Genomic DNA, 72,089 nt, shown 5'->3' on the forward strand with positions numbered 1-72,089 from the left:
CAGGAGGCAGAAATTTCAGGGACTAAAGTGCAAAATACTGGATTTTTAGCCCAAAACCCTATTTTAAACACTAGACTCCGCCCAAGAGAGGCATGTATTGTTTTAGAGAGTATTTTTGGCAAGAAGAACAAGTGTGAGAGATCACCCAAAACATCTTGGTTTCTTCTTCTCTTCATTTTTCTTGCAAGTTTTATGATGAATATTGTTTTAGTTTGTTTACCTATAGTTATGAATAGCTAAATCCTTTGTCTAAGGTTTTGATGGAACCTATTTGGGGATGAACTTCTTGTTTATGTTAATGCAAATTGCTAGTCTCAATCTTTATTTGTTCAACTTTATGTATGTTGTAGTTAATTGACAGGATTCAATTAGCTGTGCCTATTTAGTGTGCATAACTCGGGAGATAGTGCATAGTTAGGTTATTGTTGAGCAACACCACTCCCAAAGTATAAGAGGGATATATAACTGCGGGTTTAAAGGCGGGATTAGGGATAACGAAGCCTTGGGTGCAATCTTAAGTGAACTGTGTTAATTAAAGCTAGCTAGTGTATCTCGGGAGAGTGCAATAGTATATTACTGTGATTACTCAGGAGAGATTTATGGTAAGAAAAGTGTTCGTGATTGATAGAGGTATGCTGGTCAATTTGTATGAAGCATAAACAGAAGGGATTTCATCAATAGGGGAAGTCATTACCTTAGCATTTTCTCATTATTGTTTACAACCTTAGCATTTTAGTTTACAGCTTGTTATTTACTTGCAATCTTAGTTAGTAAAGAAACCATCAACTGTGATTCAAATGTTTGGGGAAATTGGTTCTCAAGAGTTTAGTAGTTCTAAAGATTGTGATTGATAGGTTGATTCTCTGTGGATTCGACCCTGCAGAATACTCAGGTTATATTTGCAACGTCTGCATTATCCTTTTTATAAGGCATAGTTGGGCGTGATCAACGACGAAAAGAATCTGAATTATTTAGGCCCGAAAACAAATAGAAAACAACAAATGAAAAAAAAAAGTAACACTTTATGTCATACATTAAGTAAATTGATTTTTATGCCCTTTAAAAGCTAAATTATATATTTCTTCTAGAAAATAATTTTTCGTTGGATGGATCATAATATATAAAACTTTAGCCACTACGGAATTCAATCAAAAATCACAACTCACTAATAATATAATAAAATAGTTTACAAGTAAAAAAAAACTATTCAAATATGATGCAAATAATGAATAATCACATTGATTATTTTGAGGAAAACAAATAATAACACGAGGTACATGAGTGATAAACAATATTTGGATATACTAAACTATTTCAGGCACGAGCATGTATACTTATGGATGAGACACATGATTGAAGTTTAATCAATCAAAATTAAAGTTGAATTTAGAGATTAGATTATTACCTAATGACTTTTTATCTTGTATTCTTCGTTATTAATATATCTTAATCTAAAGAAATATGACTTCTATGTACCTAAATTATTAAGGTTTAATTAAAATAAAGTAAATCCTCCAATCACAAAAATAATATTAGGTATTGTTGCATTCTTTAAGCGATTTACAATGATAATTGTATAATTATGTCATTTTAGAATGTTTATTATATTTGAAAAGTGTTTGGTAATAGTTGACATAAGATATTCGTGCATCGCACGAACGTGAGACTAGTATATAAAAGACACATGTATAGGGTAAAAGTGAGATTAGAAAATTTGTGTGTAATTAATGGAGGGTAAGTTTGAGGTTTGAAATAATAAGCACGTGATTAGATATGTCTCATTGACCTGTACTTAATAATTAAATATGACATCTTATTCTATTACATTTCATATCATATACATTAAGTTCAAAATCAAGATATGTTAGGAAAAGAACCAAGATATGTTACATTCATTGTCCCAATTACTATGACTTCCGCTTTATATTTGGCTAACGTTTGGCCGTAGATTTTCAAATTTATAATAAAAATTTTAATTTGGGTGTAGTTTAGTTTGTAGATGAAAATTTGTTTGGACATAATTTTTTATAACATATTTTACTTTTTTTTTTAAACATGAAATGTGACTTATACCCATAAGTTTTAAAAACTATCAAAAATACCCAACAACACTAAAACAAATTCATACAAAACAAGGGAAACAAATGTGAAGAAAAATTATACAAATATTAGCAGATTTTAGCAAATTACCGTCAAATTTTGTCTTTGCGGTGGATTGCCACAGATTGCACAACAACTTTTGGCGAAGGTTTTCTTCTATTTATGGAGAAGACCAAAACCGCGTGAGTTTAATGAGAGAAAACTGGGTAGATATGGATTAGTTGGGTCATAATAACAGGAAGTGGACTTTTTTATAAAATACAAAAGTTTGGGAAAAAAATTTTAAAAAAAATTGAAAACCAAACGTAATATTTTGAGCTAAAAACAGTTCTTTAGCTGGTTTTGGAATTTGAGTTTTGGGATTTGAAAATTTGCCAAAATATGGATAAAATCTATAAACAAACAGTTATTTGCCAAAAAAAATTGAAAACAAATTGGCAAAATCTATGGGCAAACGGGGGCTTGATGTTGTTACAGTCAAACCTCTCTATAACAACCTCATTGTTCCGATATTTTTTGGTTGTTATAGTGAAGTATTGTTATAGATGATACTATTTATTATAACATAACATAAAAATCGGTTCCGAGAAAAACTTGGCATTTATCGTAAATGGTTGTTATATATAGAGATGTTTTTATAGAGAAATCTGATCAGGGGCGGACCTAGAGCATATAATACGGGTTCCCGGGAACCCAGTAACTTTTGCGTAGACCTTGTATTTATATTAAGAAATTTACTAAATATTTGTAAATATCTAACTGTGAACCCAGTTATTATTGCATATTAATATAAAATTACGGTAGGAACTCATAAGCCTCAAATCCTGGATCTGCCTCTGAATCTGATTGTATATGTTTATAAAAATTTCTCAAATATCAAAAACTCAACTTCATTTAACTAAATATTTTAAAATTAAACACATAGTCAATAATTTTTTTGAGAAAAAGAAATAATAATACAATTTTGAGACAAGATGATAAAGGCAATAGAACAAAACATGGGTGAGTGGACCAACAGACTTATGGCATCTTTCACAGCATAGTCAAATTTCCAAGTTGCACCCGTGACCCTCATTTGGATCATGTGAATATTTTGTAAGCTCATTTCTTTGTTTTCCATTTAATTAAAAATTAATTTATTAATAAAAACTCGTATACCAAAAGTATAGGATATATTTTACTTAATAATTTAGAAAAGGCATCTAAATAGTTCATTTATACACGTTTTTATTTAGGAAAATGATAGAGAGAGATGGGGTTTTTCAAATTAAAGAAAGTTTGAGTAATATTTTTCTACGTTAAAAACATTAGGAGTATAAATTGCCGAGATAAATAGAATAAAAGTCTAAAAGTGATTTTAAAGATGAACTAACCCAAACAGCCGTCAATCTAATTTCTTAAACTAAAAATAGTCTCATATAAAATATATGTATAATTATGTATAATCTATATATAGGGCTAGAAAAAGTAGACATTGAATCTGGTCGGCTATTTGTATAACAATATATAAATGATATATGTCTTTTGCAAATTTATTAATTTAAAGTTATTTTCCACTTGAAACAAATAGACGTCTAAAATATTAACGACAAAATGCATGTTATATAATCTTTTTTTTCAAAAATAAGAAAAATATTGAAGGACGTGAGATGAGAAAGAGTAAAATTGTTTATTTCATCGAAATATGCACTAAAAAGTGGAAGTAAATGATATTCAAAAAAATATTCTTGGAAGTGAAACACAACAAAGGAAATGGTTTTGGATTTTCCTTATATTTGAAAAATTATTGACAGAAAAATTGAAAGGACAAAGCAATAGATGGTGAAACAAAGGACACATGATTGAGAAGACCTAAAGAATAATCCAAAAAGTCAAAAAAAAAAATGCAAAAAAGAAAGAAAAAAAAAATTAAGTTGCAAAAAAAAAAAAAAAAATTACTAGGCTTTGGGAATTGGTGGTAATGTGTCAGATGGACTTATCTTTTGGACCATTTTGTTGATTGTCTCATCATTTTTTTTACAGTTTGGTGTCTTTTTTTGTTCAAACAACCACAACATTCTCCTTGCAGCTTGTTTGGATGGTTGTTACGCAACGTTTCATAATGCATCGTATCGTAGTGTATTGTATTATACTGTATCGTTTGATAAATATAATATTTGGATAGATTGTGTCGTTTGTATCGTTTCATGATATCACGCACCAACAATATGAAGAATAAACTTGCAATATTATAAAGAAAAATTATGATACAATGTAAAATTACTATATAAAAAGGTAGGATAAATGATAAAATAAAATAATTTAATAATAATAGAGGGTGAGATTGAGAGAAAAAAACAAGGTAACGACGCGACCACACCAAATCGGTCGTTACATAAAGTGGCACATTTCGTCGTTATGTAACGACGAATTTAACGATACGATACAATAAAATTTAAGTAACAATCAAAACAAACATTATATTTAAAATAATAATACGATACGATACAATGGGTAACAACCATCCAAACAAGCTGTTTGATTCCCTTTCATCTTTCTACTTTTATTTCAAATTCTACTTTCTTAAAATAATTTTTGGCCAATTACATTGGTACTCTTTTAATTCACCCTTATATTGTCGGTCCCAAATTCGAATAAAAAATAACTTTAATAGGCTAACGCTTGGCAGTCAGCATAAACCTAGAGCCCGTTTGGACATAATAATTTTTTTACTTTTTTCCGAAATCAGTGTTTGATTATAAAATTTTCAATTTTCACTTGAAGATGAATTTTGAAATTTTTTGAAAATTTGTAAAACTCCAAAAAACTGTTTTTCAAAATTTTCACTCAGATCACTCATAAAATTTCAAAAACAACCCAAAATTATATTCATGTCCAAACTCAACTCTAATTTTCAAATATCATTTTCACTTGAAAAAAAAAATCACTTTTTTTTTAAAATTTTACAATTCTTATGTCCAAATGCCCACCTAGTCAATTTTCGATAACTTTTCATAATATAAATGATATTGAGACTTGCTAGAAATGAATTTAAATAGAGAATTATGATTAATAAGAATTATAAACATGATCCTAATTTATTTGGAATTGAGACGTAGTTGTTGACGTACATTTATAATTCTTTCTTAAACTGTCCTCATGTCCAACGAAAATACAAAACTTAGATGCATGGTTTATGCAATCCATGTTAATGTTTGTTTTTTCTCTTGACGTGATATGTTTCATAATCTGAGGATGTAGAAAAGAATAAATAAATTACTAATGTATACAGTACTACTTAACTTAATAAATGGTTTATTGAGTTAACTAAAAAGAAGTAATTTAAACTATGATTTGAAACTTATATACATTAATAGTCTACATATTTTTCACACCACTAGTGTATTTTAAATTGTTATAGCAGTGTATTTTAAATTATTATGGCATATTTTATTTGTTTTATTTTCTAAATTACCAAATTAATTAAGCTTATTATGAAAGTTAATCCAGTGTTCCAGCTTTGCTTTAGCCTAGTAGTGTAAAAAAAAATTACACCGTCAGTGCACAAAAATTAAACTTCATAATAATAGTATCCAACTCAAAATTAACTCATATATACAAATAGTATAACGATTGTTTTACATTATCAATATAATTTAACATGTTATAGCATGTTGCATGCTTTATTTTACTAGGTACTAGTTTCACTCACTACAAAAATAGAAACAAAAATTAACGACAGATACAAGTTCCGTCGTTAAATAATAAAAATTCATTGTTAATCCTATTTAGCGACGTATAAATACAGTGTTAATATATAGAAATTTAACTCATCCAACTCTTAGTCTCCCCAACCCTTTCCCTACTCTCACTCTTCTCCCTCTCCAAGACTCCAACAATGGGTTTGGGGGTGTGGGGGACTAGCAGAGGCGAATCTAAAATTTGAATTTTATGCTTTCAACTTCTGAAAAATTTAATATTGAAAATATTATATTGTTAAAATTATGGGTTTATATCTACTATTTATTTATTTTTAGATGATTTTCACACATAAATTTATATTCCGTACCAAAAGTACTAAGTTCGGATGAACCCGACACTGCTACGTTGGATCCGCCCTAGGGACTAGAAGCCAAAAAAGGAAAGAGGAAAGAAAACTTTTTATCACTCCCTAAAACACAAGGACCACCAGAAAACTCCTAAGCCCACTAAATAATATCCAACTCAGAATTAACTCATATATATAGATAGTATAACGATTATATTCAGAATTAACTCTTGAGCCGACGGTCTCCTGGAAATAGCCTCTTTATCCTTCGGGGTAGGGGTAAGGTGTGCGTACATATTACCCTCCCTAGACCCCATTTGTGGAATTATACTGGGTCGTTGTTGTTGTTGTTGTTGATTCTTTTACACTATCAATATAATGTAACATGTTAGAGCATGTTGGATATCTTATTTTGCAAGTTGCTAGTTTCACTCACTCAAAAACAAAAATAAAAATTATCGGCAAATAAGTTCCGTCGTCAAAATAATAAAAATTCATCGCTAATCCTGTTGAGTGACATATTAATAGAATGTTAATATATAAAAATTAATATATAACCTTTACCCTACTCTCACTCCTCTCTCTCTCCAAGAATCCAACTATGGGTTTGGGGGTTGGGTGGGGGGGGGGACTAGAAACCAAAAAGGAAAGAGAGCTTTTTATCACACCCTAAAACACAAGGACCACCACAAAACTAGCTATCTTAGTCTTTCTTTTTCTCTCTCTCGTGAATATAGTTATTTCATTTTCCATCCACCTTGTAACACATGAATATCTAACAATAATCCCAAAAACTCAAGATTCATTCATGAAAACCTGTACTCTACTACCTAAAATTCACACCCTTTCTCTAACTATTCTCAACTAAACATTTGTTTTCTTCTCTTGTTGTAGGAACTGAAAAAAAACATATGAAAATGTGGTTTTTTTCTTGTCCTTCTTGTTTTCTTATCTTCATATTTCATGTTGGTTTATTGTATGGATCTTTAGCTGGTGAAACTTTACAACTTAATGATGATGTTTTAGGCCTCATTGTATTCAAATCAACTCTTCTTGATCCTAACTCAAAACTCTTATCTTGGAATGAAGATGATAACTCTCCTTGTGCATGGGAATTCATCAAATGCAATCCAATGAATGGTAGAGTTTCTGAACTTAACTTAAATGGTTTAAGTTTATCAGGAAAGATCGGTAGGGGGCTCGAGAAGTTGCAGTCACTACAGGTATTATCTTTATCAAACAACAACTTCACTGGTCCTATTAGCCCTGAGTTAGCTTTGTTAACAAATCTTGAAAATCTTAACCTTAGTCAAAATGGACTTTCAGGAAATATTCCTCCATCTATTTCAAAAATAACCTCCTTACAATTTCTTGATCTCTCTCAAAATTCGTTATCTGGACCTGTCTCTGATACCATGTTTGATAACTGTGGTAATTCGCTACGTTATCTTTCTTTATCTGGAAATTTTCTTGAAGGTGCATTTCCTACCACAGTTTCCAAATGTAACAATTTGAATCATCTCAATGTTTCAAGAAACCATTTATCTGGCGACCCGGGATTTTCGGGGGGACTCTGGGGATTGACAAGGCTAAGAACATTAGATCTTTCACATAATGAACTCTCTGAATTAGTACCTGTTGGTATTTCAGTATTACATCAGTTGAAAGAGTTGTTGTTACAAGGAAATCAATTTAGTGGAAAGTTACCTTCTGATATTGGATATTGTCCACACTTGAATAAATTAGATTTGAGTGAAAATCTATTCACAGGAGCAATCCCAGAGTCAGTACAAAAGCTCAATGCTCTTTCTTTTCTAAGTTTATCAAACAATATGATAAATGGAGATTTCCCTCAATGGATAAGTAACATGAGCAGCTTGGAATACTTAGATTTTTCGGGCAATAGTATAGAAGGGACATTGCCTGATTCAATAGGGGACTTGAAAATGTTGAAATACTTGAGTTTATCTGGTAATAAGTTAAGTGGAAAGATTCCAAAATCCATGGTTTATTGTACTAGTTTATCGACGATTCGGCTAAAAGAAAATGCATTGACTGGTAGCATTCCTGAGGGACTGTTTGGTATAGGATTAGAAGAAGCAGATTTTTCAAGAAATGAGTTAAGTGGTTCAATCCCTCCTGGTTCTGGCAAATTCTTTGAATCACTTCAAGTTCTTGATTTATCAGGAAACAATCTTACTGGAAATATTCCAGCTGAAGTTGGACTTTTCTCCAAGTTGAGATATTTGAATCTTTCTTGGAATAATTTTCAATCAAGATTGCCTCCTGAAGTTGGATATTTTCAGAATTTAACGGTGTTAGATCTTCGATACAGTGCTTTAGTTGGATCAATTCCTGGTGATATATGTGATTCTGGTAGCTTAGGAATTCTTCAGCTTGATGGAAATTCATTTACTGGACCTATTCCTGATGAGATTGGAAATTGTTCATCCCTTTACTTATTGTAAGTACAATTTTCTGATTTCTCTTATTATATTATTCAGTATTGTCAAATGAAGGGGAGCCTTGGCGTAACTGGTAAAGTTGCTACGACGTGACCAAGAGGTCATTGGTTCGAGCCGTGGAAATAGCCTCTTGCAAAAATGCAGGGTAAGGCTACGTACGATAGACCCTTGTGGTCCAGTCCTTCCCCGGACCCCGCGCATAGCAGGAGCTTAGTACACTGGGATCCCCTTTTAGTACTGTCAAATGAATGTCATAGTAATTTATTCATCAAAACTCATTTGATCAATTTCATAAAAGAGGATGTCCTTAGCCTTTGTAGTTTCACTTTGCTTTCTTTATTTTACTATAGTCTTGAACTGAATGCCAAAATTTGCTAAATTGCAGGAGTTTGTCTCATAATAACTTAAGTGGCTCAATACCAAGGTCTCTTTCAATGTTGAGGAAGCTCAAGATTTTGAAGCTAGAGTATAACCAATTGAGTGGAGAAATACCACAAGATCTTGGCAAATTGGAAAATCTTCTGGCTGTTAATATATCCTACAACAGGCTCGTTGGACGGCTTCCATTAGGTAATATATTCCAGAATCTAGACCAGAGTTCATTGGAAGGGAATTTGGGCATTTGTTCACCTTTGTTGAAAGGTCCTTGTAAGATGAATGTGCCAAAGCCTTTGGTTCTTGATCCTTATGCTTATGGAAACCAAATGGGAGGTCAAAACCGGGGCGATGAAACTTCAAGAAGCAATAGCAAAAGGTTCAAACACCATAGATTCCTTAGTATTTCATCCATTGTTGCAATCTCTGCTGCAGCTTTGATCGCGGTTGGAGTAATGGTGATAGCCTTACTAAATGCTTCTGTTCGAAGGAAGATTGCGTTTGTTGACAACGCCTTGGAAAGTATGTGCTCAAGTTCTTCTAAATCCGGGAGCCTAGCCACAGGAAAGCTAGTGTTGTTGGACTCTAAATCATCCCCGGATTGGACTAATACCAGTCTTGAATCAGTCCTAAACAAGGCATGTGAAATCGGTGAAGGTGTTTTCGGGACAGTTTACAAGGCTCCATTGGGAGGGGAAGGAAGATTAGTAGCTATCAAGAAGCTTGTGACATCAAAGATACTCCAATATCCTGAGGACTTCGATAGAGAAGTCCGAGTTTTAGCAAAAGCAAGGCATCAAAATCTGATATCCTTAAGAGGGTATTACTGGACTCCTCAACTTCAGCTTTTAGTATCAGATTATGCACCAGAAGGAAGTTTACAAGCCAAACTACACGAAAGGCCATCGTCTTCACCTCCACTGTCTTGGTCCACTCGATTCAAGATTGTGCTCGGGACAGCCAAGGGACTAGCACATTTGCACCACGCGTTTAGGCCAGCAATCATTCACTACAACATAAAGCCTAGCAACATCCTCCTTGACGAGAATCTCAACCCGAAAATATCAGATTTCGGGCTAGCAAGGCTCGTGACAAAGCTCGATAAACACATGATAAGCAACAGGTTCCAGTCTGCACTAGGCTATGTAGCACCTGAATTGGCATGCCAGAGCTTAAGGGTGAACGAAAAGTGCGACGTTTATGGTTTTGGGATGTTGATTCTTGAAATTGTGACAGGGAGGAGACCAATTGAGTATTGTGAAGACAATGTGTTGATACTCAATGATCATGTTAGAGTGTTGCTTGAACAAGGGAATGTGTTAGATTGTGTTGATCCAACATTGGATACATATCCTGAAGAGGAAGTTTTGCCTGTTCTGAAATTGGCTTTGGTATGCACTTCTCAAATACCATCAAGTAGGCCTTCAATGGCTGAAGTGGTTCAAATCTTGCAGGTCATCAAAACACCTGTTCCTCAAAGAATGGAAGCATACTAAACATGTCACAAACTTCATTGTCTTTTTATTTTGTCTCCTATAAATCCTATTATTATTATTATCTTAAGCTCCTAATTTGTTTTTTTTGTTTTTTTGTTACTAGATAGTGATAAGAGAGTTTGGTACTTCTCTGTCATTTGTATGAAAAATATGGGAGGGTGCAGTCACTTCAATCTTGCTTGTTCCTTTTTCTTGAACTTATCCTGATGAAGTTTATTTATTTTCACTTATCTGAAAATCATTTGGAAGTAAACTTACTGGTTTATTGCTCATACAAAAAGGTAACCATTTTAGTGAAAGTGGATATAACGTTGCAAGTAACTTGTTATGTTTGTATTTGTTCTATTGTACCTAAAGCATTGCCAGAAATCACTTTACAGAATGGAATCTGTGTTTGAAACTATTTTTATCATGCCACTTCCTTTCACCTTTTTTTTGTGGTAGCATCAGAGGAAATTTGAATTTCTTGTTCTTTGGCTGTTAGTCGTGTAAACACAAACAATAAATAAGCTTGATTTTCTTTATTCTAAAAATTCAAGAATCAATATTCCAACAACTTTTATGATTTTCATAGACGAGTAGGAACATTTTTAGGAACGTGTCTATCAGCTATCACCTATTTTTACTTTAAGATAGGTAACAAAGGGGAGTGTCATGGGAAAAAATCATCTTAATTTTGTGTCGAAAAGCCAAATCAAACTATGCCGTTATGAGAAAAAAAATTCCTGTGCTGCGCCTGTTTGGCATTTTTCAGTCACAAAGTCTCATGTTTCTGGAAAATTTCCATCAATACTTTTCCATAGCCAAATCGCAGAACTCCAGAGTAGTTCTAATTCAGGAACAAACAACTAAATCATATGAGGTGAAGCACTTTGTTCTTGCTCACTGCAGCAATGAGGGTATCCAAAACCATTGATCTTACTCCTTTACATACTAGATGTAGTTGCTCACATTTATAAGTCCGACAACAAGATCGTAAGATATTTGCCTTCAATTTCATCTAATCGGTTTATAGGCTACACCTGATTGTTCATGACAAAAAATCTGAAAGTAATAAGCTAAAGGAAGAACAGAACCTACACAGGAAAGACCATTCTCTTTCCATGCCAACTCAGTTTGAGAAAATCACGGCACAAAACTTTTAAGTTACAAATTGTTCACTCAAAACTGCTTCAATTCTCGTGTAGAGCCTTCATCAGATATAGTCTACTGAAGCTTTGTCCCGCAACACTGCAAACCACATACAAACATGTTCATAATCAGAAGAACGAAAAATTACAGGAGAATGAAACCACGAAGAACAAGAAATTATAAATGGAAGTCCTAAATCTTGGTTGTCAAATGAGAAGCATTGGTAGCAAAAGTGACCAACAGAATTGAAAGCACACCACTTATTTTATCTAATCAATAATTCTTTATAGTACTCTGATCTGACCAACAACCTCTACGTAATTTGGCAGCTGCCAATCAAAGTAATGGTTGCACAATCAATAAATTGGTCTAGTTCCTTGGAGAGCTAATTTCCATTGCACCAAAAAGGACACCAAACGTCTCAAAAGATTTGAAAATGTTAAACACATCCATCAGGTAAAAGTTTCTGGCCTCACATTCCGATACTCGTGTATTTCTTTTACAAGAGTTGTCTATTTCTGTTTTTCTTTTTTATATTTTTTAATCTTCTTTTGGAGGGGGTGAGTGGATTTTGGCAGAAATATATAGAGAACTCTCAGATGTGCATACCCATACCAAAAATCCACGTAATATAGGGGACAGGTGACATCTTAGTTTATCCTCAGTGGTCATGGATAATGCAACAAAATTCCATATACTAATGCCCAAACCCACATTTGTAATGCCACACCACAAGACAGGCAGCCTTAATCTACTAAAATACATCCAGAGAAAACGCTCTCTCTATACATGTGTGTGATGTGTGAGGGCAAAATTTTAAAAACATGAAGCACTTGCCCCAGTAGAAAAGAGATCAGCTAAGGGTCAGCAAAATTCAGCGATCATGTGTCAAACTCACATATAACGGCAAACAATAAGCACTGAAGAAGGTAACTTACCCATTAATCTGGTTGCAGTAGTTTGCTATTTGATTAGTTATGAGAAAGCTATCCAACCGCGAGGGCTCTGGAAGTGGCTTAAAGATGGGATTAGAGGGATCCTCCTCTGGCAGAGGTTCTTCTCCTGCAGCTTTGCGTGCATTGTTATCAGACCTGTAAAGGACAGAAGCCAGAATTAGATGGATATAATTAGATATAAACAAGGACCTCTGATTAGACATCATGATTTGCAAACTTTACCAGAGCATAGCTCGGCAAAAGATTCAACCTTGACTACAAGTTAGATTACAAGCATTTAAGGATCTAAACAGCATGTTCCATTATCAATTTGTGGCAATTGCTCAAGACCTTTCTCCTTCCTATCCCTAAAATATAATTGTCTGCTAAAGTTGTCCAATATATTTCCTGAATAGCCAAATATATTCCATCTCAGGAAGTGTCAGACTCTAACTTCTTAACCTTTTACTTCTTATGAATTAAGGCAGGAGCTGTCTTGTTGAGGCCCAGATCATCAAGTCATACTAAGCTTACCCCAAAACTGTTGTAATCCTTCTTTCAAAATGCCCTAAAAAGTGACAACTACCTTTTTTAAAAACAAGGTTAATGAAGTACGTCAAAAATGACAACTACTTGAGTATGCCCAAAAAAAAAAGATACCTCCTCTTTTGAAGCCAAGCTTGCTGCTGAGCTTGTTGACGAGAAAGATTCCGGTAATAGAATTGGAACTGCAAATTAAGTGTTAATCTTAGTGAACCATCACACGTACGTGAATACAAGAAAGGGAAAGATTGAACTAAGAATAGGAAAGACAAACCTTCTGCTGTTCCATTGACAAGTCATCCATGCATTCAATCAAAAATTCCACATTTCTCTCCAAATATGGATTAGTTGACAATTGTAGCCGTTCATAATCACACTGACACACACACACACATACCAAAAAAAAATCCAGGTTACAGTTTGCCAACATATACAGACATTCGAGTATTCTGCCAAATTTCAGTTACATTACCTGAGTTACAGGTGTATCAGGCTCCAGTTCAGTCATAAAGGCACTAATGAGTGCGGAATTTGAAACTTTTATCTGTCAAAACAATAGGAAATTAATTTCAGCAATGAAACAGAAGACTTTTACTGGATCACTGCATGGAGTTGCTCAAAATAATGTATAATTCCAAGAAATAGCATAGCAAAGCATCGCATGTATATATCAAATCTAATCTTAAAAGGAAGAAGAATCTTTTTCAAAAATCAGATAAAAGGAAAAAAGGCTACTAAATCAGAACTATATCTCAAACAACTTATCTTCAAATCAATACAAGTATACAACTGTCTTTTACATGCAAAATGGTAACAGGCTATGAAGCAGTGAACAATATAGTATCTATGAAAAATCTAGCATAGAAATATAGTATCTACATATGATGACATAAGTGCCAAAACTAAACAGGATAAGGAAGCATTAGAAGCATACTGGTATCTCTTCAAAGATGTCAACCCATGAAAGATTCTTTTCTCTCAACCTAGAACAGTAAAACAATATCAGCAATTACAATTTGTTTACTTTTACTTCAATGGTACCATAAACATACTTCTCTTGAGAGGGAAAGGTAAAAAGGAGCAACTCAAGAATAAACATACTTTTCTCCAGTAAAGTTGTTACTCTTATAGAGTTCCATGAAAGAGTCCGAAAGCTTCAAGGCTTTCAAAGCCAAGACACCTTGGTTGGATCTTGAAGGATCATAAATTATGCAGACACAACGTTTTATATTCTCCTGCAATCACAAACATCATAGAGTCTTAAGTACAATAAATTGTTCAGATTTATAGCTACTAATTAAAAATAAATAACGCAAGTAACCAAGCCAAAATACATATACAATTAATATTTAGGAGAATATCAGTAAGAGAAGTTTTTGTTTACAGTATAAAGTGTTTCATCTTCAAAAAATCAACAAATGGGGAAATGCTAGTAGTTTTTCCATGTGAAAATAATACATAACTTAAGCTTGGAAGAATAAACTAAAGCTTGTGACATTTGACTTTGAAATCTTTTTTACAGATGTTTAACTCAAGCAGTTGGTCAGAAGTTGACTTTTTGAGAAGCGTTTTGGTTCCCTCAAATTCCTAAATGGGATACATTTCTCATGTTGCTTTAAATAGGGCCGCATAATCTTAGTGGGTTGGGTTTTCCCTGCTAGAGAACCAGCAGGAGATTACTACTGAAATGCATAGCAATGAAAGCTCATTTATAAAGCTAGAGTTGAGGCGAGAGCGAGCCCCAGAGTTTTTACTCCAGCAGACGTTGGAGTCGCCATAAAGCAGCTATCTCATTTTGGTTATGGATGATTACTTTCTATTTCTTTCTTTTTTTTGGATAACTGTGACGTCCGGGCTAGCTTGCGCACACCTCGACTAATTCCACGGGATACCTGCCACCTCCCACCAGCAAGAGGTACTAGGTAACTCTATCCAGCTTGGTCCATCTTTATTCCATTTCATATATGTCGGAGGATCCGCATAGCCCTCGATTTATGTGTTATTTATCCATTCCTACTTTTTTTATGCCAAAGTTGATGACCGGAGATAACAATTATTCCTGGGATGGAAGGGAGTAGGTCTTGCTTCATATTTGTTAATTCATTTCTGGTTTACACGACGTCAAGCCGATAAAGCAGCTATAAAAGCTATGCTTGTCAACCAAGGCTTGGATAGATGGAAAAAATCGCCTAGTGTTTTTTGCCTACGCTGGGATTTGAACCCGAGACCTCATGGTTCTCGCCCACTTCATTGACCACTAGGCCACACCCTTGGCTGCTCACTTTCTTCCAATTCACATTTGCTAAACTTTGAAATTCAAACTTGACTCTTTTTTTAGTCCAATTCCATGAGCTTTTCCTCATCCTTCCCTATCAAAAAGGTCGCTCCCTTCATAGGTAAATATCTTTACATGTTCCTTATTTCATTAAAGGCTAACAAAAAATAACCAATTTCCATCTGCTCTTTGACCAGAGCAAACAGTTACTAGTTATACTAAAATATGTTATCAGTGTGATTCACTCACTAAATTTTGAGCCTTAAGCTGCAAAGGCACTTCAGGGCATTAGTCTTGCAAATCTGCAGATCATTAACAGGATACAGTGGTCTTTCAGGCATAGAGCCCTAGTGTTTAAACTTTAAACCAAAAGGGTATAACAGTTTTTGCAAATCTTTCTGGGATGCCTTGGAGTCTTGGACTTATTTAGGGCCAGCAGTATATGAAAAAAAAATCCCGACTCACAAAACTGCAACACTTTTTCAAGTGTAATGCATGTCCTATAATTTCAAATTCCAAGTGTAATGCATGTCCAATAATTTCAAATTCCAAATACTATTTTTTAACTTAACTTCAAATATTACTTTTTTTTTCAAAAATTACAATTTTTATGTCCATACGCCTACTACGACTTTTCAAGTGAAATGTACTAGCATATTCGAAAAGCTCCATCAGTAGTTCAACAAAACTTAATTTGGGGTGGGTATAATTTACAAAGATCTCATGACAGAAAAAGAAAGCATCAAAAGCTGCACCTTGCAAAATTCTGAACTGGACAAAGGTATACTAATAAACATGCCAAGAGAAATTATAAAAAAAAAAAGATATTCTGTAGTAGCAACCGAATATCCATACCCCAGTTATCAGCACAGAAACAGAACCAAAGAAAGAATAGCTTCACCGCTGAAAAAAACCGGTTCAGAATCCAACAAAGAGATGGAGAAGGATACCTGGTAATTCATGAAGGTCTCTATCAGTTCCACAGTCTGGAAAGAACCAAATAAAGTTGATTGATACCTGGAAAATACCCCCGGATGAGATTCATATTTGGATTAATGAGGTAAAAGTTAATATGCCAATTTGTTGGAAGAAGGGACATGGCAAAAGCATTCCTTGTTACCTCATGAATTTAAAGCTAGGAACGGAAGTACTAGAATATCTTGCCCAAAAACAAACATATCTTATTACTTAGGAAGAAGAACCAAATGTCCTACCAAGATTAAATAATGTCTAACAGTCGGAAAGTATCTTACCAACCAACGGTGTTGTTGTCAACATTAACCTCCCTCAGGCATCTCATCATCTCAAGCTGATAATTAGCACCCTCAGCTTCTATCTCCTCATCTTCCTCACGAACCTGAGCAAGACAGACGTGAAGAAAGCATTTGGTGACATAAATTCAAAAGGCATTTTTCTGTATAAATAAGAAGCGTGAAAGACTAGTTCAGCATACCGGAAAGGGAAAACAGTTAGTGACTTCAAGAACGCTCCCAACATCCAATCCAAGAAGTTGCCCAGTGACTAAAGCTGGTGAAAACTCCTGGCAGTGCTTTATTATTTTCAAAATAACCTGTAGAACACAGTTTACTTCAGGAAAGCACACACGAACAGGCAGTCCAAGATGCACTTATACTACAAGAAGAAAGAACAAATCTTTTTCCCACCCATATTCCCCAGTGCTATGTTGCATCACTAAAAACATAGTAATACAACATTAAGGGTATAGACAAATATTTCTCAAGGGCTCAGCTCAAGTGGCAAAGGGTTGAGGAGATTGTGACTTAAGCCGCGGGTTCGAGCCCTGTGCCAACTGAATCTGGTATTTACGTGGAGAAAGGTAAAGGGACGGGCCTATTATCGCCGAGCTTCGAGGCCTGTGGTTGTTCCCAAGGTTGTCCCTGGACGGATTTCTCGGTCATAAAAAAAGTAGACATAAATATTACTCCCTCTATACTATTTTACATGCCCTACTATCCCTTGTCATTGTTCTCGTCCTTTCTCAATAGGTATAAGACTCTTTATTTAAGAATACCCTAAATACATATACCAATGGAACTACCAGAGTAGAGAAATATTCAAGACGTGCAAGCTAGTACGATGGCAATTTAAATAAGAGACCACTCAGTTTTCTTTTCTTTCTTTTTTTTCTATTTTGTTTGGGTACCTACTAACTCCCGCTAATGCACATACACGTGTAACTTTACTCGAAAGTGGAGCTAAATGGAAGCAAGGAGGTTCAAATGAATCCCCTTCGTCGAAAAAATATACTGCACAAATAGGGCAAAAACAAATTTAATCGGTTAAATATGAACTATTGAATCCCTTTGATAGAAAGGTAGATTCTTGTAGTGGCAAAGTTCAAAATTCTCTTTAGATCACAGGAATCCTAAGTGTGACACTTTAAATTTTTTTGAATCCCCTTGTATGAATTTATGGCTCCACCCCTAACTCCAGCCAACAAAGTATAGGATGATAGAAACATTTCACCTAGTGTTCTCCATCCTAGGATCTGAAACTTGATTCGCAAGGGGGCTGCAAGGCCACCCCCTTTGGGGCAAAAGATCACTCAAATTGTTTTTCCCTCAAGTATTCCACGGGGCACATGCTATCTCCCACCATGCATTACCTGTAACTATGTCCACTAAGGCTTGGACATAGGGAAGAAATCACCTAGTGTTTTTTGCCTCTGTTCAGTTTTGAACATGAAACCTCATGGTTCTAAACTCACTTCATTGACCCCTAGACTAGACACTTGGGTGCTGCTACTTCCAACTTATACGTACCTCAAATATTTCATGGGGCACCTGCTCCCACCAGCACATGTAGCATTAATAACATTGTCCACCAAAACTTGGACATATGGAAAGCAATTTTTGCCTCCGAATTGAAGCTGAAGACCCCATGGCTCTTAACCCACTTCATTGACCACTAGGTCACACCCTTGGGTGTTACTATTTTAGAGTTGGATTTTGAGGATTGTCACTGAACCAACTAGGAACTCTTCCAATTGAGCTATATACTACTTTATCTATGATTTTATTGGCTAATTACAACAAAACAGAAAGAAAAAAGGGAAAGAGATAGCAGGTCGTAATACCAGTCCTTCAATCTGAACAACCCTGAGTGGCGGCGCCACAGCCTCCTCTGTAGCTGCCACTTGCAAAAACGACCGCCCTGCTGCTGCATCAAATCAAATTGAAAGGGCTTAATTGCTAAACTACACATATACCACACAAAAAAGGTACTCGTTTAGAAGTGGAAGCAAAATTGTACGTACGATTTGCCATTGACGAAATCGGGGAGAGAAATTAGGCAGAGAATTTGACTGAATGAGAAATCTTACTCTCTGAGAGAAAAAGTTCGAAAACCAAAGCCCTAATTGATGGAGGGGTTTGTTCTTTATTTGTTGAGATGAGACGGGAGAGGAATTGTTATTAATGGGCCGGCCCATTACTGTCTACACAAGGATTGGGCCAGCTTAAAAGCTTGAAGAAGATCTTGTAAAAATTGCACTTGCGCCTTGTTTGGTTGAAATTCGGCAGTATACTCATTTTTTTAAAACTTTTAACTTGTACTCACTTTTTAAGTAACTTCAACCCCCTTTCTCCTCCTCCTTCTCCTCCTTTGTTTTCTTTTTCTTTCTTCTGCTGTTGTTGATGCCGATTATTTCTTCTTCGTTTTGTCTCAATTAATATTCTTTTACGTAAGCATAGTTATGAATTTAACTTAACTGTTTGTTTAGATTTTTCATGAAGTGGAACGAGTCATCTATTGAGCTCAAAAACGGCAACCTGTGATGAAGTAGAATGGAGTAACATGAAGGGAATATATACTACACAAACACAACTATGACAAGTAGGCCAAGTAATTTGTAGCAACTTTTCGCCTAAACAAAGAACCACCATAATTAAGGATAAACGACAGATTAACTACTCTCATCTTGGCTACAAAAAGTACAAAGAGTTATCCATATGAAATCACCAGTGATTATAGCTGTCTTTGCTAAGTACAGGAAACTCAGTTAAGTGATTAGAAAAATTTCAGACTCCAGAAGAGGAGAGCCAAGTAAAATATTAGTACAAACAAAAATTTCAGCTCTAGAGCTGAAACTTACAAACAAAAACTTCGCCAGTTACAAACAAAAACTTCGGCTCTAGAGCTAAAGTTTGACAGTTACAAAACAAAAACTTTAGCTCTAGAGCTGAAGCTTACAAACAAAAACTTCGTCAGTTACAAACAAAAACTTCAACTCTAGAGCTGAAGTTCGACAGTTACAAAACAAAAACTTCAGTTCTAGAGCTGAACTTCAGACCCGGCTACTAGAATGCTGAAGTTTTGCGTGATTGTCTTTACTACTTCAGCCCAGTATGCTGAAGTTATACGAAAAAGCGGGTACGCTTGCAATTTTTTTTGCAAAGCGGGCACAAGTTAAAACGTGACACAAAAAGCAGGTATAGATGCAACTGCCCCAAGATCTTTACACAAATAGTCTATCGGATTCACTATTTATTTTTCCTAACCGACATATATAGATTATAAACAGATCATACACGATTATACTCATTATATATGTATTATACATATGTTATACATCCGCGGGCTATTTTTAGTTTAAGTAGTTAGGTGGACGGCTATTTGAGCTAATTCGTCGAGAACATTTAACCTATATACTTCCAGTACAGCACGACAATACACAACACACAAAAGATACTTCCAGTACAGCACGACAATACAAAACACACAGAATAACCAAAATCCACAATGATTTCACCAGCTTTCAGTCAAACATTTTCAGATTCTATGTAATATGTAAGCAACCCCCACTTCCAACCGAGAGGTTGTGAGTTCGAGTCTCCCCAAGAGCAAGGTGGGAAGTTCTTGGAGGGAAGGATGTCGGGGGTCTATTTGGAAACAGTCTCTCTACCCTAGGGTAGGGGTAAGGTCTGCGTACACACTACCCTCCCCAGACCCCACTAAGTGGGATTATACTGGGTTGTTGTTGTTGTTGTTGGTCGGCTATATATGTAAAGATTTAAAAACATCTTCTTACATTAATTTAATTTTGTTTCTTTTTCTTTTTGGTTTTAATGAGATACTGTAATAAAGTACATGTAAAATACCTAATGTTAAAGGAAGCAACGAAGTTAGATTAGATTTAATTATTGAGACTAATTGGATAGCAGAGAGTATTGTTGAATGAAACTAGTTAAAAATAACAAGTAATTTAAATTGCATAAAAACTGAGATTTGACTACACATAAAAAGAAAATAAACAACAAATGACCATTATAAAACTTCTCATTCAATATATTTGGATATAAAACATAATTACAATAAGTGGAAATAATACATAAAGTTTCTCTAGGAAAGATAAATCAAGTGTAAATTTATATAGATACATTTCAAAGGCATCCCTTGTAAAATGATTTAGTTAGCTTGTATCTTAGCTAGATATCTCAGAATCTGAGATTACACAAATGAATATTTCAATGAATACTTACTATACTATATATTACTATACTATATGCTTTGTAATCAAAATATCTGCTTCAATAATAGTGTTGAATTGTAGATAAAAGGAAGCCAAATCATAGCTCAGTGTGAACATTGTATTCTTCAATTTTCTGCTCAATTTTCTTATCAGATGAGTTGAGACACTCTGCTTCTGGATGAACATAACCGGCTATAATGCCTGTTGCAGAGTTGCAGTATACTTCAGCTGTGCCATCTCTACCCTCTAAGTTGACATTGTCCAGGGTAATGTGGCTGCAGGGGACGGTGTCACTACACGCGAATTTCATCGCCTTTTGGCTTTTTGACGTTCCACTAACGTTGCGATACATTACTTCACTTATCTCAACTGCAGATGTCTACAATGTCAAATTAAACACACTGTGTCATACTTCGCGTAGGACTTGTACGTTCAGCCAAATCCAGTAACTTTGGTCCAAACTATGTATTTGTATTTAAAAAATCACTAAATATGTATAAATTGTTAAGTTGAAACCTAGTAACATAAAAGAACTAGAATCCCCGTACCCACAAGATTCAAATCCTGACTCCGCCTCTGCCGAAGCACACAAAAGTTAACTTAAGAACTATGCCTATGTTGTACCTGATTATGGCAAGGTTTTTGTGAGTCGCAATAGAATTGATCGATGATGATTGGATTTGAAACATCTTCCATCCTTACATTTTGGAAGCGCACTGTGCGAACATAACCTGATCCTCCCTATGAAAATTAAGGACTTCACATCAGTCTCCCTATAGAAACTAAATTCAATTATGAACAAGGAAAAGGAAACAGCCTCTTGCAGAAATGCAAGGTAAGGCTGCGCGCGTACAATAGACCCTCGTGGTCCGGTCTTTCCCCGAACCCAGCACATAGCGGGAGTTTCGTACACCGGGCTGCCCTTTAACTAAGGTTATAACAAGAACTTGTACCTGCCATGTCTTGATCCTGAGGCCGTTTGTGGTACCTTTGAGGAATGCAGTATCCAGTACTACCCTTGTCACTATGCCGACAGAGTCGTCCTTACCAAGGCTCCCAATGCTGGGCAAAGATCAATCATGTAACAGAATCAATTGAGGGAACATAGGTTAGAATGATACAACAAGAACAACAACTACGCCTCGACCCCAAGCCTGGATAAAGGAGGAGTGTTTCGGTAGGTTAACTACCAGCTTAAAACTAGTCATTTTATGAGGAATTCTCACAATAAGTTAGAACAATACTTCAGCTAATTCTTACATACTAGTTCAGCACTGATTCAACTTATGTGGAATAAATTACCTGATTCCATGGCCAGGACCACAGTGGATTGTCTTCATCCTGATATTGGAACTAGCATTGACGATTGATATGCAGTCATCGCCTACATATCAAAAACAAGTTAACCATATTCATTCTTTGACCACAAAACACACATTATGTATGAAATTTGCTGAAAAAGGCACATTCCATAGTTTTGCATATACATTATATCGTGCAAGCAGATCGGTCTTTTAAATTGTGAAACTAATGATGTTGCAATATTTTTGTGAATTGACGAGTCTCACTACCTCCACGAGGTAGGAGTAAGGTCTGCGTACACACTATCCTCCCCAGACCCCACTTGTGGGATTATACTGGGTATGTTGTTGTTGTTGTTGTCAGAGAAATAAGGAGAACGGAAAGTAGATAACATGACATATAGAGGGATAGTGTGGAAACCTGTCCCGATTTTGCAGTCCTGGAGTACAACATTTGTTGATTCACTTATATGGATTCCATCGGTATTAGGACTATCTCCAGGAGAAGAAATCATAATGCCATTTACACGTACAGAATCCGATCGAGAAATGACAAAATGCATCTGTTGGCTATTTTGGAATGTAAGGCCCTTCACCCTTATTCCTGAGCTTGAGTCTATAGTTAATGCCTGCAATTCGAAGTTTCTCGTCAGTTTATCAAGCTAAGAAGATAAGAGTAATAAAACAAAGAGTCAAGACTACAAGAATTAAGTCCTTACCCTTGGTGCTGCTTTACAAGGCTGTTATCAACACACAAAAAAACCAAAGAAAAGAAATAGTTAGAACATCACCCAAAAATAGTTGTCCGTCAACAGAGGCGCGAATCTAGGATTAGCAGTTAGTTGGTTCAAAATGAGTGTGATCTCAACATATATACACTCTTTTTTTTGCATATGTATACATAGTCGAGCAGAAATCATTGAGTTCAGTTGAACCACCAGAACCGCACTAGATCCGTCTCTGTCTGACAAAAAGTTAAACGAAAAAAGTGTGATATATAGCTTTTTGTGTATGTTACATTGGTCTTGTTCTTCTTGCATGATGCTGCCCACCATTTGCTGCCTGATCCATCAATTACTCCATGCCCTTGGAATGTAGTTCCTGTCAAATTGTTGAACACAAGCCAAGCTTTTGGACTCTTTGGATCCCAGTCCTCAGGATCGCTTGGTGCCATTATGGTTCCATCGACCTGGTATAGAAAAAACATTTTCAAACCATAAATTTGAGCCCATTTGGCTTAGCTGATTTAGAGTAACTGATAAGCATTAGGTGCTGAAACTGATTTAAAAAATAAACAGTTATGTGTTTGGATAAAAGTGTTGAAATTAATAATATGCAACTGAAGAACTGGGTATATGAAGAGTTTTGTTTGGATAGAATAGTAAATATTTTGGTCAAACTTAAAGTGCTTATAAGCTGAAATTTGATAAGTTGGGGGAGACCAACTTATGACTTTTGGCTTATTTTTGGCTTATAAGCACTTTTAATTTTACCAAACGCGTATATAAGCCAAAAAATGCTTATAAGCCAGTTTGACCAGCTTATAAGCTTAGCCAAACACCCTCTTTGTCCTTTCGATCGTTTCTACTTTTAAGCAATTCACACATAGTTGGGTTACTTTACTGTGATCGAAATAGTTTTATAACTTTATAATTATAATGGATAAAATTCAGCAACATTATATGAAAATTAACCACAGGATTTAAGTAATCACCTGGATGATTAATCTGTTGGCACAAGGCCCGTTGAATCTGGTTGCATTCACTAGATAAGTGCGTCCTGAAGGGACCAAGAAGACTGATCTTCGTTTCGAACAAGCTTGGTTCCATGCATCTACAAATGCCTGAAATTTACAGCAATTTTAGAGGCCATTAGAAAAATTTTATTTTTTCCCGAAATCAACTTTTGCTCATAAAATTTTCAATTTCCGGTTGAAGATGCATTTTGGAAATTTTCGAAAATTTAAAAAATCCAAAAAGGTGTTTTTTAAAATTTTCACTCAAATCACTGACAGAACTTCAAAAACAACCCAAAATTATATTCATGTCCAAACACAACTCTGAACTCAAATACCATTTTCACTTGAAAAAAAATTTCCCTCTATTTTGGAATTTTACAATTCTTATGTCCAAACGCCCACTTAGAAAGTGGAAGAATGTAACTTTAACTATGGATAATCGTCCATAAAGAGTGAGATAAGTAACCTTAAAAACAATGCACGCTACCTCCCTATACATAACATGTTAAAATAAAAAATCTACAATGTTAGTACATATAAGATCGTAAACAGCCTCTCTGCTCTCCCAACACAAGGGCAAAGTCTGCGTACACACTACCCTCCCCAGACCCCACTTGTGAGAATTCGCTGGGTTTGTTGTTGTTGTTATCATCGTACTGTCAGTACATATAAGCTAAATCGTTTACGAAAAACTAAAAGCATAATCTTTACCTTGGTGTCATCAGAAGTTCCATCACCAACTGCACCAAAACTATCAACATTGACAAGAACTTTATTCCCCCTTCCATTTTTCTGTAGTTCAAATACTTCTTCTTCATCTTCATTAATGTCATCAAAATCTTCAAACTCTGAAAAAATTTCTTCTTCAAGATTCTTCTCAAGTGCATTTCCAAGAGACTCAACTAACAAAACAAGAAATAAAATGAAGAGTATCTTTGTCTTAGCCATGATATATGATTTAGTGTTTGTTTTTTGTTGGCCTATATATGATTTTGGATAAATCAAGTGAAAACCATAGTATTAATATTTATATGTAGTGTATTTAGTGGTGAAAATTGGATGATTTAGTGGGATTACATAGCTTGGCTTGAAAGTAGATAAAAGTTGTTGCAATTTTTTTTACATATCCGTACTTTAAGTGTAAGATTAAACATTATTTAGAGATGTTTGCTTTACTTCTCAGACATGATCCACTTCGTTGTTCATTGTTCATTAGTCAAAGTGCTTTCCATAATTTCTATTTTTTATGGAATTTCAAGAACTTGTTCATGGTTCAAATGAGTCGACTTTCGAAAAGTACTCTTATATACATGAGTAACTAGGGCCTACGTATGTATTAATATTTAAAAAATAGAACGGTATAGCCATTTTTCGGACTGGTCATTCAAAAATAGCCACCGTTTACGAAGTCAATGAAAAATAGCTACTATTTTGCTGCAACAGAGACCGGTCCCGCATAATATACGGGAGTTCGGTGCATCTGTGTACGAACTCCAGCATATTATGTTGGACCGGTATACTTTGCTGACTCCTGTATAATATACGGGAGACTGGAGCACCGATGTTCCAAACTCCAGTACATTATACTGGACATTTATACTTGCTGGAACTCCAGTATATTATGCTGGAGTTCTAGTGTACTTATGCTAGAACTCCAACATATTATGCGGGAGTTCGAGCATAGTTATCCTGGAACTCCCATATAATACGCTGGAGTTCCAGCATACCAGTATAATATACGGGCGTATTTTCCGGGTTTTGAACAGTGTTTTCGCTCAGATTTATCTTTACATGAAAAGTGGCTAAATTTCGATTACTTTTGAAACTGAGCTATTTTTGAATGACCAGTTGTAAATCTGGCTATTTTTATATTTCTCCCTATTTAAAATGAACAAATGAATAAATCATTATAATAATAAGTAGTGTAATTTTTTTTATATTTATACTCAATATATTTGTCGTGCTTGTTATCTATATATACATATTAAGTAAAATATTTTGAAGCGGTAACACGTGACACCGCTTGTTTCAGGGTATATTTGTCCAGAGTTTAACTTGTATACATTGATAATGTGAAAATGCATATTTATCATATCAAGTAACTAGAAGATAACTGCATGTAACAATCCATTAATGATGGAATTTCTAGTAACTGAAATATATAAGTCGTATTATTTGCTATAATATGTAATATTTGCACTGGCAATGTAATATAAAATTCTTTATACTATTAGTGTGTATAAGTTCAATCATATATATATATAAGAATGTGAGAGTACATAAGTCTAAAGCTGGAACAATTGAACAAACTCCATAATGAAACAGAAGAAGCAAGAATTGGCACAAACTTAAACGTGAAGAGAAAGATAGATCGAGTGTTTTGTGTCGCTTTCTCTTTTCATTTAGTCGGTGTATTTTCATGCAAATTTATATATTCCGTTACAACATGTTATTAATGAAAGTTTCTGCCTAGTCCACACTTTTTTATTTTTTTTATTTTTTTATAAAGCCAACAAAAGTTAACTCACAGTCAGCACCGCGAGCCAATTCTTGATTTTTACTTTCTAAAGGGCTCGTTTGGTATAAGGGATAATGAATAATTAATTCCGGATTAAATTCAAAATATGTTTATTGTGAGCACGTGATTTTTGTTTCGCACGACAATCGCTCCAAAAGAAATAAAAAATAATAATTGGCCCTGCTGTACAATTTTCGGATTTCTGTGCGGCACTTTGTTGATTTATTTGTGACTTTTGCCCATTTTTATTTTTTCTTATTCATTTATTTAAAATACAAAATGTGTGTGTCAGGCATAATTCGAACCGTAATCCGGTCGTTAAAAAAAAGAAAATCATAAATAGGCATCTTCGTCCGTGATTTTGATTTGTTTGATTTTACCTGTTTTGAAATATTTTAGTGTGTGTGAATAATTGTATTGAGTGTGTATTTAATTTTTTTTAATTTGATTTTTTGCTTAGTTTTGTTTTTAAATAAAAAAAAAAGAGAAAGAAAAGAAAAAGAAAAGACCCCTTCCGGACTTGGGCCAATTTTGACAAAATTGGCCCAAACAAACAGCCCAAAACCCAGGCCTGCCCGGTCCAGACCACCTGATACCCAGGGCGTCCAAACGACGCCGTTTTAGTCCAGTGTGATCTGGGCCGTTGATCTCAGATTGATCAACGGCCAAGATCACTTCCCCACAACCCACTGAGGAACCCGACCCGTTTTCACCCGGACCAACCCAAAACCCTTTACCCTCAAAACGACACCGTTCCACTTAAGACCATCAGATCCAAACCGTAGATCTAGATTGATCTAACGGTTGAGATCAACCCACCCACTAACTATATAAGCCCAGAACCTTTACCCTGCCCCCCCCTATCCGAACCCCAGCCTTCGTCTCCACGAACCCTTCCCCTCAAACCCTAGCCGCCCCTGCACACCTTCACCAGAAACCCGGCGGCCTGAACGCCGGTGACCTCCACCTGAACACCATAGAACCCCCATGCCATCCTGAACCCAAATCTACCAACCACACACTTCGAATCTTGTCCCACCTTCTCGAATCTTCATTTGAAGATTCGAGTCGGAACCTAATCTACACCGATCTGCCTTAAATTCATACTAGGCACTCCCCATACCCCCCTCGTGACCAAACCATACTTGGTTTGTTGTAAGGGTCTGTTCGTTTTCTGTTTATGTCCTTGACTTCTATCAACTGTGCTTCAATCACTTTGCCTGAACCTCTGTTGTTTGTCTAAATTCCCCCTCCTATTCTGATAAGGCATTATGTATTTGTTTGTGCAAGTAGCTGATTTTCGAGTTTGGATTGACTAGTTGACTCCTCGAGTGCATTTCTGTTTAGTCAGTATAATTCGAACCATGATCGATACTGTTTAAATGTCTGATTTTTGGCTACGATTGTGTATGTTAATGCTAATATAGTCGAGTCGACATGTGTCGTCAATTAGTTTTCAACTGTCCGAACAATAACAAATCGACTTACTTCTGCTAAGCATTTGTTGAGTCATTTAAGAACCAGTTTTGTTTACTTATAGCTGTTGATTTGGATCAGTAATGTAAAAGGGATGTTTGGTTTAAATGCTGCATTGGAGGGCATGTGCACTCTTGCACAGCATGTGCATTGGTGCACCTCATGTGCTTTGTGCACAACCTGTGGCCTGCATAAAGGTCTTTGTTAAGTTTTAAATAATTTGACAGCATATGCTGTCAGATATATTCTACTGCCCATGTTTGTTTTTAGTTAATAAAATAGGAAAGATAAGTCTGCCAGGGAATATTGATGGGTTTAATACTTAATTAGCTAAAGTGGAACTGAAAATGGAAGGGCACATGGGAGGGGTACTGTGATATTAAAAAGAGGCTGTTAAAAGGAGTAGTTTTTAGGCTTATAAAGGGGGCACATTGAGAGATATAAGGAGGAGATAGACATACAGAAGGAGAGGAGGATACACACTGGACCTGGAGAGCTGAAAAAGAAAAACACACACACAGAGAAGAGAAGAGAGCAAAAAGAGAAAAGGATACCACCTGGTATTAAGGAGAGGACATACACTGTGAGGATAGAAGGGAAAAGATAGAGCTGGTTTTAGGAAAACACAGATAGAGAGATGTTAAGAGATAGAAGGTGTACAATCAACAATCAGAAACTGTTTCCTCCTATTATTATTTGGGTTTCAGTTGTTCAACTTGTTCAAATCAATTCTGATTCTTTGAAGTTCCAGTTGTGTCTATTAGTCGAGTGTTTTCATTGGTTTACTACTGGTTTGGTCTGTCTGGAGTTCTGATTCTACTCCACTGGGTGTTGCTGTCATTTGGTTATTGCTTCTTATTGGCCATAGTTGTATTTCTGCACTCGAGCCTGTTCTTGCTGTATTGCTTTGCCTGCTGCTATTCTGCCCTGCTGCTACTGATAGTGCTGTGATTGCTGTTTTGTTGTCATTGTATTCTGCTGACTCCCTTTTTCTTCAATTATCAAATATTTCCAGGTACACAACCTCTGAAACCTTGTATTGTTGAAAGTTTGAAGTTAAAGCAGAAATAAAAGAAACGAACAGCTGTTTATGTTATAACATTGGTGTTAAAAAATAGGTCGAATGTTAGTTGGGCTCATATTTTTACTGCAAACTGCAAATATTTTGTATAAACTGGCATACATTCTGTTTGAGATGAACTGTTAGATAGCATTGTTCAATAGTAATGACAGTATGACATAGACAGCATGTTTGATTTAGTATACATTCAGTTCAGTATAACACTCTATTTGGTTTAGTTATGACTGTATAACATAGAGTCATGTCAAGCACTTGTATGTATTTTTGTCTAGACCACTGAATTGACAAATCTGTGGTACTAGGTCTGGGATAAATGTATCCCAAACAAACTCTCATGAAGTCACATTAAGAGTTTGGCTATGAATGCCAGCTCTCCTGTCAGATTATTTGTTCCAATATAGGTTCGATATCGGGTCTCGGTATAGATTCCTTGTTTCAAAATAATGTGATGATTGTTGAGAGAAACAAATAGTCATTTTGAGTTCAATTAGTAGTAATTTTCCTAATAAACAGCCGATTTCGTTATCAATTTCAAATAGGTTAGAGTTTAAAAATAGGACTTGGAGGTCGTTAAACATAACTCAATATATGTTGTTAGTTTGCTTGCAATCTCACTTACCAAAATTAATAAGTGTATCCACTCGATGAAGACGAAGCATGAGGTAACTCTCACCTCATAAACAATCAATCAGGTAATCAAACAAATTTGGGCTCGGCAAACATCGCGGGTCCCCGGTACGTAGCCCCCTCCTCGACTCGAGTTGTCCGCTCGGGTACACAGTCTAGAACAAATGCCCAGGTTACGAACCTAGAATAACTTGACTTCATGCCGGATCCCTAGTAGGAACGCTTATCTGCATCATGTTGCATTTGACTTAGGAGACTCAACACAGGGGTTGGGTCCGTCTAGGACAGGCAACCTAAATGAAAAGACCACCCTGCTGCATCCTATTTGTTTTGCGCATTTATTTGCTTCGGTTCCTCATGCTGACCGGTTTCTAAAAAAGGAGAGGGAAAATAGCAGCGTAGGGAGATAATTACTTATTTTGGAAAAATAAAACCAATGTCCAAGTAGTGTCAAAACCTCGCCGGAATTTCTCTAAAAAAAAAAGAATAAAAACAAAATTTGTCTTCTTAGTTTGAATTAAAAAAAAAATACAAATTTTCTTTTTTATCATTTCCAAAATCAAAAAGAAAAAAGGGTATTTATTTAAAAGTAAAAAAAAAAAACGGAAATTCATAATTCAAAAAAATGTTGTTTCTTTTGTAGTACCCCTTTTATAAATTCAGACTAATAGTCCAAATATTTCCCAAAAAATAATTAGTAATAAATATTTTCTTTAATCTTTATCTCTTTTCAAAAAAAATAATAAAAATACGTATTCTTGATTTTTAGGTTTATTTGGTTTTCTCTATTCACGATAGCCCGAACTACGCCGGTTTGATTCTCACCGGATGTGAGATACGTAGGCAACCCTCGTCGGGTTCAACCCCATTTTGCTAAAATAGCCAAAATAAAAAAAAAATGCGTTTCAAATTTTTAAAGAGTCATAAATAAGTCAGGTGACGTTGTTTTGTCATAAATAGCCGAATGTTCCCGAAAGGGACGCCGGAAGGCTGACTTTGCATAAACAGCCACCTTTGGGTCTTGTTTAGCATTTTTAGACCCACACAGCCTTAAAATCTTCGTCCCCGAAGTGTTTAAAGGCCGTGTTCAAAACTTGATCCCCTCTGTAAAAATATTTTTGAGTCAGTCATTTTTGTTAAAATCACCTTAATAAATGTGCAGGATGAGCACGATGCAAAATGAATATTTTTCAATAATGACCAAAATCCCTGTCAAGTTACGGCTATGGTGGAATGATCTAGGTGTTGAAGGACAAAATGAGGTTAAGAAATATCTGAAAGGTCTTGTGGGTCTGTTGGAAATCCAACCTCGGGGAGATATCATAAGGGCTTTGATCACCTATTGGGACCCGGCGCACAACGTTTTCCATTTCTCTGATTTTGAACTCACCCCGACTTTGGAAGAAATGGCTGGGTACATCGGGAATGCTGAACTTCCGTTAAGACAGAAATACTTGGTTGCCCCAAGAGTCGTCACGGTACATCGGTTCCTAGATTCATTGAAGATACCTAGAACAGTCCACAACCCGGATCTAGCAGCCGGATTTTGTACTCCATGCTTCATATATGATAGGTACGGTCATGAGGGGGGATTCAATAATCCAATCAACAAACTGTGCAGCAAAGGAGTTCGTCAGAAGTGGGACGAGCACAGACAGGTAGCGTTCATGATAATGTTCCTGGGCCTCCTGGTATTTCCAAGGAAAGATGGAAACATCGATTTGAAGATATCTGGGGTCGTCAGCACTTTACTCACGCAAAGTGACAGTACTCTCGCGCCAATGGTGGTATCTGACATCTTTCGGGCTCTTACAGTTTGTAAAGCTGGGGAAAGTTTCTTCGAAGGTTGTAACTTGCTCCTACAGATATGGATGACCGAGCACCTCTACCATCATTCCGAGATTTTAAGCCATGGTTCCCCGGAAAAGACCCGCATAGAAGAATCTTACACGAGAACCAAAGAGATCATTTTGCCCAAAGGAGTCCTGGCATGGACCTCGTTCTTTCAAGCTCTTACTGCCAGCCAAATACAATGGACGCTAGGATGGTTGCCCGTCGATGAGATCTTATATATGTCGGCAGCCAAAACTCATTTCTTGCTGATGGGGCTTAAGAGCATTCAACCTTACGCACCCGGCCAAGTTTTGAGATAGTTCGGAAGATGCCAGACAGTACCTCATGAGGAAGATCTTAGCGCTCAAGCAGTTGAGATAAGTCCTAACGGACAGTTCCCAGAAGCAAAGATTTGCCAAATCTGGAATGAGAGTCAACATTTGAAATCAGATACTTGCGTGCGGGATCGAGCCAAAGGGGAAACGACGCCAGGTTACCTTGCATGGTATAGAAGGGAACTCGAGCATGAAAGGCCAGCTAAGAGACCCCACATCCGGAATTTCACCGAGTCATCGCAAAGGCATTGGGATTGGTTAGCAAAGGAAAGAGGCTATTGTGCCGAAATCAGCAGGTTAAAGCAACAAGTAGAAGGCATGAAATACGAGCACAACGTGCAAATTGCCACCGATCTGGGAGAGCGGAACAGGTTAATTCAAGAAAATGAAAGGCTCAGAGCCCAGATCAAACAGATAAGGTTGGATGCAGATAAACAACCAAGGCGTCGATTAGACGAGCACCTGATAAAAAGGCTAAAAAGCGAGATCAGAGAATGGCAAGATGGTTTGGAGAAGTCTGAAAACATCATAGCAGAGCTCAAAGCGCAGTGGGATACGAGGGCAGATAAGCATCGCAGATACCTGAACCAATTGGAAGGCGACCACGAGAAAACCGTTGCTAAGATAAAGAGAGAGATGGCTGCACTTGAGATCAAAGTAGTTAATCAGGCCAAGGATTTCCAAATTGAGAGCAGATACTGGCACGACTCAATAGCCCAGATGAAGTTGGAAATACGGCGACTGAAGCATCAGCATGTACAAGATACTCAAGTCTTCAAGATATGCAGCGATCAGATAAAACGCCTGCTCGTAGAGAAGAAGCAAGCCAGAGATAGGGTCAAGGCCATTGCCCATGCCATCACCAGACGATGCCTACGATGTGAGAACATGTCCAGCGTTACCGTCCTCTCGGCAGTAATGGGTTATGTCAAGCAGACTATGCATGAGCTGGAGCAACTTGAGAGGGATCTCACACCTAGGGCCGCGGCAAGGCCGAACGATGCCCCGCGGACACCAATTTTCAAAACCATAATGCACTCATAATTCAAGCCTGTATCTTAGCATCTTCTGCCTGTTTTTCCATCAGGGTGATTTTTAGTCTATTTTTGAGTCTAGGTTTATTTTCAAAGTTTGCTTTTTCTTTTGCAGAATGTAGTTTGTAATAGACTACTTCAACAATAAAGAGTTTGTTTCTTTTACGCTCATTTATGTATTTCGAACTACGTAATGATCTGATTCACGTAGGCATCGTGATACGTAGGCAATCCTCATCGGATCCGGTCGCATTTCTTTTACTGCAAAATAGAAAAAACATAAGAGAAAAACAAAAGAGAAAAAGAAAAAAAACTAATAAAAAACGCCGGAATGACGCATGCTCTCATAGCAAACATATAGTAATCCACTTAACTGTATAGGTGCATCATGCCCAACGTGAGATTAACTATCTGTTATTTGCTACAAATTAACCGTGCGTTTGTCATTGAGCATCCCCAGGGTTTTTTGAAAAGACGGTTGGTTTGGTGAAAGTCTGGCCTCACACTCATATTTCACGAGGTCAAGGAGAAGTGTTCAACTACCTGTTGTTAGGGCCAGAAGCAGCACTCACACTTACTTCACCAGGTCAAAAGGAAGTGTGGAAATGTCTTCAGAAATCCCATTACAAACGATCCCTATTTCTGAGGAGAGCTCAATCTCAGCCGTCCTCACACCTGAATCCGCAACTGCGGAGGAAAATAGAATCCTACGGCTCCGCATGTTGGAAATGCTGGACGACTGGAATAATGGGAAAGAGCCGCCAAGTGTCGTCCCCGGATTCCCTGAATTATTCTCCAGGTCAAGTGGGACTTCTAATGTCCCCATAAATTATCCTGCTACCCCATTCAGGTACCCAGCCACCTCAGCTTTCTCTGCTGGATCGCCTTCTGAGCCTCATCCCCGAATGTCATCCACTGATGCAAGCATGAACATCTTTACTGCATCGCCTTGCCCGGTTACGGCACAGCCTACCACGTACAAGCCGAGCTTTGACTCATCCTCTTTTACATTCCAAGCACCATCGCTCTCAATGGAACCAACTAGGCTCGCTACCATTACTAATCCTCTACCACCTCAGTGCGAGCTCGCACCAGGGCAGGATCAGAACCCCAGATTTGTAGAACAAAATGAGATTGCCAAAAGGATGAGAAGCCTTGAACAAAGTCTGAAGAATATGCAAGGATTGAGCGGACAAAAGAGCGTCTCTTACGCCGACCTGTGCATGTTCCCTCACGTGCACCTGCCAACGGGTTTCAAGACCCCTAAGTTCGAGAAATACGATGGGCACGGTGACCCCATTGCGCATCTTAAGAAATACTGCAACCAATTGCGGGAGCCGGCGGAAAAGAAGAACTGCTAATGGCATATTTTGGGGAAAGCCTAGTAGGGATAGCTTCGGAATGGTATATGGATCAGGAAATGTCCCGATGGCATATATGGGATGATCTCGCCAGAGATTTTGTAAAACAATTCCAGTATAACATCGATATTGCGCCAGACCGAAACTCTCTGTCGAATTTGAAGAAGAAGCCTTCGGAAAGCTTTAGAGAGTATGCTATTAAGTGGCGTGAACAGGCGTCGAGAGTGAAGCCTCCCATGGATGAAGTGGAAATGGTCACTACCTTTCTCCAGGCTCAAGAGTCTGACTATTTCCAAAACATGATGTCGGCCATGGGTAAGCCATTCGCGGAAGCGATCAAGATTAGAGAGATGGTGGAGAATGGTTTGAAAACGGGTAGGATTCTGAGTCAAGCAGCCATAAGGGCAACTTCCCAGGCCGTCCAAAGCGGGTCTGGAGGAACGACAAGGGGGAAGAAGAAAGAAGAAACGACTATGGCAGCCTCTGAAGCAAGGGAGTATCGTCATCCCAGGCCCCATTTTCCGGAAAGAGCCCCACGCCACTACTACCCCCACTCAAATTTGGCATATGCTCATCAACCTTATATGGTCATGAATGCCCAACCTTATAACCATCCACCACAACAAGCCAACCGAGGCCCAACTCCACCTCCCAGAAATCAGCCTCCTTACCGCAACCACTATAACCCACAACCCCCGCAGAATAACTACCGCCCCCAGGAGCCACCTCGACGGCGGACTTTCACGCCCATCGGTGAACAATACTCTACTTTGTTCCCTAAGCTAGTCCAGTTGGGTTTCTTGCAACCAATTCCCCAAACGAGGCAAAACCCAACATCGCCTTCTTACAAAGCTTGAGTCAGATGCGCCTATCATTCAGGGGCCGAGGGACATGATACAAATGACTGCTGGTCGTTGAAAAGAGTGGTCGAAAATTTGATAGAGCAAGGGAAAATAGTGCTAAGGGACGAGGAAATCCCGAACGTAACTAACAATCCATTACCTGCTCACAATAATGGGCCGCTGATCGGAATGATTTGTGAAGACAAAGAGTTCGATCCTGCTCTGAAAGCTATAATTGCCATTGTCGACACGGGGAAGAGGCCCGAAATGGACCAGAAACCAGAAAAGGAGGAAGAGGTCAAGGCTATAAAGAACAATCCTGAAAAGAAGGTAGAGAAGAAAGTGGTACCTGTAAAAAATGAAGTTCTTTACATACCACGAGGTCGAGCTGAAAAGGCACAGAACTTCGGGATCAAAAAGACAAAACCTATGTACGTGCCAAAAGGAGCCTATGTGGTCCGGGGGACGATTCAACCACCTCGGCTGAATGAGCCAGTGGTTATCGGACGCGTGCCACAAAAGCCAATGACCAACCCGTCCACAGTACCGTGGAATTATCAAAAGACTTTGGTAATGTACAAAGGTAAAGAGGTCACGGGAGAACTTCCAGAAAATACTTTCATTGGAGGGTACTCAAATACCCAAGAACTGAACAACGCCACACAAAGGCGCTTCCCTCCAAAGAAACCCGTGAGTGTTGAAGAAGCGGAAACGTTCTTCCAACAAATGAAGATGCCGGATTACGAAGTGATAGATCAGCTGCGCAAGCACCCTGAGCAAGTATCCATGCTATCATTATTAATAAGGTCAACCGAGCATCAAAAGATCCTGCTGAAAACCCTGAATGAAGCATATGTACCAGTTGAAACCTCGGTGGAGCAACTAGAGCGGATGGCAGAAAGATTCTTCGCCGTCAACCAAATCTCTTTCAGCAAGAATGATTTACCCCCGGAAGGAGCGGCACACAACAAGACTTTACATCTAACAGTTAAATGCGAAGACTATTATGTCAAGCGGGTAATGTTGGATGGAGGCTCAGGTGTTGACATTTGCCCGCTCTCCACGCTACAAAGGATGGAAATTGGGACCGGAAGAATCCGACCCAACAATGTCTGCATAAGAGCTTTCGACGGCATCAAGAGAGACACCATGGGAGAAATAGACCTGTTGTTGGTCATAGGACCAGTCGAATTTCAAGTAACCTTCCAGGTGATCGACATGGATACATCCTACAATTTTCTCCTTGGCAGACCTTGGATCCATGCGGCAGGAGCCGTGCCTTCCACTCTTCACCAGATGGTGAAGTTCGAGTACGAAGACCAAGAGATCGTGGTCCATGGGGAAGACGAACATGCCATTTATCGGGATCCATCCATCCCGTATCTTGAACCGAGAGAAGGGGGCGAACATACGGTCTATCAAGCTTTCGAGGTTGTACTGGCAGAGCAGCACAAAGAGGGAATACCTTGCCCCCAGCCTTTCTTGTCTAACGCCTCGGTCATGGTGGCCAAAGAGATGATCCGGCACGGATTTAGGCCAGGGAAGGGACTTGGACGAACCCTTCAGGGAATAACAGAACCCATTACTTTGACAGTCATCAAGAAACCTTTTGGACTAGGTTTCAAACCTACTCCAGCAGACGAAGAATGGGCAAAGAAGAGGAGAAACGAGGGTTGGAAGTTACCTCAACCCCTGCCGGATTTATATGCGACTTTCATCAGGCCAAGGTATGTTGAAGAAGATGATGAGGTCTTCACAGCTGAGGAAATCGAGGAGATATGTGGGGCAATGAGGGAGATGCTCTACGAGATTCACATGGTTCAGCCAGGTGAAGGAACGAGCACTGCTGAGATGCTGTACATGGGGCCGACCGCCCAACTCCAAAACTGGGAGGCTACGCCATTCCCGACTAGACGGAAGTCCGGGTAGAACTGTCCTGCCACCTTTCCTGTGTCACAAGTTATCTCCAGAACATAACTTGAACGTTTTCTCTTTTTCAATTGTTGTTTTGAATTCCTGAGTTGTAAACATTGTTGTCTTCCAACTTTCCAAAGAAAAATTTAAAAAAAATCATCTTTTGCTTTCCCATTATTCCTTTTGTTCTAATTTTTTGTTATTTTTCCTTTTTATCTTTCTTTTCAGTCTTAATAATGCGGCTTTAAATATGACATGCTTGCGGACTTCACGCCCAGATCACAATGAGCTATTTAACTGCGAATTAATGAACCCAGAACCAGAATATGATGCGGAAGAGGCTTTTAGGGAAATAAACCGAGAGTTGGAATATTTCGAGAATAAACCTAAGCCAAATCTGAATGACACTGAACCGGTAAATTTGGGAACCCCGGAAGAAATCCGGGAGACCAAAATAAGCATTCACACGGACAAGAAAACGCGAGAGGCGATAATTCAACTTCTTTTCGAATTTAAAGACGTGTTTGCTTGGTCATATGATGACATGCCGGGGCTAGGTATTGATCTAGTGGTTCATAAATTGCCGATTCATCCTGACTGTCCCCCAGTTCAACAAAAGCAACGAAAGTTCAAAACTGAGATCAGCGACAAGATTAAAGAGGAGATCACCAAACAACTGAAAACGGGAGTGATTCGGGTAGTCCAATATACAACATGGTTGGCGAATGTGGTTCCAGTACCAAAGAAGGACGGGAAAACTCGAGTATGTGTAGATTACCGAGATTTGAACAGAGCAAGTCCTAAGGATAATTTCCCGCTGCCCAACATCCACATCCTCGTTGATAATTGTGCCAAACACGAGATACAGTCTTTTGTAGATTGTTACGCTGGGTATCATCAGGTACTGATGGATGAAGAGGACGCCGAGAAAACTGCCTTCACCACGCCTTGGGGCACCTACTGTTACCGGGTCATGCCATTTGGTCTGAAGAATGCTGGGGCTACTTACATGAGGGCCATGACTGCCATTTTCCATGACATGATGCACCAGGAAATAGAGGTGTACGTGGACGATGTGATAGTCAAGTCCAGGACGCAGGATAATCACATCCAAGACTTGAGGAAATTCTTCGAGAGATTAAGGAAGTATGACTTGAAGCTAAACCCAGCCAAATGCGCTTTCGGAGTTCCGTCGGGCAAACTTCTGGGCTTCATCGTAAGCAGGAGAGGTATCGAGCTAGATCCAACTAAGATAAAATCCATCAGAGATCTGCCTCCCCCAAAAACGAAGAAAGACGTGATGAGTCTTTTGGGCAGGTTGAACTACATCAGTCGGTTTATTGCCCAGCTGACAAGCACGTGTGAGCCCATATTCAAGCTGTTAAGGAAAGATGCGGCGATCAGATGGACACCTGAGTGTCAAGAAGCCTTTGATAAAGTCAAAGAATACCTTTCGAATCCCCCGGTCTTGGTCCCTCCAGAACCGGGAAGGCCACTTTTCTTGTATCTGACAGTCTTGGAGAACTCTTTCGGCTGCGTCCTCGGGCAACACGATGTAACCGGAAAGAAGGAACAAGCAATCTACTACTTGAGCAAGAAATTCACCGGCTACGAGGCCAAATACACTCTGCTGGAAAGGACATGCTGCGCTCTCACATGGGTTGCTCAAAAGCTGAGACATTATCTCCAAGCCCACACTACGTTCCTCATAAGCAGGTTGGATCCTTTGAAGTATATATTTCAGAAACCAATGCCTACTGGGAGATTGGCTAAATGGCAAATCTTGCTTACGGAATTCGACATAGTTTATGTCACTCACACGACAATGAAAGCCCAGGCATTAGCAGATCATTTGGCCGAAAATCCGGTCGATGAGGAATACCAGCCATTGGATACCTACTTTCCAGATGAAGAAGTAAACACCGTAGAAGTAATCTCGGAGGAAGCTCATGTTTGGAAGATGTTCTTTGACGGAGCCGTGAACGCCAAGGGTGTAGGGATTGGGGCAATTTTGATCTCGCCTTCTGGTCAGCATTATCCCGCCACAGCTAGACTTCGTTTCTTTTGCACAAATAATACAGCTGAGTATGAAGCCTGCATCATGGGCATGCATATGGCAATCGATCAGGATGTTGAAGACTTACTGATTATGGGAGATTCTGACCTGATCATCCGGTAAGCTCAAGGCGAATGGGAAACTCGGGATGTCAAACTTATCCCGTACCGACAACATGTGGAGGACCTCAGCAAGCGCTTTACATCAATAGAATTCAGGTACATTCCGAGGTGTCATAATGAACTGGCAGATGCACTTGCTACTTTGGCTTCAATGCTACCCTACCCGGGCAACGCCCATGTCGATCCTTTGGAAATCCAAATCAAGGAAAGACACGGTTACTGCAGTGTAATCGAGGCAGGATCAAATATGCAGCCTTGGTACCATGACATCAAGAGGTTCCTAAAGACACAAGAATACCCCGAGCACGCTACTGGAGATCAAAAAAGGACCATTAGGCGACATGCAAGTGGTTTCTTTCTGAGCGGCAAAGTGTTGTATAAGAGTACCCCGGACCTCAATCTCCTAAGATGTGTCGATATCGAGGAAGCGAGAAAGATCATGCACGAAGTACACGCAGGTGTGTGCGGACCTCACATGAATGGGTATGTCTTAACGAAGAAAATCCTTAGAGCAGGTTATTACTGGATGACCATGGAAAAGGATTGCTTCAGCTTCGTTCGGAAATGTCATCAGTGTCAGGTGCACAGTGATTTGATTCATGCACCCCCCACGGAACTGCATCCCATGTCCGCACCTTGGCCATTTGTCGCTTGGGGCATGGACGTCATTGGACCAATCGAACCAAAGGCTTCGAATGGATACAGGTTTATACTGGTTGCCATCGATTACTTCACAAAATGGGTAGAAGCTGTCACTCTCAAGTCGGTCACTAAGAAAGCTGTGGTGGATTTTGTACACTCAAATCTTATCTGTCGCTTCGGTATTCCTGCGACTATCATTACAGATAACGCAGCGAACTTGAACAGTCACTTGATGGGAGATGTATGTGAGCAATTCAAGATAACGCATAGGAATTCCACTCCTTATCGGCCGAAAGCCAATGGTGCTGTGGAAGCTGCAAACAAAAACATCAAGAAGATTTTGAGGAAAACGATCCAAAGTTCCCGACAGTGGCATGAGCAGTTACCTTTTGCATTATTGGGGTACCGAACTACGGTACGCACATCGGTGGGAGCGACTCCTTATCTTTTGGTTTATGGGACCGAGGCTGTAATACCGGCAGAGGTAGAGATTCCTTCGCTTCGAATCATTGTCGAAGCAGAAATCGAAGACAGCGAGTGGGTCAAGGCTCGACTGGAGCAATTGACGTTGATTGATGAAAAGCGAATGGCCGCAGTTTGTCACGGACAGTTATACCAACGAAAGATGGCCCGTGCTTACAACAAGAAAGTCCGACCCCGGAATTTCGAAGTAGGTCAGCTGGTACTAAGGCGTATTCTGCCGCATCATGAAGAAGCAAAAGGAAAGTTTGCCCCAAATTGGAAAGGCCCATACATCGTAAGGAAGATATTGCCGAGAGGAGCTTTGTATTTAGGAGATATCGAAGGAAATGACCCCGACACAGCAGTAAATGCAGATGCAGTCAAGAGGTACTACGTCTAAATCATACTCCAGTGGTCCCGACACGTTTGAAAATGGCGAAGGTTTTATTCCCCACTATTCCCCAAACACTACCCAATTCTCTCCACCAATTTTTGAGCCACTTACAAAACAAAAAAAAAACAAAAAAAAACAGCAAAAACAAAACATTGATTGAGGCCTGAACTACGTTTGACTTGATTCCGAAAGGATACGTAGGCAGCCTCTCCTTGAGGTTCAGTCACACCAACAATAAAATCCCATCCACCTTGAAATTGAAACCGGGGCACGTCAAGCAGTTGAGAAGTTGGTATCACTACCTCTCCTTACCAAGCACAAGCTTTCAAATCAATTACCAAATATGGTGGGGAACCAATAAGCGTCACGAATGGAGACCAGCACACTCTAAATTGAGAGAGATAAAATGAGAGAGTCTCGGCGGTGAAAACCTTCGGGCACCACGAGGCGACGGGAGTTAGAGAAACCAAAATGAGAGAGCTTGTTTAGTAAAAACTCGCAAAGAGTGCTATCAAGCGATGATAGGAAGAGAAATGAGAGAGGTCAGCCAGCGAAAACCCGCAAAGGGCGCTGTTGGCCGAAAAAGAATGACGCCACCCCAAGAAAGTTTCGGCAAAATGCCACCAGTTTGGAATCACAGATCCGTTCTGGTTCAGGAAAACGCAAGCTCTTAGAAGGTCAGACGTCCAGTCCAAAGAGCATGTCATGTCATTTAAAGCCAGCGTTATCTTCCTCAGATAAGTCTTTCTCGTCCCGAAAAGGGTATTCCTTTTCTGATTTGTTTTCCCCTTTCTTTGTTTCTTTTCGAATCCCTTTTGCATTTTAACCCCGAGTTCAGGACACACCGGAAAGGACAGGTGGCATGGTTTGTTTGCACGGAATCCCGTCTCATGAAAGAAAGCGCCTCATCTCGTTGGTATGATTGCCCAAGCATGATGGATCATGACGTTTGATGGTGTTTCAGAGTAAAGAGGAAAGAGAGAAATCTTGAAATCTTCCCCAGCAAGTCCGCCTTCGGACAAATCCCCACAGAGTCTCCCCCTGTACAAATTCCCACAGAGTCTCTCCTTTTATACAATCTCCCACAAAGTCTCCCCAGTATGAAAAAAAAAAGAAAAAAATCCCCGTTGGAATTTCATCAGCACATCCCCAGCAAGTCCTTTTGTAAATATTCCCCAACAAGCTTACCCCAACAAACCCTGGGAAACTCGTTTTGAAACAAAAACCCAGCATACCCCATTGTACAGAATCCGCACAAAGGATCCACTTTGTAAATATTCCCCCCATAAGAGCTTCCTTTTGTACAAATTCCCACAGAACACCCCCAATAAAATCCCCGTTGAGAACCTTCAATCAAAACGGGACAAAAGAAAAAAAGAGAGGCCTTACGAGGCAAGTCATCGCAGAATCTGGAGATACAAGCCTGAACATTCTAGAAGGGTTTCGCCATTCGAATCAAATCAATGGCGGAACATCACAACAGAAATAAAGATGCAAGAAAGTAATTGGGAACGATCAAGGTCACCAAACCGACCGTCATTTCCGAACTAACGAATTATTCTTTGTTTTGAAAGGTTGAAACAGGTCTAATCCAAGACAACCGTGCAAGAAGCAGGTGTCACCCAAAGAAGAAGGTACACGGGTACAGGAAGTACTTCGGCAATGATGGATTCACTCGAAAGGTAAGCTTCCACGAAACTCCCTTTCATTCTTCTATTTAAAACAAGAAAACTCAAAAATAGATCGTGTAGTATCCTCGAGCTTTATCCCCAGCCAGTCAGCATTAGGGTTTTAAACTCTAAACTGAATTTTTCTTTTAGTCAGCATTAGGGTTTTAAACCCTAAACTGAATTTTCCTTTTAGTCAGCATTGGGGTTTTAAACCCTAAACTGAACTTTTTCTTTCAGTCAGCATTAGGGTTTTAAACCCTAAACTGAACTTTTTCTTTCAGTCAGCATTAGGGTTTTAAACCCTAAACTGAATTTTCCTTTTAGTCAGCATTAGGGTTTTAAACCCTAAACTGAACTTTTTCCATTCAGCCAGCATTAGGGTTTTAAACCCTAAACTGAGCTTTTCCATGCAATCAGCATTAGGGTTTTAAACCCTAAACTAAATTTTCCTTTTAGTCAGCATTAGGGTTTTAAACCCTAAACTAGACTTTTTCCATTCGGCCAGCATTAGGGTTTTAAACCATAAACTGAGCTTTTCCATGCAATCAGCATTAGGGTTTTAAACCCTAAACTGAATTTTTCTTTTAGTCAGCATTAGGGTTTTAAACCCTAAACTGAACTTTTTCCATTCAGCCAGCATTAGGGTTTTAAACCCTAAACTGAGCTTTTCCATGTAATCAGCATTAGGGTTTTAAACCCTAAACTGAATTTTCCTTTTAGTCAGCATTAGGGTTTTAAACCCTAAACTGAACTTTTTCCTTTCAGCCAGCATTAGGGTTTTAAACCCTAAACTGAACTTTTTCCATTCAGCCAGCATTAGGGTTTTAAACCCTAAACTGAGCTTTTCCATGCAATCAGCATTAGGGTTTTAAACCCTAAACTGAATTTTCCTTTTAGTCAGCATTAGGGTTTTAAACCCTAAACTGAGCTTTTTCCATTCGGCCAGCATTAGGGTTTTAAACCCTAAACTGAGCTTTTCCATGCAATCAGCATTAGGGTTTTAAACCCTAAACTGAATTTTCCTTTTAGTCAGCATTAGGGTTTTAAACCCTAAACTGAACTTTTTCCATTCAGCCAGCATTAGGGTTTTAAACCCTAAACTGCGCTTTTCCATACAGTCAGTATTAGGGTTTTAAACCCTAAACTGAATTTTCCTTTTAGTCAGCATTAGGGTTTTAAACCCTAAACTGAACTTTTTTCTTTCAGTCAGCATTAGGGTTTTAAACCCTAAACTGAACTTTTTCTTTCAGTCAGCATTAGGGTTTTAAACCCTAAACTAAATTTTCCTTTTAGTCAGCATTAGGGTTTTAAACCCTAAACTGAACTTTTTCCATTCAGCCAGCATTAGGGTTTTAAACCCTAAACTGAGCTTTTCCATGCAATCAACATTAGGGTTTTAAACCCTAAACTGAATTTTCCTTTTAGTCAGCATTAGGGTTTTAAACCCTAAACTGAACTTTTTCCATTCAGCCAGCATTAGGGTTTTAAACCCTAAACTGAGCTTTTCCATGCAATCAGCATTAGGGTTTTAAACCCTAAACTGAATTTTCCTTTTAGCCAGCATTAGGGTTTTAAACCTTAAACTGGACTTTTTTCATTCGGCCAGCATTAGGGTTTTAAACCCTAAACTGAGCTTTTCCATGCAATCAGCATTAGGGTTTTAAACTCTAAACTGAATTTTCCTTTTAGTCAGCATTAGGGTTTTAAACCCTAAACTGAACTTTTTCCATTCAGCCAGCATTAGGGTTTTAAACCCTAAACTGAGCTTTTCCATGCAGTCAGCATTAGGGTTTTAAACCCTAAACTGAATTTTCCTTTTAGTCAGCATTAGGGTTTTAAACCCTAAACTGAACTTTTTCCTTTCAGCCAGCATTAGGGTTTTAAACCCTAAACTGAGCTTTTCCATGCAATCAGCATTAGGGTTTTAAACCCTAAACTGAATTTTCCTTTTAGTCAGCATTAGGGTTTTAAACCCTAAACTGAACTTTTCCTTTCAGCCAGCATTAGGGTTTTAAACCCTAAGCTGAACCTTTCCCCAGCTAGTCGGTATTAGGGCTCTAACCCTGAACTGAACATTTTTATCTTCCTTCATCAATTTTACGAACTTCCTGGCGAATAATTAACGAAATTTTCCTAGTGAAACTGGGGCAGAAAATTTCGTTCGTTTGTTTGTTTTCTCCCGCAGGTCTAACCTCGAGCCACATGGATCGAAATGACCCACGAGATGAGTCCCAGAAGAAAAAGAAAAAAGAAGGTCCCGAGATATCGGAGTAAATGGAAGGCAAATTGACTCCAACATTTGGCCGAGGTCCTGAACCCTGCCGATCGCGTCTCACTCAGTATCCCAGAGATTAAACAGGTCACCGCAACTCGCAAGCATCAAGATTCAGATCGGAGTCTACAAGCAGAATCGGCTAAGAACCAAGATCAAGTCGTAAAAGAATCATAGATAGGAATCTTGTAACTAGCAGTTGACATACATATAAGTAGATAGCTCAGTTTCCAATTTTCGTTTGGTTGTAATAAGGCGGTCAGTGACGCAGCAGTGACAACAACAATAGCAGTAGCAGCAAGCATTGCAATCCCATGGTAGTCCCAGCTACCAAAACTTCTCGAACTATATTGACCTGATTCCTGTTTAGCCCAGGATATGTAGGAAATCTTTGAAGCAAGATTCGGTCAGATCTTTCAAAAAACATGTTTCATACGGAGTGGTCCATAGGCAAAAATCGCTCATACACGCTCACTTATCTTTGCACGAAAACTCTTCGTGTTTCCGAACAAAGAGGGGCAGCTGTGAGCACGTGATTTTTGTTTCGCACGACAATCGCTCCAAAAGAAATAAAAAATAATAATTGGCCCTGCTGTACAATTTTCGGATTTCTGTGCGGCACTTTGTTGATTTATTTGTGACTTTTGCCCATTTTTATTTTTTCTTATTCATTTATTTAAAATACAAAATGTGTGTGTCAGGCATAATTCGAACCGTAATCCGGTCGTTAAAAAAAAGAAAATCATAAATAGGCATCTTCGTCCGTGATTTTGATTTGTTTGATTTTGCCTGTTTTGAAATATTTTAGTGTGTGTGAATAATTGTATTGAGTGTGTATTTAATTTTTTTTAATTTGATTTTTTTGCTTAGTTTTGTTTTTAAATAAAAAAAAAGAGAAAGAAAAGAAAAAGAAAAGACCCCTTCCGGACTTGGGCCAATTTTGACAAAATTGGCCCAAACAAACAGCCCAAAACCCAGGCCTGCCCGGTCCAGACCACCTGATACCCAGGGCGTCCAAACGACGCCATTTTAGTCCAGTGTGATCTGGGCCGTTGATCTCAGATTGATCAACGGCCAAGATCACTTCCCCACCACCCACTGAGGAACCCGACCCGTTTTCACCCTGACCAACCCAAAACCCTTTACCCTCAAAACGACACCGTTCCACTTAAGACCGTCAGATCCAAACCGTAGATCTAGATTGATCTAACGGTTGAGATCAACCCACCCACTAACTATATAAGCCCATAATCCTACCCTGCCCCCCTATCCTAACCCCAGCCTTCGTCTCCACAAACCCTTCCCCTCAAACCCTAGCCGCCCCTGCACACCTTCACCAGAAACCCGGCGGCCTGAACGCCGGTGACCTCCACCTGAACACCATAGAACCCCCATGCCATCCTGAACCCAAATCTACCAACCACACACTTCGAATCCTGTCCCACCTTCTCGAATCTTCATTTGAAGATTCGAGTCGGAACCTAATCTACACCGATCTGCCTTAAATTCATACCAGGCACTCCCCATACCCCCCTCGTGACCAAACCATACTTGGTTTGGTCCGAATCTGATCAGGGAAGCATGAATCCCAGATCTGAGTTTTGGAAATTTTGTGTTCCTCCGTCACTGGTTCAACCGAAGAGATTAAGGTCTAATGGACTTTAATCAAAGTGTTTCTCATCTGAGAAACACTTCGTTTAAAGTCCGTTCAGCCTTAAGAAAGGCCTGACCGAGTCCGAGTTAAGGTTTTGATCTTTTGCGGTTTAAGGTGAGTTTCTTTCTTTTCTTAGTTGTTTTGGTTCGTTTGATTGTTGTAAGGGTCTGTTCGTTTTCTGTTTATGTCCTTGACTTCTATCAACTGTGCTTCAATCACTTTGCCTGAACCTCTGTTGTTTGTCTAAATTCCCCCTCCTATTCTGATAAGGCATTATGTATTTGTTTGTGCAAGTAGCTGATTTTCGAGTTTGGATTGACTAGTTGACTCATCGAGTGCATTTCTGTTTAGTCAGTATAATTCGAACCATGATCGATACTGTTTAAATGTCTGATTTTTGGCTACGATTGTGTATGTTAATGCTAATATAGTCGAGTCGACATGTGTCGTCAATTAGTTTTCAACTGTCCGAACAATAACAAATCGACTTACTTCTGCTAAGCATTTGTTGAGTCATTTAAGAACCAGTTTTGTTTACTTATAGCTGTTGATTTGGATCAGTAATGTAAAAGGGATGTTTGGTTTAAATGCTGCATTGGAGGGCATGTGCACTCTTGCACAGCATGTGCATTGGTGCACCTCATGTGCTTTGTGCACAACCTGTGGCCTGCATAAAGGTCTTTGTTAAGTTTTAAATAATTTGACAGCATATGCTGTCAGATATATTCTACTGCCCATGTTTGTTTTTAGTTAATAAAATAGGAAAGATAAGTCTGCCAGGGAATATTGATGGGTTTAATACTTAATTAGCTAAAGTGGAACTGAAAATGGAAGGGCACATGGGAGGGGTACTGTGATATTAAAAAGAGGCTGTTAAAAGGAGTAGTTTTTAGGCTTATAAAGGGGGCACATTGAGAGATATAAGGAGGAGATAGACATACAGAAGGAGAGGAGGATACACACTGGACCTGGAGAGCTGAAAAAGAAAAACACACACACAGAGAAGAGAAGAGAGCAAAAAGAGAAAAGGATACCACCTGGTATTAAGGAGAGGACATACACTATGAGGATAGAAGGGAAAAGATAGAGCTGGTTTTAGGAAAACACAGATAGAGAGATGTTAAGAGATAGAAGGTGTACAATCAACAATCAGAAACTGTTTCCTCCTATTATTATTTGGGTTTCAGTTGTTCAACTTGTTCAAATCAATTCTGATTCTTTGAAGTTCCAGTTGTGTCTATTAGTCGAGTGTTTTCATTGGTTTACTACTGGTTTGGTCTGTCTGGAGTTCTGATTCTACTCCACTGGGTGTTGCTGTCATTTGGTTATTGCTTCTTATTGGCCATAGTTGTATTTCTGCACTCGAGCCTGTTCTTGCTGTATTGCTTTGCCTGCTGCTATTCTGCCCTGCTGCTACTGATAGTGCTGTGATTGCTGCTGTTTTGTTGTCATTGTATTCTGCTGACTCCCTTTTTCTTCAATTATCAAATATTTCCAGGTACACAACCTCTGAAACCTTGTATTGTTGAAAGTTTGAAGTTGAAGCAGAAATAAAAGAAACGAACAGCTGTTTATGTTATAACATTGGTGTTAAAAAATAGGTCGAATGTTAGTTGGGCTCATATTTTTACTGCAAACTGCAAATATTTTGTATAAACTGGCATACATTCTGTTTGAGATGAACTGTTAGATAGCATTGTTCAATAGTAATGACAGTATGACATAGACAGCATGTTTGATTTAGTATACATTCAGTTCAGTATAACACTCTATTTGGTTTAGTTATGACTGTATAACATAGAGTCATGGCAAGCACTTGTATGTATTTTTGTCTAGACCACTGAATTGACAAATCTGTGGTACTAGGTCTGGGATAAATGTATCCCAAACAAACTCTCATGCAGTCACATTAAGAGTTTGGCTATGAATGCCAGCTCTCCTGTCAGATTATTTGTTCCAATATAGGTTCGATATCGGGTCTCGGTATAGATTACTTGTTTCAAAATAATGTGATGATTGTTGAGAGAAACAAATAGTCATTTTGAGTTCAATTAGTAGTAATTTTCCTAATAAACAACCGATTTCGTTATCAATTTCAAATAGGTTAGAGTTTAAAAATAGGACTTGGAGGTCGTTAAACATAACTCAATATATGTTGTTAGTTTGCTTGCAATCTCACTTACCAAAATTAATAAGTGTATCCACTCGATGAAGACGAAGCATGAGGTAACTCTCACCTCATAAACAATCAATCAGGTAATCAAACAAATTTGGGCTCGGCAAACATAATAAAGATTCATGTCTGTATTTGTTCAAACAAGCAAAGTTCGGTATCATCCTTCTTTTTAAAGATAAACGTAGTAGAAATGTAGCCACTGTAGGGTTCCCTTCTAAAATAATGAGACGAGCCTCGCCAAATAAAAATGCAAATTGCGGGGCCCTCAATAATTGATCATGATAAATACTTAGAATTTGGGACGGACTATTTAGTGAATTCCACTGCCCTCCCTAAAGAGAATAACACGTTAGATTCTTTAGGCGCGACTTTAAGTAAATTATATTCTTAAATTCGGGTGCGCATTGATGCGACCCGAATCCAAATCTCAACGGAGTCGAAATGTGTTGACAACCACGGGTGCATTGATTGTGACGTGGTTCGAGATGCATTTTCACGACGTTGCAATTCTATAAAAATAAATGATAATAATAAAAGCGGTTTAAACTTAATAAAAGCACATAAGTCATAACATGTATTTAAATCAGATATTTAGCCATTATAACAATTTAAGCGACCGTGCTAGAACCACGGGATTCGAGGATGCCTAACACCTTCCCTCGGGTCAACAGAGTTCCTTACTTAGAATTTCTGGTTCGCAGACTTCATTTGGAAAAGTCGAAAATTTCCTCGATTTGGGATTCAAGATAAACCGGTGACTTGGGACACCAAAAGCCAAACCTTTCCCAAGTGGCGACTCTGAATTAAATAAATAATCCCATTTCGAATATTGTCACTTAAATTGGAGAAAACTCCACCCGCGCATCTTACCCTTCGGGGCGGGCGCGCAAAAAGGAGGTGTGACATTTATCATATGTTTGGTTGAGATAAAATTGTGATATAACTAATTTCGGGATTGTAATATTTTTTCCCTATGGAAGGGTGAGATAACTAATCCCAGAATAACTTGTTTCTCAACCAAACGACCTCGAACCTACACCAAACGAAAAAAAAACGCCCCTAAGAGTTTCATAAAACATGCATGTATTAAAACAGATATCCTACGAGCCTAAATAATTTCTTTCTTTTTGATAATAGGCTATATAGACGATATTTACACCCTAAGTGTACCATGCTTTATTGTTATTTTAAAGGTTAAATGATAACAAAATGTTCTAATTGGTGTTCTTTTGCTTCACAGGGGCTAATCCAAGTGAGGAAGAACTATGGAGTGTTTTGGAGTCAATAATGTGAAAAAAAAGGCCAATCAAGAAGTACCCGAGTAGAAAGAAGCAAAAAAGAGGACTGGGCTTGAAGCCACCGCGACCGCGGTCGATCGCGGCTGGACCGCGGTAGACTATTAAAGCGAGGCGGAATGATTGTTTCTCACCGCGGTCGCGCCGCGTTTTGCCGCGGCCGCGGTGAACTGTGCAGCTGCCAGAACTTTTGGGACCAAAGTGTAAATCGAGGAAAACTTATTCCAAACCCTTATAAACTCAATAAGCTCGCCCAAGAAGGTTTTAATCTTGTTTTTAGACTACTTTGGAGGTAAGAATAAGTGTGAGAAGAGCAACCAAACATTAGAGTTTTTCTATCTTCTCTTTATTATTGCAATTACGCATTATGAATAATTTAGTAGTTTTATCTTGTTTTGTTATGAGTAGCTAATTCCTTAGTCTAGGGTTTTGATGGAACCTATTGAAGGATGAATTTCTTATTATGTTAATATAGTTTGCCCAGTTTACTCTCTACTTGTTTAACTATGTGTTTGTTGTAGTTAATTGACAGGATCCTCAATTAGTTGTGCCTATTTAGTGTGCATAACTCGGGAGAGAGTGCATATTTAGGTAATTGTTGAACAACACCACTCCCAAAGTATATGAGGGATCAATAACTGAGGGTTTAAAGGCGGAGATTAGGGATAACGAAGCCTTGGGTGCAATCTAAAGTGAGCTGTAATAAACAAAGCCAGCTAGCGTAACTCGGGAGAGTGCGTCTAGTAAATTGTCGTGATTACTCAGGAGAGATTTGTGGTAATAAGAGTGTTCGTGATTGATAGAAACGAATAGACGAATTTATGTGAAACATAACTGGAAGGGATTTCATCAATAGGGGAAATCATAACCTTAGATCTTTCTCTTAATTGTTTACAACTTAATCATAGTTAATCTTTGTTTGCTTAATTAGAGTCAGTCTTAGTTAGTAGAAACATCCTCAAGTGTTATTCAAAATGTTTGGGAAGTTGATTACGTAGAATTTCGTAAGTCTAATAAGAGTAATTGATAGGTTAATTCCTTGTGGGTTCGACTCTGGGCGAAATACAAAGATTGTATTTACAACGTCCGTGTGTCCTTTTTATAAGGCTTAGTTGGGCGTGATCAAAATTTGGCATCATTGCCGGGGAATTAACGATGTTACCAATTACAATTGAAAGAAATACAAAAATTCTTAGTGTAGTCAGTTTTCTCTATACCCAATTTATACATTGAAATTTTAACGTTTGTTGACTTGGTTGTACAGGTGCATGCCTAGAAACTCATCGAGAGCTGGTGAAGTATTTGAAGCATTATCAAATCCCGAGAAAGTTTTCAAGGCCTTGAATCGGGCCAACCAGAAAAACAAACAACTGAACAATTCGAACCAGACATGGGGGATCACATAGTAGACCCAGCTGCGCCGGTAGCGCCAGTGGCACCTCTTGTGCCAGGGCTGCGCTATATGATTGGGCACAACCCACAGCAGAGAACTTGGCCACATCAATTTTAGTCCCGCAGATACAGACTGACTCGTTTCAAATCACGAACAACATGATGCACTTGTTACAGAACAGGGGACCCTTTTCGGGGTCACAAATCGAAGATCCTCAATAGCACTTGAAGAATTTCTTGTCAATCTGCAAAACTCAAAGGCAGCCCAACGTAACCCAGGAAGTAATCAAGATGTTATTGTTTCCATTCTCAATGACAGGAGCTGCCCAGACCTGGCTAAACTCACTCCACATTAATTCCATAACAACTTGGGAGGAGTTAGTCAAGCAATTTGTGAACAAGTTTCACCCACCCAACAAGACTGCTCAACAAATTGATGAAATTTTGAGTTTCAAACAGAGATCAATGGAGACACTGCACGAAACATGGGAACGATTCAAAGGGATGTTGGTTATATGTCAGCACCACGGTATTCTAGATCTGATGTTGGGGCAGCGGTTTTACATGGGTTTGTCAAATGGAGTGAAGGGTAATGTTGATGCTTCAGCTGGTGGAGCATTTTTGAGCAAAACATGGAGAGAAGGCCAGAGCCTACTTGACAAAATGGCATAGAATTCGGGGTGGACAACCAGGAATGCACCTATCACTCCAGTAGTTCACTCAGTGACCTTAGATCCATCCAACACTCTTGCTGAAAACATGGCCACGTTAATGACACAGATGAGTATACTCACCAAAAAGGTGGAAGAGTCAGGGCAGAAGCAGCAGGTACACATTGTAGATACTACCAATGAGGGCTTATGCACATCTTGCATTAGTCAGCCAATTGGTAACCAGAGGAATGCAGAAAGTGATCATCATCACTACCCTGTGTGTCTAATTATGGAGTTCAGAGACAGGGTGGTCAAAATTGGGGCCAACAAAATCAGCAGTACAGGCCAGTCCAGCCACAGCTCAATAATGGAAACATGGGAGGTATGAGACCTCACAACAATATGGTGCCTTATCAAAGCCCACAGGGATATAATAATCAAAATCAGCAGCAGGGGTATCATCCTCCTCAGCAGCAGCATGGTGGACGGCAAGAAGATGGGTTTGCTAGACTCGAGGCAATGATGCAGCAGGTTATTGGGTCAAATGCAAAAATTAGTGAAAGAGTAGATGCACATGATTCGGCTATTAAGAATATTGAAGTGCAGACGGGCAAGATTTCGATGTCTTTGAATAATCGTCCTCATGGGACATTACCTGCAAACACTCAAATAAATCCAAAAGATCAAGGCCCGAAGCAGCTGATGGCGGTAAGTCTACGTAATGGCAGGGACTTAGACTTTGAGCAAGAGAGGGCTCGAGAAAGCAGACAGGCTGAGACACTTGTACCAGTGCCCATTGAGCTAGATGAGTCAACGAAATTGACCGAGGTGACAGTACAGTTTGCCAAGGAATAACATAACACATAGATTGAGGCTGAGAGAGAAGCTGAGACAGCCAAGGAACTGGTAGTTGAGGTGGTAGCTGACAAAGAAAATACCCAAATCATTGGGAAGAAGAGACATCCAGCACCATTCCCACAGAGGCTGGCCAAGTACCAAAAAGAGGAACAATACAAGAAATTCTTAGAGATGCTAAAACAAATCTAGGTAAATATTCCATTGATTGATGTTTTGAAGGAGATACATGGTTACGCAAAAATGATGAAGGACCTGATGTCCCGAAAATTCAATTTCTAAGACTTGGCCACAGTGACTCTTACTCAGACCTGCAGTGCGGTGGTGACTAGACCAATTGCTGAGAAGTTGTCTAACCCAGGGAGTTTCACAATTCCCTGCACTATTGGTAACTTTGCTTTCCCCAAAACACTTTTTTTTCTTCTTCTTTATTTTCTAATTTTTTTAACCCCCCTAATATTACCCGCCCATCCCCTCACTTTCCCCATCTCCTCTCTCTCTCTCTCTAAACCCTAACTCACCATCTCATCTCCTCTCTTCTCCTTCTTCTTCTTCTTCTTCTTCACTTCAAACACATTCCCACCCATCTCCCCCAACCCCTACTCCTCTCACTCTTTACTCAGCCCAGGTATGGTATGCTTCTCTCCCTCTTCTATTGTATTTTTGTTTTAAGTTTTATATTAGTTCAATGTTTAATCGTGTAGTATCTCTAGTTGAATTTTTCTTTTAATTTTCTTCATTTTTGCTTTTTATTGGGGTATGTGCACAATGTTGTAGAAAGTGTGGACTTGTGTGTGTGGGACTAATTGTTGTGAGGTGAATTGGTGAAGTATAAATTGTTGATTTGGGGGAGGACTTGTTGTATCCCTGAGGGTTAATGTGTTAGGATAGTGCCTTGCTCACAAGGTGTTTGTGGAATTACCCCAATGGAGTTCTAAGGGCAAATGTGACCATGGTAGTGGTGAAGTCTGAGTAACCACCCATGGTTCACACAACTCACACCCTCACTAATAGGAGATTCTGTGTTTGATAGGTATAATGCATCCATCTAGGAAGAGACGCAACATAGGGTCCTCTGCTAGTGAACCGGGCAGTTTTTCGAGAGCTTGGGGTCAAGCTAGTGCGGCACAGTTTAACAGCACTAGGTTTGTCTCCAAACCGGCCGAGGACAGGTATAATGCCAAGGCGTCAAAGAAATTATTACCGGAGGTGCATATTGACCGGGACACTTTGCAAGTGGAATGCCCAAATATCTTTGCTGAGTTGAGAATGTGTCAGCTGGACATCTTCTTTGAGGAACCGGAGGAGGCGAATGTACAGATGGTTAGGGAATTCTATGTTAACTGCCCGGAACATGAGAATGGGGTTGTCACAGTACGCAACACCCGGGTAAATGCATCTCTCGAGGCCATCCGCCGAGTGTACTGGCTGCCAGTTTTCACAGGGGATAGAGATACTTACATTGCTTCTCATCTCCTAACTATCTGGTGGGCACTAATTCTAGAAGCAATATGTGTGCCAGACAGGGAGCATATATGGATAAAGCACTGGATCACATTGAACTCACAGTCTCTCAATTGGGAGGATAAGTGTTGGCTCACAATTATCAACAACTAGCTGCTACCCTCCAGCAATACAACTGATATCAATTGTCCATGAGCAGCTGCGATCTACTCTTTTATGACCCACCAGGATTTTGATGTCGCCAAGCTCCTATATGACGAGATGTTTATTCGCTCCCCCGAGGTACTCAAAGGATTTTACTTCCCCTCTCTAGTTACCAGGCTATGCCGTGCTGCAAGAGTTCAGGAAAATCCCAAAGTTGATGGGAAATTGCCATTGAAAGCCCCGTTCCAGGCTAGCAAAATCTCAATTGGGAGAGCCGGTGGTGATGGTTGAGGATGATGATGAAGCTGATGAGGATAATGTTGTACCACCTCCAAGAGCTGATGAGGCAGACCCATCACAGGCCCGCCGAAGTACCCGTCTGACAGCCTTGGAACAAGAAATGGCTGGTCTCAGCACTTCTGTCACTGACATGGGCACCAGAGTTGACACTCTGACCACTCAACAGGCCAAGTCAGAGAAAAAGATTATGGGATGGCTTCGAGCTCTAGGACGAGCATGTAACCTCGATCCTGGCACCATCTCTGATCAGGATTGAGCTTCAGGGAAGTTCCCTTTCCTTACTATGCTTTATATTTGTTGACATGGGGACATGCCAAAATTTTAAGTGTGGGGTGGGGGATGGCTGTTGTTATAAAAAGATTATATAACTTTGTATGATGTTGCTTTCTTTTTGATTGTTTGGTATTGTAGGGTCATGTTAGTTAACTTCGACTTGGCCCGAAGATGGACACCTTTCGACAGGTTTCTTGAGGGACATTAGTCGAACAAAAAAAGAAAAAAAAATATAAAAACAAACAAAAAAGGGAATATAAGGACTCTTCCTGATGACAGATCCTTTTGAAAATTTCTTGAGGGAAGTAAGTCTAAAGAAAAGATCAAAAAGATTTTTTATTTTAGGTAGTGTAGTAACTCCCCCTTGGTTTTTATTTGGGTCACGGTTCTTTTCCAAGAGTTTATCTTGAACCAGGTGTAGGTAGTTTTTGTTTATTTAGTTTTTAGTTTTTAGTTAGTATTGATGGGCTACGAGCTGAAATAGAAAGAGAAACCCCTGGCATTGATACACCTGAACACAATAGATATTAGAGTGTAACGCTTAGTCTCAGTGATTGATTCTTGCTAAAATGGCTTAAATTATATGTTTGTAACTGACTTGAATACTCAAAGAAGAGTGTCTTGATAAGCCAATCTGGAGTGAGTCATGTGCCATGTGTGTGAGCTGTATTGTATTCTATGCTTTACATTTGATGCCTAGAACTTGCCCCGTGTGTTTGCAAAGCGAAATAGTAGCTGCATTCAGTCTTAGAAGTGATATAGGCATTTCTTGTTAAGCCAAATATATAGAGTAGACCCACCTAATTGTAATACATCGTAGTTAACCCCATTGAGCCTATAAGTCTGTTTCTTTGGCAACCACATTGCGAACCTTACCCAATTGTTTGAATGGCCTATCTGTTTGAACCCCTGGACCTCCCATGAGCACTTGAATGGTATTGAATTATGCAAAAGTTAAAGTGTGGGGTGGTGGTTTGTTTTTGAGTGAAACCAATGAAATAGAGGAAAGGTGCAGTTTTTGGAAAAGTAAAAAAAGAAGCACCACTTTCTAAAAAAAAAGAGAATGAATAAATGTAGTGTGGTAGATTGCTCGAGGGAAAAGCTTTGGGAAGGAACTTTGATAGAGTGTGGTGGATTGCTCGAGGACTAGCAATGATTTTAGTGCGGGGTGTTGATAATAGGCTATATAGACGATATTTACACCCTAAGTGTACCATGCTTTATTGTTGTTTTAAAGGTTAAATGATAACAAAATGCTCTAATTGGTGTTTTTTTTGCTTCCCAGGGACTAATCCAAGTGAGGAAGAACTATGGAGTATTTTGGAGTCAATAATGGGGAAAAAAAAGGCCAATCAAGAAGCACCCGAGCGGAAAGAAGCAAAAAAGAGGACTGGGCTTGAAGCCACCGCGACCGCGGTCGACCGCGGCTGGACTGCGGTAGGCTATTGAAGCGAGGCAGAATGATTGTTTCTCACCGCGGTCGCGTCGCGTTTTGCCGCGGCCGCGGTGAACTGTGCAGCTGCCAGAACTTTTGGGACCAAAGTGTAAATCGAGGAAAAGTTATTCCAAACCCTTATAAACTCAATAAGCTCGCCCAAGAAGGTTTTAAGCTTGTTTTTAGACTACTTTGGAGACAAGAACAACTGTGAGAAGAGCAACCAAACATTAGAATTTTTCTATCTTCTCTTTATTATTGCAATTACACATTATGAATAATTTAGTAGTTTTATCTTGTTTTGTTATGAGTAGCTAATTCCTTAGTCTAGGGTTTTGATGGAACCTATTGAAGGATGAATTTCTTATTATATTAATATAGTTTGCCCAGTTTACTCTCTACTTGTTCAACTACATTCTTGTTGTAGTTAATTGATAGGATTCTCAAGTAGTTGTGCCTATTTAGTGTGCATAACTCGGGAGAGAGTGCATATTTAGGTAATTGTTGAACAACAACACTCCCAAAGTATATGAGGGATCAATAACCGAGGGTGTAAAGGTGGGATTAGGGATAACGAAGCCTTGAGTACAATCTAAAGTGAGCTGTAATAAACAAAGTCAGCTAGCGTAACTCGGGAGAGTGCGTCTAGTAAATTATCGTGATTACTCGGGAGAAATTTACAATAATAAGAGTGTTCATGATTGATAGAAACGAATAGGCGAATTTATGTGAAACATAACCGGAAGGGATTCCATCAATAGGGAAAATCATAACCTTAGATCTTTCTCTTAATTGTTTACAACTTAATCATAGTTAATCTTTGTTTGCTTAATTAGAGTCAGTCTTAGTTAGTAGAAACGTCCTCAAGTGTTATTCAAAACATTTGGAAAGTTGATTACATAGAATTTTGTATGTCTAACGAGAGTAATTGATAGGTTAATTCCTTGTGGGTTCGACTCTGGGCGAAATACTCAGATTATATTTGCAACGTCCGCGTGTCCTTTTTATAAGGCTTAGTTGGGCGCGATCACTTTTAAAAGAAATTCCCCAAAAATTTGCCCTTTTTTTCATGAACATTATTACCACTTATATTGGTTATTAGTCTATCTATTATTAATATTAGTGTGCAAGTTTGACGATGGAACTGTTTGACCAAAAAAACGTTAAACCTTTTGGCTAAACTAATTAATAGAGAAATGGAGGGTAAATTTTAGCCAAACATAATTAACTCTAGATCTAAACATATTGAATATCAAAATTGAAGGAGACCAAGCTTGTATAACATTCCTTAAGATGATTAACATATATTAAATATAAATAATAAGCCTACATCTTTAATTTATTGTTCCGTAATTGTAAGAGCAAAGAAGGAAAAGAGAGAAAGTTGTTGATAATTATGAGATCTATCTTTGTTGACTCAATAATGATGACTATGAGGGGTGATAACCAACACTGGGCCATTGGTTTGTTGTTGGAGATCTCCTCTTGTTCTCATCTTTAACATATTGATCCTCCCCTTTTCTTGGATGGGAGCCCCTCATATATATATATATATATATATATATATATATATATATATATATATATATATATTACCAATTTTTCTTTTTATCCAACGGTCTTTAATAGCGTACTCTCTCATGACTGTACTCTTCCTTACTCGCCCAAATATTACGACATATGTTCTGTGGTATAAGCTTTCTGACGGCTCGATCTCGGCAGTGGCCAAGACACTCATTGCTATTATGCCTCCTAGTCAAGACTACAGTTTGGTCGACCCCTTATCGTTCCTTTTAAGGACAACCATCTTGTGGTCAGATTTTGACGTATATAGTTAGTCCTTCCGCCCGTCAGGGTCACCTTTTGGCGAGCTCGATGGGTGGATTCTGTTGATTCAAAAGTTAGGAGAAATCTGAACATTATGCGCGGAACGAGGTCCTTAAGGCAAGGTGGCAACGTGACACTTCAGGGATTTCATTGGAACGTTATGTCAGTTCAGAGTTGGATCGTCGCATCGATTCAGGGTACCATGAATACCCATTATGCATCATTATGGCGCACGTTTCTCAGGCACCGTATCGTTTCCCGTGCCCTTTTAGTTTTTTGATTGGCAGCTCTTGGGTTTCCCGCTCAGGACATTTATGTTCCTATAAATAGGGGGAATCCCTTATTTGATTGTTGCGTTTTTCAATTTACCTGAGAAAGAACTTTGCAAACTTCCTAATCCTTTGGTCTTTCATACTTCTGCTTTCGATAGAATTTGAATTGACCACTATCTCTTTTCCCCACCGTTCTTGTTTACCTCGATCAAGGGAAACAAATGGCTAGCACTTCTTCCCAATCCAATAGAGTTGTTGGTGCTCTGGTGCCAGAAAGTGACACATCCCTACTCAAAGAAGGAGTGGAGGTGGTGGAAGATGAGGGATTTCCAATGGTGGATGAGATAGTTCCTCATCCCGGGAAGGCGAGGACAGATTTTTATAGCCCTTCAGGAAGTGAGCCGGAGCCCGTTCCTTCCACTATGGACGAGGCGACGATCATGGCGCTCAAAGCTAAGTGGGGAATCTCTGCTAATGTCGGAATGGTGCTGGCGGGGAAGGATATTATTGTAAGCACGTGATTTTTGACCCTCCCCGAGAATTTTCACATTTTTAGCGTGAATATGTGAAATTGGGTCTAGTATAGCTATTTTAACTATTTTTACTTTATTTCGTTGCAAAAAGAAAAATTTCAAAAATATATATATAAACTTTAGTTTATGTATCTCTCGTAAACTTGAAAAATACAAAAATTGCACTTTATTTTTGTACTTTATATAATTTCGAAAATTACAAAAAATATAATTCTATTAAGGTTTTGTAGTCATTTTAATTTGGAAAAAATGCAAAAAATATTACTTTATATTTTATCTTTATATAAAAACGAAAATTACAAAAAAAAAATAGTTTTATTAATATTTTGTAGCTATTTTAAATCTTGAAAAATATTTAAAAAAAGGTATAGTTTTGTTTAAATACTAGTCTTATTTTTGGTAGTTATTTTGCTTACATAGGACTAGTTAAGCAACGTGTTCCTATTTCTCGGGTCCGGGCAAAAGAATAATATTCGGGTTCAAACTACCCGGTTTTAGGCCTAATTTCGGACCTAGCCCATAATAAACCGTGTCCAGGACACATGGGGAACCCCACCACGCGTGGGGCTCATTTTTCTGGGCATTGTGTATTAAATACACGGACAAAGGGCCAAAGCAAGGGGGTTCTGAAATTTTTTGCACGGGTACTGTTCACGCTTCTTCTTCCTAAAGAAGAAGAAGCAAAAAACCCTAGCAACTGAAAAACCAACACCCCAAAACCACCATCAACAACCCTATTGTCACTCACCGGCGAACACCACCAAACGACCACTCCGTCACGACCCCTCCAGCAGCACCAAACAGACCCTTCCACTGTTCGAGCTTCTTCTTCCTAAAGAAGAAGAAGAGAAAACCCTACTCACTCCATCAACAACCTCACGCGTCAACCACTGCCCAAACCACCACCAAACGACCACCCCGTCTCCTCCCAAACTCCATCGCAACCAGTCTGTCACCTTCCCCATATTCTTCCTCCTCAAGAAAACCTAGGAAAAAACCCTAGCGACCATAACCCAAAAACCAGCAGCTCCCTCATCGTCGTCACTGCCCCGGTCGGAACTCCACCTCCATCACCACCTGCCGTAACAACCAGCACACGACCCCTTTCGTCGCCGGAAAACCAGTAGCTCGCTTTCTTCCTCCATTGAAACCAGCTCCATCCTCATGTTCGGTGACCACAACCAGCCTCCCGTCACACCAACAGGCCCCCTTCTCCGTAGTCCAGCCAGTAGCTGAACCAGCCACCAACTCCCAGTCGACCAGCGGCGAAAACAGCCAAGAGGAGCAGCGAAAATCAGCTGCAAATTAGCAAACAAAATGCTGCCAAAATAACCCGAAACAGCAGCTCCCATTACTAAAACACAAGAGTTTCAGTCGAGGTTCGAAGCTCCGTCGTGGTTCTGTTCATTTTTGGGTCTTAAAGCTGTCAAACAACCAAGGTTCAAATTCATTCTTTTAAGGTTAGATTCTTACTCGTCTTTCTTTTCAAATTTCGTGTAGTAAATTTTGATGAAATGAAGTTATATGGTAGATGGGTATTTCTATCCTCTCTATGAGGCTTGGGATAGTGAACATAGCCTTCTACATCCTTTACATGAGCGTAGATTTTGAAAGAGAACTATTCTGCTAAGGTTTTTTTTTTATTCTTATTTATCGTGACTTCTTTGTTTCTGGGGTTAGATGTTCTAATGCTAGAGTAGGTAACTTATTTGGCAGATGGATTGTTTCTCTTTGCTTTTTACCTTCATACATATTCACCTCTCAAATTATTTTAATTAGCTCAAATGAATTTTGCAAAGTTTTTATGTAGTAATAGTGTTTAGGAATGGCACAGTGATATTTTAAAGATGTTTGTGTCTTAAATGACTAATATATGTTTTAGTATACTTTGTTCCTTTCGTCCCTTGTGTAAATTAAGTTGTAGGGACAAATTTCGATATACGTGGTTATTTTATAAATTAAGTTATATATAAATGACTATATACGTAGTTATTTTAGCCTTGTCCTGTTTCTAAAAGAAAAAAAAGGAAAATAAATAAATAATAAAAAATGAGACGAGCCTCGCCAAAAATAAAAAAAAACAAGTTGCGGGGCCCTCTAAATGTATATATTAAATACTTAGATTCCGGGACGAGCCGTTTAACAAATTTCACGGCCCTACCCAAAAATAATAATGCGCTAGTTGCTTTAGGCGCGCATTCAATAATTTATTATCCTTAAACTCGGGTGCGCATTTATGTGACCCAAATCCAAGTCTCAACGAAATCGAAATGTGTCTCTAATCACGGGTACATTGACTGTGACGTGGTCTGAGATGCATTTCCATGACGTTGCAAATTCATTTTTAAAATAATAAATGGGACGAGCCTCGACAAACAAAAAATGCAAATTGCGGGGTCCTCAGTAAATACTTGTTTAAAATTACTTAGAATTCAGGAGGGTCGTCTAGCGAATTTCACGGCCTTCCCCAAAATAATAACACGATAGTCTCTTTAAGCGCGATAAATAAGCCGAATATAACAGTTGAGCGACCGTGCTAGAACCACGGAACTCGGGAATGCCTAACACCTTCTCCCGGGTTAACAGAATTCCTTATCCGGATTTCTGGTACGTAGACTGTAATATAGAGTCATTCTTTTCCTCGATTCGGGATTAAAATTGGTGACTTGGGACACCCTAAATCTCCCAAGTGGCGACTCTGAAATAAACAAACAAATCCCGTTTCGATTGTCCTTTAATTGGAAAAACTCCCTTGCGCCCCCGCGGGTGCGGAAAAATGAGGTGTGACAGCTCTGGCGACTCTGCTGGGGAAGATAAATGAAACCCAGAACCACTGGTTCAGGGTTAAGAATTCGAGCTTAAAATAATTGTTATTATTTGGCTTTATTTATTATCTGATTTTTACATGTTTTGAGCCTAATGTGCTAAATGCTGCTTTTACTGCTTTGATATTACGTGAACTGTATATAAATTGTGCCGAAACCCCTCTCCTTTCTGAGTCTCCTAAATCATGAAGAAGGGTGTACTTCGTACGACTTCTTTTCTGTATAGTGTCAAATCCCAATTTAGAACGAGGTTCGGACAAGTTGCTAAGCCGGTGAAGCTTCTGTATTCTCGGTACGCTGCCCCCCCCCCCCCCCGGCTCGAGCTGTCCGCTCGGGTAAGCCAGGTCTAGAACAAACACCCAGGTTCTGAACTTAGTATAACAAAGCCACATGCCGGATCCCTAGTAGGAACGTTTATTTGCATCATGTGCATTTGACTTAGGGGACTCAACACAGGGGTTGGGTCCGTCTAGGACAAGCAACCTGAAAATAATAGACCATCTTTTGGCATCCTATGTGCTACATGTTGTACTTATTCAAGGGTGAATTGTTATGTTGATCACGTTTAATAAGAAGGCCGCACGTTTTTCTAGCATGATCTTATTTTAATCAAAAGCATGGGGAACATTTGTGGAATTCAAGAGGCCTTGGTATTCCATATGTCCCCCACGCTTTACATTTTGGGAAAAAACACATGGGGAACCTTTGTGGAATCCAAGAAGTCTTGGAATTCCCTATGTCCCCCATGCCACATTTTTGAAAAAATACAATATATATATATATATATATATATATATATATATAAAAAAGAGCATGAAAATTCAAAAGATTTTGTACGTTGTCATCTTTTTCCATAAATTAGAAAATCGTGAAAAAAGAGGAGAAAATAACAGTGTAGAGATATAACTACTTATTTTTAGAAAAAGCAATGTCCAAGTAGTATCGAAACTCTGCCGAAATTTTGAGAAAATAAAAAAAAAATATGTCTTATTAGTTTGTTTTATTAAAGCAAAGGAAAAGTAGAAAAAATAATCATTGTTTTGTCTTATTTTTTTTTCTTTTTATTTTTAAAAAAAAACATTAATAGAAAAGAAAATAGTTTGTCTTGCCATAAAGATGAAAAAAAAAGAGTATTGTTTTTAAAATATGTGTTATTTGTTTGTTTATGAAAATGACAAAATTAAAATAATCCAAAAATATTTTCTCCATTATTGACTTCTTTAGGAAGTCTTTCTAATTGTTTTCAAAAAATAATATAAAAAAAAACAAATCCGAAAATATTTGATTCTTTTTTTTTTCAAAATTGAAAAGAAAATTCAAAAAAAAACACATTTTTTGAGAAGCATTTCTTTTATTAAAAGCAAAATTCCGAAAAATATTTTCTTCTTCTTTAGAATGAAGAAAAAAAAAAGCAAATGAAAATTCAAAAAAATATATCTTAGAAGTGTTTCTTTTAAAAAGAAAATCAATAAAAAAAATGCTTCCTTTCTTCTTTTAAAGTAGTTCTTTTGCCCGAACTACGCGGGTTTGATTCTCACCGGATGTGAGATACGTAGGCAACCCTCATCGGGTCCAACCCTACCTTTTGCTAAAAAAGCCAAAAAACAAATAATAATAATAATAATAACAAAAAATACATGTCAAATTTTAGTTTTTGTCATAAAGAAGTCGGGTGACGCTGTTTTATCAAGACATAGCCGAATGTTCCCGAAAGGGACGCCGGAACGCTGACTTTGCATAAACTGCCACCTTTGGGTCATTTTAAGATTTGGTCCAGTTGACCCACATAGCCTTAAAAATCTTCGTCTCCGAGACGTTGACAGACCGTGTTTGCAATATTGACTTTTCTAATTTGAAAAACGATAAAAAGAGTTATAAATAAGTCAGGTGATGCTGTTTTGTCATAAATAGCCCAATGCTCCCGAAAGGGACGCCAGAAGACTGACTTGGCATAAACAGCCACCTTTGAGTCATTTTGAGTTGACCCACACAGCCTTATAAATCTTCGCCCCCGAGGCGCTGAAGGGCCGTGTTTGCAACACCAGGTTTATTTATAATTTGAAAAAAAAAACAAAGAGTCGGCGGTCAGGTGAATACCGTTTGAATTTTGTCATAATAAACCGAGCCAGCTTCGGCCGCGTCTTAAACCGTTCTTGCCGAAACAGCCTTAGAGTATCTTTCAGTTGTCGAAAGGTTGTTTTCGTAAAAGAATGGACAAGTTGGTAAAAGTGTCATAAAATAATCCTCCCCGACCTCAAAATTTATATGAAATTTGGAAGGGGCCACATTAGCAAAAAATAACTGTTTGGTTGCATTTAGCAAGCGGGGAAACGAACTGGCTATCTGTTTGGAGTTGGTAATTCTTTGATTAGAGTGTGCAAGTTAGTTTGATTTTCGAGTCCGTTTGTTGTCTCTTGTCAATAGTGTGGCTAGTTTTTAAACTTTTGCAATCAAGTTGGTTTTAATTTGAAAGTTGGAAATACCAAAAAAATGTGTTTATTATTGTTTATCTTTTATTAGTCCGAACTACGCAAGGTCTGATTCATGCGGGGTCATGATACGTAGGCAATCTCCATAAGATTCGACCACACACAAAAAAAAATGATGAAAAAGAGAAAAAAAAGAAAAAGAAAAACAAAGGTAAAAAAAAAATAATAAATAAATAAATAAATGTATATATATATATATATATATATATATGTTGATAATAATAAGGATCGACTGAGTCCATTCTAACATATTTGGTGTTGAATTGTGAAGAAAGTTGAGGTGGTCTGTTTGTGCCTCAAAGAAAAATGACAACTAACGTCGAAGCTGTTACAAGTGCTCCAGAGACTCAGAGTCGGAGGGTTCCTCGTCATGAGTCACAATTTGCGATACAACAAGAGCAGTACCACTCTCCTGAGTACCACTCGTACTCGTTTGATCTTGCTGCAAAAATTGAGAAGCCTGCCCGAAAGATGGTACAAGAAGAAATGACCCAAAGAGTGAAAAGCTTAGAACGATGGTTGGAAAACATGCAAGGGTTGGCAGGCCAAAAGAGTGTTGCCTTCAAAGATCTATGTATGTTCCCCGATGTCCACTTGCCACCTGGTTTCAAGACTCCAAAATTTGAAAAGTACGATGGACATGGAGATCCCATAGCCCACCTGAAAAGGTATTGCAATCAACTAAGAGGTGCGGGAAGAAATGAAGGATTGTTGATGGCTTATTTTGTGGAAAGCCTTACGGGAGTAGCCTCCGAATGGTTTATGGATCAAGACACGTCTCGCTGGTACGTCTGGGATGACATGGCACAGGCCTTTGTCAGACAGTTCCAATACAACATCGACATTCCCCCAGACCGCATTTCCCTTTCAAACCTGAAGAAGAAACCAAGTGAAAGTTTCAGGGAATATGCCATAAAATGGAGAGAGCAAGCAGCTCGAGTTAAGCCACCCATGGATGACCACGAGCTAATTACTGTCTTCCTTCAAGCGCAAGAGCCAGATTACTTTCAAAACATGGTGTCCGCAGTTGGCAAAACCTTCTCGGAAGCAATCAAAATTGGAGAAATGGTAGAGAATGGTCTTAAGACAGGCAAAATTATAAGTCAAGCTGTTCTTAAGGCCGCAACTCAGGCTGTCCGGGTTGAGTCAGATAATCTTAGCGACACAAATGAGGAGATTGAAGAAATCATGATGACATCAGGGTCTAGAAGAGGTCCCAGGAGAACATCTCGAGGGTATGAGCAGCCTCCTCAAATTTTTTATGGCTCCCCTGAGCAGTATTATCCACCTCAGGACGCTCAATACTCTGTCGCTCCACCTCAGTATGTTGTCCAGCCACCAAAACACCCCAGGAGGCGAGCACGAGCATCACAAAATCTCCAGAAGTCTCCACAAAATTTTCAGATGCCCTATAACCCACATCCAAGCCAGTGGTATAAAGGGGAGCAAAGGTTGAAAGATAATTTTACACCAATAGGAGAGTCCTATGAAAGCTTATTTGAGAAGTTAAAGAATCATGACATGATTGCACCTATTCCTCCAAATCGTGTGGACCCACGTGCAAGAAGCTTTGACCCTTCTAAAAGGTGTGAATACCATTCCAATGCCCAGGGGCACAATGTTGAAAGCTGTCGGGATTTGAAAAGAGAAATAGAAAGAATGATCCAAGAAGGACGGATTGTGATCAATAACAGTGACATGGAGCACTCGAACCCTATCGAGAACTTGTTGACGGAGGGTGATGATGTTGAAGCGGGTAATGGTCTTGGCAATATTGATGCAAAGCTCAGTGGCTAAGATGCCAGGTTTTGATAAAGTGGGAGGACGCTTCGTTCCTTGGTCAGCAAGAGAGAAGCTTGTGGTGGCTTACTTTGTGGTCATTTCTGTTGTTCGGATTGTTAGGGTTATAATTCGGATTTTGTCCTGTGTCAAACTTTCTTATCTTTCCATTTTTTTTATAGTGGTTGTTTAAATTTTGTCCAGTTTGTTTCAGGATTTTGTTCTGGTTTATTTGGTTTGTTTTGTTATTCAAACCATTTCACCGGTCTAATGCAAAATCCGGTCTTATAAATATCCAGTCATCTTTTGTTTAGTCCTTTTGTCATTTTGTTCAGTGCCGATTCTAGTGACATGACATGCGCACACACTTTGGGCCTAGTTTTTAAAGTTAATCATAAAACCCTGGAAAGGCGATCAGACCATTTAAAGAAAATAAGGACGGTTTGAGATTATTCAGAGCTCGAGTCATGTGGAACTGGGGCAAGTTAAGCACAAAGAAAACCGTTAAAAGCAAGATTCGCCAAATTGGCATGAGGGTCGGTCATGATAATGAGAGTGTCGCCCAACGGTGCTTAGAAATGACAAAGGAAAAATAAAATGTTTAACATAATTGTCAAGTCCAGCACCATCAGAAGAGACTACAAATTTAAAGTGTGTTGTTTGCACTTGGCATGTTTTGAAGACTGAAATGACGAAGGCATTTTGTTCTGCTACCTAAACACTTTATCCTTCGTTACCCCTTTTGAGCCTTATTTATTTTTCTTTCATACCCCTCGTTAGGAATCAGTAACAACGAAAAAAAGAGAAAGAAAGAAAACAACAACGAAAAAAAGAGAAAAAAAAAAGAAAAGAAAAGAAAAGAAAATTGATAACAAAGAAAAAAAGAATCAAATGAAAAAGAGGAATTGGGAACTACGTTTGACCTGTTTCCTCAAAGAGGATACGTAGGCGCTTCACGGCTCGGTCATAGTTTTGAAAAATGAAAAAAATCAATTAAATTATCCCCAAGCAAGAAACTGGGGCAAAAGTTGCGTTTGATGTAAATAAATCTAATTCCGAAGGTTGTAATTAATAACCCAAAATTAATGCATTTTTTGAGCCTTTAATACCCTTTCTTTCTAGCCCTATCCAAAACCCACATTACGGTCCAAAGAAAGACCTTCTGATCAGTCTTCAAAAGATGCCAAGTCAGACAAATGAAGAGTCTTACCGGCGAACATAACACAGCAGAAAGGACTCTAATCTCCAGCAGAAAGAGTCATACCGGCGACACTCCAAATCCCCAGCTGGAAAGTGATACAAATGAGAGAGTCTTATCGGTGAAAACCTTCACAGGCACCATAAGGCGATGAAAGCTGAGAGAAGAACCCAAAAATGAGAGAGACTTGATAGTGAAAACCCTCCGGGCACTACAAGTCGAATAAGATTGAGAATCAGATGGGGAATCGCCAATTGAAGATCTTGAAAGATGATTGACGGTAGAGGATAAGCCACATACGCATGTCATGGCCATTAGAGTCGGTATCTGCATTTGATAGGGTTTTTATTTATAGTTTCTTTTGTTAAAGAGTCATGTTTTTTTTCCTTTGCCTTTTTATTCTGTTCCCTTTTATCTTTTTCCTTTCATAGAAAATCCCCAATAGAGTCTGTCTGGTCAGAACAAGTATGAAATGACTTCAAATAGGCCATCAGCTTTCCAAAATGAGATCTGACTAGTACATCCAAGTGGTATAGTCAGCAGGGAACAAACGCGAAGCCAGTGTCAAAAAGATATCCCCAGCAAAAGGGAATTGACAGAAGGATTGACAAGCGTCAAGAGGGATACCGTTGCCTTTATCAAAAGTTATAAACCTCAAGGCCAAGGCCCATGGACAAAGCAAGGAAAGCAGTGAGCATGATTTGGCGAAATCCATACTAGACTAAAAGGTCGGGGAAATGCCAGTTTCTGAGCTATGCCACAAAAGAAGAGGGATATCCCCAGCAGAAAGGGATTGTACCCAGCAAATAAAATCGTCCCCAACAAGTTGTGCAACGCAAAACAAGGAAGGAAAAAAGGAAAAGCCATCCCGTTGGGAGTATCACAACCAACCACCATGTTTTAAACTAACAATTTTGTTTGATTTGAAACAGGTAAAGGAAACGGCATTGATGCAGAAACGCATGCCACAAGGGATATTATCAAACTGGGGCAGAAAATTTTCCTTCCATTTAGAAAAATTTTCTGGAAGTCAGGTACCCCCAGCTGATAACATTTTACCCCCCAACAGGTAAGTAAATCAAGGGAGGTAGTCTTTGAAGGAAGAAGCTATGCAAAAACAAAACAAAAAGGGAATAATAAAAAAAAAGAATAATAAAAAGAAAAACAAAAAGAATAAAAAAAAAAAAAGGAAAGTCATCCCCGTCTAAATAATCCCCAACAGTTTCGAGGGAAGACAACACAGGTAAGTAAATAATTCAAAAAAGAAGAAGAAGGAAATGGTTCACGCATAGGAGACGCACTTCCTAAGTGAATATGTCATTAATATGAGACGCATTTCTTAATTTGAAATCATTAAAGTTTTTACCCATAGGAGATGCATTTCCTCCTAAGTTTGTTTCACTTTTACCCATAGGAGACGCATTTCCTCCTAAGTTTAGTTTTACCCATAGGAGATGCATTTCCTCCTAAGTGGTTGTTAAAGATATAAAAAAAACAACAAATAATGACCTAGTCTGATGAACCTTCTCCTAGGATCAAAATCTTAGTCTGACGAATTTTTCTCCTAAGATAGAGACCTAGTCTGACGAACCTTCTCCTAGGATCAAAATCTTAGTCTGATGAATCTTTCTCCTAAGATAGCCAAAAAACAAAAAATGACCTAGTCTGATGAACCTTCTCCTAGGATCAAAATCTTAGTCTGACGAATTTTTCTCCTAAGATAGAGACCTAGTCTGACGAACCTTCTCCTAGGATCAAAATCTTAGTCTGACGAATTTTTCTCCTAAGATAGAGACCTAGTCTGACGAACCTTCTCCTAGGATCAAAATCTTAGTCTGATGAACCTTCTCCTAGGATCAAAATCTTAGTCTGATGAATCTTTCTCCTAAGATAACAAAAAGAAAAGACCTAGTCTGATGAACCTTCTCCTAGGATCAAAATCTTAGTCTGATGAATCTTTCTCCTAAGATACCAAAAACAAAAATGACCTAGTCTGATGAACCTTCTCCTAGGATCAAAATCTTAGTCTGATGAATTTTTCTCCTAAGATAGAGACCTAGTCTGACGAACCTTCTCCTAGGATCAAAATCTTAGTCTGATGAATCTTTCTCCTAAGATAACCAAAAACAAAAAATGACTTAGTCTGACGAATTTTTCTCCTAAGATAGAGACCTAGTCTGACGAACCTTCTCCTAGGATCAAAATCTTAGTCCGATGAATCTTTCTCCTAAGATGCTAAAAAAAAACATTTTGAAAAAAGTCATTTTCCTAAAACCAGGCGCCCACCTGTATAACGAGAGGAATACATTTCAGTATTTGCATTCCTAAAGCCAGGCGCCCACCTGTATAACGAGAGGAATACATTTTGTTGTCCCAGGCGCCCACCTGTATAATGAGAGGAATACATTTCAGTTTTTACTTTCAAGTGTTGAAGTTGGGAGCCCGCCCAGATAACAGAGGCATACATTTCAGTTTTTACTTCCAAGTATTGAAATTGGGAGCCCGCCCATAATAACAGAGGCATACATTCAGTTTTACTATCAAGTGTTGAAATTGGGAGCCCACCCATAATAACAGAGGCATACATTTCAGTCTTTACTTTTCAGGTGTTGAAATTGGGAGCCCGCCCATAATAACAGAGGAATACATTCAGTCTTTACTTTCAAGTGTTGAAATTGGGAGCCCGCCCATAGAACAGAGGAATACATTCAGTCTTTACTTTCAAGTGTTGAAATTGGGAGCCCGCCCATAGAACAGAGCATACATTCCAGTCTTTAAATTTCTTGCCAGGCGCCCACCTGTATAACGAGAGAAATACATTTCAGTCCTTACATTTCAAGCATTGAAGTTAGGCGCCCACCTGCATAACAAGGGAATACATCCTAATCTAGTGTTTAGTTCACTCTCAGCACTGCACCAGTAGTATCAGTGGGCTACGATTTTGCTAACGACTCACAAACCTCCCCAGTGCAAACTGGGTTAGGAAATTTTGTTTGTTTTGTTTGTGTTAATTGTCAGGGACCCGGCTGTAGAACGGAGTTTGTGGTATGTCAAAGATCGAAGAAGTCAGGAGTCCGCCTGTCAAAGATCAAGCAGTGACCCACTGGAAAGCAGAAGGATTACAACAGAAATCCCCAGCATTCAATGCAAGTTAGAAGCTCGCCTCAAGAACGCGAATCAATAGTCTGGGATGATCAACAGAAGCTGGTCACAAAAAAAAAACAAGAAAAAAGAAAAGAGAAAAACAAAAAAGGAGAAAAATACGGAAGTGGAGAACAGATGTGATCTGCTCAGGAACTAGCGCCTACAACTAGCAAGTATCAAGGTTCAAATCCAAAGTCTGTATGAAGCACCATTCAAGACTCAAGATCAAGTTTCAGAAGACTTAGAGATAGGAATCCTTGTAACTAGTAGCTGATAGGTTTAGTTAGTCTTTTTAGTTTTCATTTTTGTTGTAATGACAGGACTGCGGACCAGAACCTCAATGGAACGGCACCTCGATCGGCTCTTCACCTCGGTACACTTCACTATCTCTCTCATATCCGAACTACACGTGGCCTGATTCCTGTAAAACCAAGGATATGTAGGCAGCTCAGATACCAGGGCTCGGTCACATTCCCTCCCTTTCCTTAAGTGTAGTCCGTCCAAGTAATGGTCGGGTCAAAAACACGTCTAGTCGTTCTTTGTCGGAAAACTCTTTGTGTTTCCAGTCAAAGAGGGGCAGCTGTAAGCACGTGATTTTTGACCCTCCCCGAGAATTTTCACATTTTTAGCGTGAATATGTGAAATTGGGTCTAGTATAGCTATTTTAACTATTTTTACTTTATTTCGTTGCAAAAAGAAAAATTTCAAAAATATATATATAAACTTTAGTTTATGTATCTCTCGTAAACTTGAAAAATACAAAAATTGCATTTTATTTTTGTACTTTATATAATTTCGAAAATTACAAAAAATATAATTCTATTAAGGTTTTGTAGTCATTTTAATTTGGAAAAAATGCAAAAAATATTACTTTATATTTTATCTTTATATAAAAACGAAAATTACAAAAAAAAAATAGTTTTATTAATATTTTGTAGCTATTTTAAATCTTGAAAAATATTTTAAAAAAGATATAGTTTTGTTTAAATACTAATCTTATTTTTGGTAGTTATTTTGCTTACATAGGACTAGTTAAGCAACGTGTTCCTATTTCTCGGGTCCGGGCAAAAGAATAATATTCGGGTTCAAACTACCCGGTTTTAGGCCTAATTTCGGACCTAGCCCATAATAAACCGTGTCCAGGACACATGGGAAACCCCACCACGCGTGGGGGACACAAACCTTGAACCCCACCACGCGTGGGGCTCATTTTTCTGGGCATTGTGTATCAAATACACGGACAAAGGGCCAAAGCAAGGGGGTTCTAAAATTTTTTGCACGGGTACTGTTCACGCTTCTTCTTCCTAAAGAAGAAGAAGCAAAAAACCCTAGCAACTGAAAAACCAACACCCCAAAACCACCATCAACAACCCTATTGTCACTCACCGACGAACACCACCAAACGACCACTCCGTCACGACCCCTCCAGCGGCACCAAACAGACCCTTCCACTGTTCGAGCTTATTCTTCCTAAAGAAGAAGAAGAGAAAACCCTACTCACTCCATCAACAACCTCACTCGTCATCCACTGCCCAAACCACCACCAAACCACCACCCCGTCTCCTCCCAAACTCCATCGCAACCAGTCTGTCACCTTCCCCATATTCTTCCTCCTCAAGAAAACCTAGGAAAAAACCCTAGCGACCATAACCCAAAAACCAGCAGCTCCCTCATCGTCGTCACTGCCCCGGTCGAAACTCCACCTCCATCACCACCTGCCGTAACAACCAGCACACGACCCCTTTCGTCGCCGGAAAACCAGTAGCTCGCTTTCTTCCTCCATTGAAACCAGCTCCATCCTCACGTTCGGTGACCACAACCAGCCTCCCGTCACACCAACAGGCCCCCTTCTCCGTAGTCCAGCC

General features: G+C 38.7%; 3 protein-coding genes across 4 annotated transcripts; 1 reads left to right on the forward strand and 2 right to left on the reverse strand.

Moving 5' to 3' along the window:
- Positions 1–6,793: 6,793 nt before the first annotated feature.
- Positions 6,794–10,636, forward strand: LOC107828314 (probably inactive leucine-rich repeat receptor-like protein kinase At3g28040). Its single transcript, XM_016655593.2, has 2 exons — positions 6,794–8,591; positions 8,978–10,636. Exons 1-2 carry the CDS (start codon positions 7,039–7,041, stop codon positions 10,461–10,463), a joined length of 3,039 nt encoding a protein of 1,012 aa, XP_016511079.2. The 5' UTR covers positions 6,794–7,038; the 3' UTR covers positions 10,464–10,636.
- Positions 10,637–11,432: 796 nt separating this feature from the next.
- On the reverse strand, positions 11,433–18,759 carry LOC107789396 (eukaryotic translation initiation factor 3 subunit H). Of its 2 annotated transcripts, none has more exons than XM_016611190.2 (12): positions 18,625–18,759; positions 18,445–18,524; positions 16,801–16,917; positions 16,601–16,704; positions 16,298–16,364; positions 14,174–14,307; positions 14,007–14,055; positions 13,545–13,616; positions 13,347–13,448; positions 13,190–13,257; positions 12,533–12,685; positions 11,433–11,693 (listed from the first exon to the last, which is right to left on the reverse strand). In XM_016611190.2, the coding sequence occupies exons 1-12, from the start codon at positions 18,632–18,634 to the stop codon at positions 11,636–11,638; spliced, it is 1,014 nt and encodes a 337-aa protein (XP_016466676.1). In that variant the 5' UTR covers positions 18,635–18,759; the 3' UTR covers positions 11,433–11,635. The 2 variants fall into 2 exon arrangements, with proteins under 2 accessions (XP_016466676.1, XP_016466675.1); XM_016611189.2 differs by having other exon boundaries at positions 18,445–18,527; positions 18,625–18,745.
- A 1,863-nt stretch (positions 18,760–20,622) lies between these two features.
- Positions 20,623–24,885, reverse strand: LOC107789394 (putative polygalacturonase At1g80170). The gene is made up of 9 exons (XM_016611188.2): positions 24,589–24,885; positions 23,854–23,982; positions 23,158–23,328; positions 22,859–22,879; positions 22,561–22,768; positions 22,141–22,222; positions 21,792–21,900; positions 21,463–21,579; positions 20,623–21,217 (listed from the first exon to the last, which is right to left on the reverse strand). Exons 1-9 carry the CDS (start codon positions 24,823–24,825, stop codon positions 20,936–20,938), a joined length of 1,356 nt encoding a protein of 451 aa, XP_016466674.1. The 5' UTR covers positions 24,826–24,885; the 3' UTR covers positions 20,623–20,935.
- Between the last annotated feature and the right edge of the window lie 47,204 nt (positions 24,886–72,089).

The sequence above is a fragment of the Nicotiana tabacum genome, chromosome 7, assembly GCF_000715075.1.
Source record: "Nicotiana tabacum cultivar K326 chromosome 7, ASM71507v2, whole genome shotgun sequence".
Lineage (NCBI taxonomy): Eukaryota > Viridiplantae > Streptophyta > Magnoliopsida > Solanales > Solanaceae > Nicotiana > Nicotiana tabacum.

Excerpts from the sequence above, each read along its gene's own strand:
- LOC107828314 (XM_016655593.2), top strand. The coding sequence starts at position 7,039 with ATGAAAATGTGGTTTTTTTCTTGTCCTTCTTGTTTTCTTATCTTCATA. Across the intron at positions 8,592-8,977 it reads TGTTCATCCCTTTACTTATT|GAGTTTGTCTCATAATAACT; the intron begins GTAAGTACAATT and ends GCTAAATTGCAG.
- LOC107789396 (XM_016611189.2), bottom strand. Across the intron at positions 13,617-14,006 it reads ACATCTTTGAAGAGATACCA|ATAAAAGTTTCAAATTCCGC; the intron begins GTATGCTTCTAA and ends TTGTTTTGACAG. Across the intron at positions 13,449-13,544 it reads CTGATACACCTGTAACTCAG|TGTGATTATGAACGGCTACA; the intron begins GTAATGTAACTG and ends TGTGTGTGTCAG.
- LOC107789394 (XM_016611188.2), bottom strand. The coding sequence starts at position 24,825 with ATGGCTAAGACAAAGATACTCTTCATTTTATTTCTTGTTTTGTTAGTT. Across the intron at positions 23,983-24,588 it reads GAACTTCTGATGACACCAAG|GCATTTGTAGATGCATGGAA; the intron begins GTAAAGATTATG and ends TGTAAATTTCAG. Across the intron at positions 21,218-21,462 it reads AAAAACCTTGCCATAATCAG|ACATCTGCAGTTGAGATAAG; the intron begins GTACAACATAGG and ends TTGACATTGTAG.